A 71850-nucleotide genomic window follows, 5' to 3' on the forward strand; every position below is an offset into this window, starting at 1 on the left:
AGGAAGGAATTGTGCCAGCACACTGCCTCTGCACTGAGCTGCAGCCTTCCTTGGGTCTCCTGTCTGTTGGCCCACTTTGAGGATTCTGGACTTGCCATCCTCCACCATGGTGTGAGCCAATTCCTTAAGACAAATCTCTCTCTCCCTCTCTCTTTCACTCTGTCATTGTCTCTCTCTGTCTGTATATCTCTCTAAACACCCTGTCAGCTCTGTTTCTCTGGAGAACTCCGATTAATAACACACTTTATAGCTTAACCAATTATGCCCATTTTATAGATGAGAAAGTTGAGGCGCGCTAAGCACCATGCCCAAGGGTAGACACTTGATGAGCATGGAGCCAACATTCCAGGCTAAAGTCCTTTTGAGCCACAGCACAATATAGCTTCTCCTTCATGAATCTGAAGGATGAGAACACAGTGACCTGCTCATAACACACACTATTTACTACAAAGTGTCTCTCCTTTTTAATATTTACCAGCTACATTGGGTTCTTATCATCCCACTGAAGTGCAAAAATGTCCATCAGCAGAGAAGACTGGTCAACAGGAGGCTGTGTCACAACACGTGTACTTGCTTGACCTATCTAGGTCCTATATACGAAATTATCTCCTTCTCTGTCATAACGTCCCAAAGTATCTTGAAATAACCACACAATTTCCATACACAGTCAACTGTGAGGACTTTAGGAGCACGAGGGAGAGCTAAATAGACAACAGTTTAAAATTCACGGTTTTGTTAAAAATTAGATTACATCTCCCCTCCGCTTCCGAACAGGCCATTAAAATAAAGAGAAATAAGCAGTACATGTGGATGAAATTAAAATAGTGAAAAACAAACAGCGCACACAGAGTCCTCGAGCCTCTTGATGTCTTCCCCGTGGGCTAAAGTCCCAAATTGAGGTCAAAACTTCAAAAGTAGCCTCGAACTGGAACCTTTCCACAGGAAGAGCCAGCAGTAAATATTGACTCTGGGATCAATTGTTTCTGTTTAAGCTCCAGTCGGCGAGAGCAAGCCAGGTCACATTTGAGAAGGAGCTGCTTTCAGGAGGACTTGTCACCCCCAAGAGCATAGAGATCATCTCGCTGCCTCTGAATTGAGATCATTCTTCCCAGAATGGAGAAGATGGTGGTGAAGATACTGATCATGTTTGTTCTTGGAGCGCATTTCCCATCTTGCGCAGGTAAGGGACTCAAGGACTCGGCCCCCTGCCCCTAATGCTGGGGCGCTGTCCTGGCCTGCGGGCCTTGTCTCACTGTGTCCCTGTGTGCTTGCGTGTTCAGGTTTTCCCGTGTACGACTATGACCCGTCCTCCCTGCGGGAAGCCCTCAGTGCCTCTGTGGCAAAAGTGAACTCCCAGTCTCTGAGCCCGTATCTGTTTCGGGCGTTCCGAAGCTCAGTAAAAAGAGTAAGTGCATGCTCTACCTTCTTGATTCCGATGTATACTGCTCTCCGTTATTCATTGATTTGTTGATCTGTTGGGTACACTTTAAAAATGTTTCCACTTTAAAAAGATAAGAGCTAGTCCTCTCTTTTGTACTGTTTTCTGACAGAGGAAGAATTGAATAACACTTATTGTCCAAAGCCACTTTGGATGCAGGATTCTTCTGGAGCTTTTCCCCTCTGGCCTGGCTTCCTATTTCCAGATGTCGCCCTTGGTGTGTCCTCCTTCTGTATCCAAGGTCCCTGTGGTTCTTCTTGAGATGTTTTATTAAGAGCTTGTTTATTAGAAATGAGGCTTTTTCAATTTCAGCTGCCCTGCTCCTCATACTTAGGGCAATAAATTCTGGCTTTTAAGCCCAAGAAATCCCACCTTCCTTTGTCAATTTTGGTAATGGTCTGTTTCCCGTTAGCTTGGGGAAATGAGGAAAACATGAATTTTCTTGGTTTCCCAATGATTCAGTCTGTGATTGGTGAAGAAGAAAGAAATGCAGAGATCGGCTTCAGAGGAAATGAGAAGGCTGGACAGCAAGTCACCTTCCCCTCCTCCATCCACAGGTGACTTCACGGCCTACCGTCTAGGGAGCAGTAGGAACAGACATTCCCCTGGGCTAGTGGGTGCTAAGATGGGAGGTGGGAGAAGTTCTGTAAAGTCACAGGTCGCATACATGAGAGCTCCGTGCAGCTCCATACAGCCAGGCCATGGGTTACAGGAGGGGTAGAGGAAGAGGGAGACAGAAAATCCTCAGTGAATGTGGAGCCCAACACAGGACTTGATCTCACAACCCTGGGATTGTGACCTGAGCTGAAACCAAGAGTCGGACGCTCAACTGACTGAGCCACCCGAGCACCCCTCAGTTGTCTTTTCTAATTGGGCCATAGGTCATGAAGATGATGGGCTGTGTTTTAGCTGGGGGTCCAGCCCAGGAGCAGGCTGTCTCGGCCAGGGCGGGGTCGCTTGGCACTGACATCGTGATTCGGGGGGCACCGGGAGGTATATCAGCTGCCAAGTGACATTCCTTCCAGAAGAGCACAACATCGGAATAAAGAACCCGCTTTTTGCTTATTGGCTGTATTGGCCTCCATCTTTTGCATTTTGTGAAATCCGCTTGTGGCAGGAGGGGATCACCATCCTCTTGCTGAGCTCACAGATGAACAGTTTTAAGTCCACCCGTAATCTAGCTAAGACTCACGACAGAAGAAAGTTAGTGGTTAATAAAGTGAACAAGAATGTGAGGCCGGGTCATGGAAATGTGGCCTGTGGAGATGGGCTAGCAGCAGGCCCAGCCGCCCAGGGCTCATCCGGGCCTGTGTACCAGCTTGTATCGGACACCTGAGCCCAGACACACGTGCACCTGCCAATCAGCTCTGTTACGTGTGTGCGTGTGATCCTTCATGAGCTCACTCGCAGGAGATGCCTCTGCCTCCTGGATGCTGCTCTTCGAGCTGGGAATCTGCTTTGCTCTAATGACTAAGTGTGTTGAGCAATAAGATATAGCAAATATTTATAATTTTTGATCTCATAGCTTCACTTCTAGGAATATGTCCAAAGGAAATAAGTCGTGCCCATACACATGCAGGAGGTTCAGGGATCCGGTCAGTGGACTCAGGGAGGAGAGCCAGGCCCTGCTACTTTATTCCTAAGTTTGATCCTGGAGCCCAGCAGCTCTGGACCTGTTGCACATCAGTGTCCCTGAGACCCGGAGCTACTGATGTCCAGGAGGGATGGTCGACTACTAATGTCTCGGTCTACAGGGGTCAGGGCTGTATTCTTCAGTGTTCTCCTGGTCATTCATGACTTGAGCTGAAGGCAGACGCTTAACCAGCTGAGCTACCCAAGGCAGTTGGGGTTAAGAACCACTAAGTTTTACCAAATGGATCTGGATTTTTTTTTTAAGATTTTATTTATTTATTTGAGAGAGAGAGAGTGGGAGAGAGCATGAGCAGTGGGAGGGAGAGGGAGAAGCAGACTCCCCGCTGAGCAGGGAGCCCGGTATGGGGCTCAAACCCAGGACCCCAAGGTCATGACATGAGCTGAAGGCAGATGCTTAACTAGCTGAGCCACCCAGGCCCCCCTGGATCAAATACTCTTGCAATGCATTTTAAATGACTTATCTCTTGCGCCCCAAGTTCAAAAAAAGACAGAAGAGGACAAGACCATGTGACTTCAGCAGTGATGGTTTCCTTGCTCTGACACTGCCTCGGGGCTCGCTCAGATTCTTCCCTCAGGACACAGGTGTGGCAAGGAAAGGTGGACACAGGCCCTGTGCTGGGAGGAGGAAGAGAAGAGGACAGAGGTCCGTCCTTCTGGGGAGAGAGGAAGGGGGGCAGAGACAGAGGGAGAGGAGGAAAGACAGGAGGATGGGGTGCACAACCACACAAACAAACGAAGTTGGTTTCAGAGAGTGGGGAGTGCTGTGGGGAGGACGGAACAGGAGAGGGGATGATGGATGGACTGGGCCGGGGCAACTGTCAGTGGAGGCCCAAGCCTCTGGGGAGGCCGCTATATTCCGGCCTGACTCAGTCAATGACAAGAACTTCCAGCTGTGAGGAGACCCCCGGGGGGACCCGAAGGACCAAAGGCCTTGAGAGAGAGAGTCGGGTTTGGGCCAAGTGAGGTCGGAGAGTGGGGTCTGAGTTGGGACCTGAGGTGGACATGCCCAGGGCATGACTGAGGATCCTGAGGACTGTGTTAAGGACAATGGAACAAACATGAAAGTGCAGGGAGATCTTTGTATTTGGACAAGGTCTGTGTAGCTGCCGTGGGGAGCGGGGTGCTAGGGAGGAAGCCGAGACAGTGACCTTAGGGAGCAGGCAGCTGTGGGGGTGCAGGTGAGCCTGGCCTGGGTGCAGGGAGGGTGGGGGCCGCTGGGTTCCGGGACAGCCAGAGGCAAAGCCACGGAAGGTTGGGGATCCTTTGTATGTGTGTGTCCCCTTCTGCCCATTTTTACTGTCATCTTCGCTTTTTTTTTTTTTTTACTGTCTGGCTTTCTAAATTATTCTTAACCAGCTGGACTTGATCTTTAATTTTTGTCCAATCGTAAGGATTAGTTTGAAAAACCTAAATGATCGCCGTGCTCATCAGACTTCTCCAGAGCAGAACCAGTAGTGTGTGTGTGGGGGGGTGTGATGAAAGAGAGAAAGAGAGAGAGAGAGAGAAAGAGAGAAGGGGAGATGGGGGAGGGGGAAAAGGAGAATGAATGAGTGAGAGACATTTATTGTAAAGCATCGGCTTACACCATGTGGAGGTCTGGTAAATACAAAATCTGCAGGGTGGGCTGGCTGGTTGGAGGTCCAGAAAAGAGCTGAGGTTGCCCTTCACATCCGAAGGCCGCTTGCTGGTGGAATTTCTTCCTTCTCAGGAAAGAGACAGTCTGTGCTCTCCAGGCCTTCAACTGATTGGGTGAGGCCCACCCACATTAAGGAGGATGATCTGCTTCACTCAAATCCGCTGATTTAAATGTTAGTCCTATCCAAAAAAACACCTTCTAAGAAATACCCAGAGGGTCTGACCGACTATCTCAGCACCATGCCTGGTCAAGTTTGACACATAAAATGAACCATAATAATCACCAAAAGGAATTACAATGGGGTTTTTAAAATTTTTATTGCTTATATATTTGTATTTCTTTTTGGAATAAAACATCAAAATACTCTTGTTATGAAAAGTCAGAAAATATAACAATATAACTATATATATATATATATATATATATATATATATATATATATAACAAGAGAAAAAAAAAACCCCAAAAGTACTATCTATTATCCATTCCTCTGAGACACCCACTGTGAGTGTGTGGGAGAAGGCCTTTTTTTTTTTTTTTTTAAGTTTTATTTATTTATGATAGTCACAGAGAGAGAAAGAGAGGCAGAGACATAGGCAGAGGGAGAAGCAGGCTCCATGCCCCGGGACCCCGACGTGGGATTCGATCCCGGGTCTCCAGGATCGCGCCCTGGGTCAAAGGCAGGCGCCAAACCGCTGCGCCACCCAGGGATCCCAGAGAAGGCCTTTTTGGATCCTTTTCATATTTTGGTATAAAATATTTTTTTTAAAGAAAAACAAGAGCAGAGTTTCATAAAATTCGGCAATTGACTTCAGCAACAATACTGGGTTTGGGATTTTCTCTAGTTGATTCCTTATCCTTGAATATTGAGGTTGGCCCACCTTTTCAAACACAGGGTGGAGTTAGGCTGGTTGAAAGTGAGTTCAGATGAGGAAGCAAAACCATTAGGCTTTTCTCCTTCTCCTGAACTGAGTGCTTACAAGTGCTTAAAGATACAAAAAAAAAAAAAAAAAAAATGTTGCAAACTCATCTCATGGTTCAATAAAATTATCTGTACTCAAAAAAAATCCCACATTTTCCTCTTTTTAACCAAGCTTCTGTGTTGCTAATTTGCTCTCATCTGACAGCTTTAAGGGAAACTGCCTAAGCAGGACCTGGGTGGAGAGCCCCAACCACATGCTTCAGCAGAAGAGGGCTTTATTTTATTTTATTTTTTTTAATGAGACTCAGATTTATTACCCACTATTTCAAAATTATGAATAAAGAGGTAATAAATATTGTCAAGGTAGAATTTTTAGTCTGACTTTTTTCCAGGAAACACGACTTCTATAAGCACGCCTCGCCCAGGGTTAGGAGGAGACACGAAGGCCCCCCCCACTCCGCCGCATCCCAGGCTTGGAGTTTGCCACTTATTTCCAAACACAGTGTTTTGCCTGTACCCTTTCTTCCCTACGTGTGAGCGGCCTGTGCTCTCCCAGGGTTCTCTCCACCCTGTCCTCCCTGGGAAGTCAGTTAAATGCATCAGCTTTGTCACAAGGTGGGTTCAATAACTGAAAGGGAGGAGAGTTTGGGGGCCGGGAATGTGGTCGGGTACTGGGCCAAGGCAGCTCCCGTCTCGCTTCCCTGCTGCCTTCTTGTTCCCGCCCCAGTGTGGTCTCTGCAGCTGCTGTGGTGATTCATGTCTCAGCTCTTAAATCCTTCTGGGAATTTCCCATTGCAATGAGAATGAAATCTAAATACTTCCATGGGTGACAGGACCATAAATGACCTGACACACCCCATCTCTTGTACTTCATGGTGTCCGGTTCCCCTCTTGTTCATTTTGCTGGAGACACAATAGCTGGACTTGTTCTGCCCCAGGACATTGGCACTGCTTTTTCCACACATAATGGGCTCTTTCCCATTCTATAAGCCTCAGGGGAAAATATTTCTCCCTCTGGAGGATTTCTCTGGCACTTTCTCTGCAGTAGGTACTTCCTCCTCCTGACTCCCCCCCAGCCACTATCATGTTGTCTCTTCCTCCAAAACATCATAACCTCTAGAACAACTTTGCTTAGTTTTCTCTAAGGTGTTTACTGTGTGGCTGTCTGTAATCTAAGCAGGAATCTAAGCTGCATGGAATCTTCCCTGCTCTGGCTTGGGGGTAGGACACACTGTGGGCGTGTCATTAGAGCATCACAGATTCATCATGAAGCTTGGGGGTTTCCCTTCATATCCCAGCCTTGGTGGAAAGGAATAGACAATTGTGTGAGCTCATTCATGGATCACAGCTGATCAAACAGGAAGCAGGACTGGGTAGTTCTGTTAATTTCTTATTGATTATTAAGAAATTATGGGGCATTCTTTTAGGAAAATGATCCTTGAAGATACACATAGTTGATTATCATTATTTGTGGTGGTTATGTCCTATAACGTCAGAATGCACACTAAATTAGTACATACAACTATTGCTCCTGTGGCACATCTGAGCCCTCTGTTCTAAGGAGCATGGACAGCACTCTAGGACTTACACTTGGAGGCCATTTTATTTTATTTTAATTTTTTAAAGATTTTATTTATTTATTCATGAGAAACACAGAGAGGGAGAGAGAGGCAGAGACCCAGGCAGAGGGAGAAGCAGGCTCCATGCAGGGAGCCCGACGTGGGACTCGATCCCGGGTCTCCAGGATCACACCCTGGGCTGAAGGCGGCGCTAAACCACTGAGCCACCCGGGCTGCCCTGGGGGCCATTTTAAACAGCAAAATCACCAAGAAAAAAAAATGAGGAAAACATGGTCCAAACTAAACCATGAACATGACACTTGTCTACAGTACGACAGCGGAGGCTGGACGGCGGAGCGCTGCCCTGTCTGGTCTCAGCTGGGAATGTGTGCATGGGGCAACTCAAGTTTTTCACCACTGTAAGCATGACTGCAAAGGAAGCCTGAGCGTTGATTTGGGGGATTATGAATAAATTTCAATGAATAGGCAGATTTGCAAAACCGGAATCTCTGAATCATGATGATCTATTGTAAGTCATCAGGAGTGACGTCGACCTTGCAGCTCAGACATCTGAGTTCTGGTTGCATTTTTTAAATGAAGTACCATGTGCCTTTGGAATAGCACCTCTTCCTCTGGTCTCGGACTGAGGGGGTGGCACAGGGGATTGCTGAGGCCACTTAGAGCTTCCACCCCGAAGGATTCAGGGAGAAACCCTCGTAGCATTGTAGACTTCAGAGGCTCCCCAGGGCAAACTGATGCTTTGTTTTTGTGAAGGTGTATGTTCTGGATCAGGACAGCGTGAACATGGACCTGGAGTTTGGCATTCGGGAGACAACATGCAGGCGAGATTCCGGAGAAGACCCCGCAACCTGTGACTTCCAAAGGGGCTACTACTCGGTAAGCGTGGCAGGAAATGCCATAGCGCAGAAACTAACACAACAAGGGCCTCAATTCTTGCTTCTTCCATGACCTGGAGTTGTTCTGAGTCATACGGAGAGCTTGGCCCTTGCCTGGCATCCAGCCACACTGGGAGGCACCAGCTGTGTCCATACTGTGTTCCCTGGGCAGGGGCGGTGTGGCTCCATGGTTGAGGTCTTGGGCTACGGAGTCCAGGGGGGTCTTGAGTGATCCTGGCAAATTATTTAAACCCTGTGACCTCAGTTTTCTGCTCTTTGAAGTGAATATAATGATGGTTCCAGGCAAGGTGAATACAAAGAGGCCAACCCCCAAAGGCAAATTCCAGACATGTTTTAAAAGAATCTACAACACCAACTGTGTTCCTGGCATGAGTTGCATTATTTTGTAGTTGACTTATTTTGCAGTTGACTGTTGTATAATATCTGTCCCCCGCCCCCTTGATGGGCTCGGACTCCAAGGGGTCAGGACCTCGGTGTGTTCACCCTTGTATCCTGGTGACCAGAACATGGGCCGCCACTGGGTTCACACCCACGGGCAAGAGTCGGGCGGAGCAGGCCAGCACCAAGCCAGCACTTGCTCTCCAGGATGATTCTGTTCAGCTGCATGCGTTCTCAGGGTTCTGTTCTTTATCGGCTTGTTACTTGAGTTACGTTAGGCCAGGGTCCCTTCCCAACAGTGTAAAATTCTGGAAAAGGAAGCCTTTGTTTTGCTACTTGTTTCATAAGACTTTTCTCTGGGACTGTTTTGGGAAGGACTCAAACCCAAGGGTCACAGCGAATGTTCTTAAGGAAGCCTGAGGTCAAAGGAGAGGAGATGAAAGTCCTTTGGGTTCTCCCCACTTCCTTTTGTTCCACTGGGAAGCTTCAGGGCCGCTGGCTCCCTGCTCCTGGAGAGAATGGTTGCTCTCCTGGGGGACTCATGATGTGCCAAATGCCTAACACATCTTTTTTAAATGTTTCGTTTGTTTCAGCTTTGGTCTCGAGAAATGTTCATTTTGGAAACATGAAATGCCTGTTTGCATCATTCTTCCAGGACTTACACTATCACTTGATCTCTCAGATAGGTCCTAACGCTTTCCATGAGCTGCTGAGGAGGGAACTCACCGTTTTCTTTTCCAGCCGGCAGCTGTTTGCAGAAGCACCGTGCGGGTGGTGGCGGAGCAGGTGCAAGACGTGTGGGTTCGCTGCCAATGGTCCTCCAGCTCGGAGTCTAACAGCAGCGAAGAGGTAGGACCAGGGGCTTGGTGTCCTCCGGGACAGCACCTGGTAGGGTCTGTGTAGGTCTGTGACAAGCAGACCGCTGGGACAGAGTCTCGGGAACATCTCCAGGCAGGGGCGAGCACAGCTCTGCTTATTCGGCTGGAGCCTCCCCTACTTCTCCAACCTCTTTTCTCTCTCTCTTTTCCCACCTCTGTCCTTGTTTCCCAGAGATTTGGAAACAGAGCACTTACAGCAACAATTAGCAAATCTTAAAAGTTTTAGGTCTAAGTATGCAAATCCCTGGCACTGTGGTTTAGTGGAGGGAAGGGGGAGAAGCATTTTTGTCGGACTGGAGTTCAAAGCCATTTAGCAGCTCTGCAGTCTAGGTCAGGGCACTTAACGCCACGATCTGATGCCTCTTCGTGTGTGAGACGCCAGGAGTAAAAGCCACTTCAGAGTGTTGAGAGAATTGAATATGTTGATAGACAAGGAAGATCTGGTCTACAAGAGATGCTTGGTGAATGGCAGGACATGGCTCACCCCACCCCAATTGCACTGAAATGCTTGTTCAATGAATATTAGAGAATGGAGGAAGAGAGGCTCAAGAATATGATATGAGGAAACCTCCTATCAAACCTCTTGACTCCAACTAGGCATGAATATAATTGTTATATTACTTATTCGAAATGGGATAACATTCTTGACTGGTGTTTTAAAATATTTCTACCGTGGGACAGCTGGATCTGTCCCACCATGATCTTTCTCTATGCACATTTTTTTCAGTTTTTCAAGATTTCATTCTGTAGGTGAAAATTACATTAAGAGTAAAGAATCATACAGTTTCAAGAATTATACATAAAAATTAATGTTCCCATAGTATGAACATCCACGCAGCTTAAATATTTCGCATGGAAATCCATTGTAGGATCAGGATGTGAAGCAGCTAATGGCTAGGAGTGCCCATGAGAGGGAACAATTTGACAGGTGCAGGATGACTAAGCCTAGGTATTGGGATTTTCTCCACAGAAATGTTCGATTGATCTCGAGCATGCTGGAGACCTTTGAGGATCAATCCACAGGGAAGCCCCAATTCTGGGCTTTCCAGGGAGCCATGGTTTCAGGATCTAGTTCCTGGGTGTTTGGGCAAATATGAAGGGCCTCCTTTTCTGGACTCCACTGAAGCACCTAAGAAGTCAGATGTGTTTCCACGCTGACACACTCACATGCCTGTGGCCCTGCTAATCCAGAAATGACAAGAACTAAGCACAGCATTTCACAAACTCTTTGTTCATATTGATTTTGTGACTTATATGGGAACAGCCAGGGAGACAGTGGGGACAGGGACAAACAATGCTAGCCCTCATGGAGTTTGCAGACCAGTGGGGCGGGGTGGGGGATCCATCCAGCAGGGGCAGCCTTGACTCCAGGATAAGCATTTGGGGGCACATATCAAGAGGACAAAATATCGCCCGGGCACAGGAGAGTGTCCCTGGGGGAACTGACGTTCACATCAAGAACTTCCATCAACAAAGAGGACAGGTGTTTAGGGAAGGGAGGCAAAGTGATCCTAAGCACTCGGGGATTAGGAGGGAGGTCCCTGAAATGCAAGAGAAGCTGGTTGGGTGGGAATGGATAGAAGTCGTTATGGCGGCAATGAGCAAAATGGGGACAGAGGCATAAGGTTGATATGGAGAGGAAGTCAGGACGGACCTCTGGGGTCAAGTCTAGGATCTCTGGCTTCACCCCAGTGTCAATAGGCCTATTGATGGCAAAGAGCAGGTGGGGGCTCTAGGAGGCTGGCGGGACAGGTGAGAGGGAATGCTAACATAGTGTTGAGAAATGGATTCTAGTTCTTTCTATGACCTTTAACACATTGAACTGAATTCAGTAACTGCCCTCCCCCCCATTTAACCCCTCTTCCATCTCTTATTTGGGAAGCTGATTCTGATCACACAACCCACAGATCTGTTGCAACTTTCTCATTGCATAGTGAGGACTATGCACTTTTTTTCCAAGTTTTGTAAGAAGACTCTGACACTAAGTCAAATTGGCCCTTGAAACAGACCATACTTTAAAAGAAACTCTCAGGTGGATGTTCCTCAAAGATTAGGAAATTATAAAGAATTATGAGCCAATTAAAAAAAAGAATTCCTTAAATTAAAGAATTCTGTGATTCAAAGGAAGAAGAAGAAAGCAGATGGAGATTTCAAGTAATTCCTGGAAACTCTGAAATAGATTTCTTATATGAAACAGAAAAAAAGTGGAAAACAGCTGTTAACCATTTTTGGTGAAATAAGCAGTGATATTACAAACATAAAAGAGAATAGACTAGGATGAATTTAGTCATCAAACAAGTAAATCATTGTTGGAAGTAGGAAATAGAAGAAATAAAACCGAAAAAAAAATTCTGGAGTAATGAAAAGGAAGATCATTTGAAAAACATATGTAGGTAATAGCAAAATTTCCAGGGAAAGGAACATAATGTGAAGAAAGGTGTGAGCCATGGAGGATAAGACCAAAAATCCAAAATATGAAGAATAAGGACTTTGATCAAATGGAAAACACCTTGTAAGGATATGATTTGAGAAACTACCAAATGTAAGAAGTTTGGATTTCCCCTTTACATGATTTTAAAAAGGATAAAAGCTGCAAGGAAATTTGAGAAAATACATGTTTCTAAATTTGCTAATATTCTTCTCTCTTTAACCAAATGCATAGTTGTGTTGCAGGTAGTTTCTATCATTTGTGCTAATTTTGAAAGTGAAGTATGGAGATAATAAAGGGCACCGGACTGCAGAGGAGCACAAGGTCAACCACTTCCCTGTTTTGTCCTGTCCAGAGCGTGACGCTAACACCTATAGGTTGACCAGTGAACTTGCCTTTTTTTTTGTTTTTTAAGATTTTATTTATTTATTCATGAGAGAGAGAGAGAGAGACAGAGAGACAGAGACACAGGCAGAGGGAGAAGCAGGCTCCATGCAGGGAGCCCGATGTGGAACTCCATCCCGGGTCTCCAGGATCACACCCTGAGCCAAAGGCAGACGCTTAACCTCTGAGCCACCCAGACGTCCCTGAGCTTGACTTTTGACAAACCCTGATTTGGAGTAGATGCGATGAGATTTGGCCAAGGCTTCAGCTAAGAGACCTAGAAACAGTCCAAAGGCAAAACTGAGGAAGAGTCACTAACACGGAATTCTGAGCTCAGGGGAAGGGAGCTGATAGGCATTGGGTTCACTTGCTGTGTTCCACTTCCAGTGATAGAAATTCAACTACTGGGCCGCTTGGGTGGCTCAGTCGGTTGAGTGCCTGCCTTCGGCTCTGGTCATGATCCCAGGGTCCTGGGGATCCAGTCCCGCATTGGGCTGTCTGCTCAGCGGGGAGTCTGTTTCTCCCTCTCCCTTTGCCTGCTGCTCTCTGTCAGATAAATACATAAAATATTAAAAAAAAGAAGAAGAAGAAGTTCAACTACAAGTCTCTTAAGCCCAAATGGGATAAGTCCCTGGATCACATTCGCAGAAAGGACGGGGAAGAGTTGGCCTCATGAACCAGTTAATTTTAGGAAATTTCAACACCACCTGTGCCATGTTAATTTCTCCCCCCTCCCTCTTCCCCTCCCCTCCCACCCTCTTCTGTCTCCCTTGCCCCCATCTTCTCCTTCTCTTACTGCAGATGAGCTTTCACCTTGTAGCAGGAAGCAAGGTCACAAGGTGGTCCAGGTTCAAGTCCTCTAAACTTAGGCGGAAAAGGGAGCATTCCTCTCTAGCTCCCCTGGAGATACCTCTTGACATGACTCCTGGCTCTTTGGTCATGGGTCCCCCCAACCCCCACCTTCTTAAAATTACACCTTTATTGAGTTTAATCTACATAGTACACAACTCACCCTGACAGTGTGTCCAAATCAGCGGTTTTTAGTATAGTCATAAGGTTGTACAACCAGCACCACATTCTAAATCCAGAACATTTTCATCACCTTGAAAAGAAACCTCATCCCCATGAGTCGTCATTCTGTGTTCCCCATTCCCCCAGCCCCCAGCAACCACTCATCTACTTTCTGGGTCTATGGATTTGCCTCTTCTGGCCGTTTCGATATAAATGGAATTACACGGTATGTGTCCTTCTGTGACCGACTTACCTCCCTAAGAATCATGTTTTGGAGGTTCACACCTGTTGTAAGATGTATTGGTACTTTGTTCCTTTTTAGTGTTGAATTAGATTGTTTGTAGGTATATACTATTTTTGATCGATCCATTCATTGGTTGTAACATTTGGGTTACTTCCACTTTTTGGCTGTTATAAATAATGATGCAGTGAATATTCTTGTGTGAGTTTTTGTGTGGACTTAGGTTGTTCTGCGGGCTTTCAGTGGCTTTCTGATGCCTTTTCCAAACTGAACACAGTCTGAGAACTTCATGGCAGGAAACCTCTACATCTGATCTAAATGCAGTCTATTTACAAGTCCGCCTAAAAGGTTCCATCTTTCTGGTCCCCAGTATTTGGGAGCACATTCTGAGTCTAGTAGAAAGCTTTTCAGGCAATTTAAATTTCAGGTAAGTTGCTCTTCCCATATGTTTCCTTAGGCACACATTTGACATCACATAAAGTTATTTAATAAAATAAATTGTACTTATTTCATTAACAATGAATTATGTAATGCGTCAGAGTCCTCCAGATGATATTTGCATTTTTTATAGTGTCTCTTTCTTCTCTCTTTTCATGTGCTGATTCATTCCGACACCTACGTTGATTTAGATGTTTTTGGGGGACGTATTGGGATCCTCTCAATGGAGAAACAACTACCTACTTGGTGAGTTGAGATCTGTTCTTTTTAATGTTTTTTTCTTTTTCTTGAAACAGCTTCATAGCGAGGCTCTGTTAGTGAGTCATTTAAAACTGGAAACATCGATACGTAACCTGTGAACAGTTATAGTAATTCTAGAAAATGAACATTCTCTTTATTTTTGCTCCTTTCTTACCACTAGGCAATAAAGATACTATCCTTTTCTATTCTTCGCTATCCTTTTCTATTCTTTTCTATCCAGAGATTTTCCATACATGAGTCCATCCAATGGCCCCATCTGTGAAATAAACAGGGCAGATGTTGGACCACACGTTGAGAGAGTCCCCTAACTCAAACAGGGTTGTTTTGTCCTGGGTGCACAGCCCAACTTCCAGGACCCAAGTGTGCGATAATGTGTGGCTGGACGGTCTGGACTAAAGCTCATCTAATTGATTGAGGTTGAATTCTGTAACCCTCCAACCATGTGATGAGAGGTGACCATCCCTTTAAGGGGCTTGGCTGGGGGACAGAGGAACCTCTGTTCTTTACATTTGAAGTGGGGTTGGGATAGGGTCCAGTGGGTTAGGAGCCATTTTTACTTTTCTGGGGCTTTTTCCTATTGGTGCTGATGGCAGCAAAACTATTTGATGATCTTTCACTGCTTCCTTGCTTCAGAGGCATATTTGAGGCATCAATAATAAACTCACAAAACATTCTGGAAGTGGGGAGAGGGGTCTTGTCTTATGACTATTCCTGCATTACAGGTCTCATTTCTGAAAAACCCAGAAGTGAACAATTCCGTGAACGGTCAGTTGGTAAGTGGTCCTACTTTCTTCCATTTGACACCAACAGATGCTTCTCGGATCAAGCCAGACGTGGCTGAAACCATTTCATAGTAGATTAACCCCTGAAATGCAAAATATTTGAAATGAAAATGAAAAGAACAGTACTGCATAAGCTTGCTTTGCAAGTCACTAAAAAGGTAAACCTGAGGCATCACAACTCATTAAAAAGTTAGCAGGAATCAAAATGGCAACTCTGGCTCAGGATATCAGACCTGACTTTTCCTCTTGCCTCGTTGTGGGGCGTTTTCTGAAAAAGCTCAAACTCTCTCGAACCCCTCTTTGCCTTCCTACCCTCAGCGGTCCTTTGGGACCAGCAGATGAATTAACGGTTCTTGCAGTTCCTCCCTCTTACATACCAGTTTTGCTCTCATTTAATCTTCAGGATAGATCTGCGAACCAGGTGTTGTATGACCTGCTTCAAGAAAAGAGACAAACAATTCTAACTGCATATGCAAAACAGTTACTCGTGCTAATTGCTTGGCGCAGCTTTCTGTTCACAACCATCTTGTGAGGCAGCACTATGTTCCTTCCCATTTTGCAGATGAGCAGACTGAGCCTTAGTGAGTTTCTGTAGTATGTCCAAGGCTATACTGCCTACGTGGGACTTGGATCCAGGTAGTGATTGGCCGAGATAGGACTTTGATACAGGCCTGTCCGACTCTCCAGCTTTTGTTTTTGCCAGTGCTGTCTTCCCGAAGACTTGTGAATTTCACCCTATTTGGGAGTTCTTCATTAAAAAGAATAACACAGATATTAATATTTCACTGAGCTCAATGTTTGGTCCTCACTAAGCATACTGCAATTTATTTGAAGTGCTGGGGCTTACCATGTGAAGCTTGATTTATTATTTTTATTTTTTAATTTATTTTTTTAAAAGATTTTATTTATTTATTTGAGAGAGAGAGAGAGAGACAGAGAGAGCAGGGGGAGGGACAGAAAAAGATTCCTAAGCAGACTCTGAGCTGAGCCCAGAGCCAGATGCAGGGCTCTATCTCACTACCCTGAGATCATGACCTCAACCAAAACCATGAGTCGGATACTTAACCAACTGAGCCACCCGGGTATCCCCTGAGGCTTGATTCTAAACAAAAAGGTTTTAGACACTCTCTGGGTTATTGCTTTGGGAGAACATATATTCATTCAAACAGTGTGACCATTGCTGAGGATAATTTTTTGAATGCTTCCTTTTTGACATTGCCTTCAGAATCTATGGCCCATTCTTTTGAATTGCTGTAGTGGAGGAAAATTCTTGTCCTTGGATTTGATTTTGGAAACAGCCAAAATAAATGTGATTAATCAGATTAATAACCAACTTGGGTGAATTAGTTGTATACTGCTGTGTGTCAAATTATCCCAAAACTTAGCAGTTTAAAACAATACGTGTTTGTTACAGTACAGTTTCTGAAGGTCAGGAACCCACAGGCCGCTTAGCCAAGTGGTTCTGACTCAGAGTCTCTTACAAGGTTGCAGGTAAGATGTTGTCTGGGGCTGTGATCTCATTTGAAGGATTGTCTGGGTCTGAAAGATCCACTTCCAAGATCAGTCATGTGTTTGTTGGCAGGCCTCAGCTCTTCATGGGCTCTTGGACTGAGGGCTTCACTCCTTGTAGGCCTATCCATAGGGTTGTCTGAGCGTCCTCAAAATATGACAACTGGCTTCCCCTGGAGATAATGATCAGAGACAGAGGGGGAGAATGAGCAAGCCACAGAGCACCCAAGACAGAAGACACGGACTTTTGTTACCTAATTTTGGAATTTGTATATAATCACTTCTAGGTATTTTATTAGTCGACAGATCCACTCTGGCCCAGTGTGGGAGGGGAATACCTGAGTGTGAATACCAGGAGGCCATCTTGGAGGCTGGCTACTGCATTGGAAAAATACCATTTGGGACCCAAAATATTTTATGGATATAAATTAATGTGATTGGGGGCACCTGGGTGGCTCAGTGGTTGAGCATCTGCCTTTGGCTCAGGGTGTGATCCCGGGGTCCTGGGATCGAGTCCCACATTGGGCTCCCCACAGGGAGCCTGCTTTTCCTTCTGCCTGTGTCTCTGCCTCTCTCTCTCTCTCTCTCTTTCTGTGTGTCTCTCATGAACAAATAAATGAAATCTTTAAAAAAAATTTTAACTAATGTGATGGATCCTTTTTATATGGCTCAGAAGGTAATTCCAGAGCTGAATTTTAAAAACATTTTGGGCCTTGAGAACATCATGGATGCAGCTCTGCAGCCATCTTAGAGACTGCTTTGAAGACCACAATTTAATTTATTTCACCAAATGTGTGTGGCAAGCACTGGGCAGATCTCATGGAGGACTGAAAGACGGATGTGACCATCCCTGCTCTTGAGGCTTATAGTAGTGGCTGGGACAGATCACACGTAGAGAGAAATAAGCATGGGTTCAGCTGCGACACCATGCAAGGGAGAGTGAGGGAGAGCCAGGTAAGGAAGACAGAGCTGTCGTGTTCTCGGGGATGTCTCAGCAGCGTGGGCCTGGTGGTGCCAATCACACCTCTGCCCACTGTTCATAGTTGTGGGGTCCACCTTGTCTCAGACCTTGGTGTGAATGATAGAGCCTATATGTCCTTCTATCTATAGAGAACCTGAGAAGGATCTTACCTCCCGGGAATCGAGGGGACCCGAACAGGTGGCACAGACTTCAGGAATAAACAGTGGCTTTGAGTAACGGCCTTGAGGTAAGGGGACACAGTTAAAATTGTGTATTTGGAAATCAGAGCTTCTTGGAGTGAGCACCTTGGCACTGCTGCCCTCGTGCCCCCGGATGTCTTTCTCTGCCGCTCAGCTCCTGTGTTCGCTTGCCTTCCCACCGCCTGGTCTCCTCTCAGACACCGTCCCTCCGTCATCTCCCCCATCCCACGCTCCTCTAGCTTTCTCCTGTGGCTTTTCTGTTTGTCACCACTGCCATGATCAAGTGTCCAGTTGAAGAGCAGACAGACGGAACAGGCCCTCCTTTGCTGCACCCCCATCCCAGCAACTGCCCTCCTCCTGCCCTGTGTGCTGAGCCTCTCCACGCAGTCATGGCCTTCGGATGCTGCCCCACCCTGCTCACCTCCCATTCACAGTCCTCTTTCTGCACCCTTGACTTTCAGCCCTGAGATCCACAAAATCGGGTCTGCCTTCCTTTCCTCGATCAATGCTTTAAATACCCGTGACCATCTGTGCTATGTCCTTAGCCCACGCTCTCCTCCTTCAGTAGACGGCTCTGTCCTCTCTCCCACTTGCCTGACTTCATCAATGATCTGCAACTACTTCTGAGCACACATCTCTTACCATGCTTTGTCCGGAGACCTAGGCCCACTGGATGCAATTGCTATGGGTACCCATGACCTCCTGGAACCCACCCAGCCCCCTCTTCAACCCCTTTTCTTAATTGAGGGTGTTGCCATCCACCTAATTTTCTCTAGCTCAAAATTTTAGAGCAGCATTGACTCTTCTTTACCTTTTCTCTTCTCCTGACATCCACAGGATGTGGCCTCATTGACCATGGCCACGCTTTCTCTCTGGCATTGGCCAATCATTTCATTACCATCACCCCTGACCGGTCCATGCATTCTTTCCCCAGGTCCTGATCTTATGTTGTCTACCTTGCATGCTGTCCTTGGACTTATCTTGAAACACAGAGGAGTCTCTGATCTTTCCACATAAGTCTCTTAATGCTCGCTTCATTGGGGATAAAGCAGAGGTGTGCAAAAGGCAGACACCAAGCCAAGAGGAAGAGCAGCCTAGTTACTCCCAGTGTGGTGGGGAGCTGAAGACTGAGCCCTGGTTTACCAAGTCCTCACTGAGTACCACCAAGTATAGAAATTCCCAGATACTAGGGATTGGAGCAGATGTAGCTAAGTCTTTTTAAAGACTCCCAAGTAGTAAGGGGACATCAGGAAGGAGACACTTAAAAAGAATCTTCAGATGCAATTATAGACATTGATTCAATGCACATGATTCATTTTTACACACGCGCACACACACACACACACACGTTAATAACAAAGCTTGAGCCTTCACAGATTTTAGTTTACATGACACTGTACACCTTCAGGATGAAGTCCGAGCTCCTTAGCATGGCCCACAAAGGCCTTGGGGATCTGGCCCCTGCCCATTTCTCCAAGTTGGCTTCAGCCTTGAGCTCCGGCAGTACTGAGATGCTCACAACTCAACCCGCTGTGACTTCTGCATGGAACAGCCACCTGCTAATCCCTCCTACCAGCCAGGCCTCAGTGCAGTGTCACTTCCTATGGGACATCTACTCTGACCCCTTTCTGATAGTCCTCATCACAGAGCCCCCTGACGAGCCCCCTGTTCATCTTCTCTCTGCCCCACCGGGCTACACCAGACTCTCTAGACCCAAGGCACAGGGCATGTCACCTGCTTCCGTCTCCTAGTGCCCCATACAGAGACTGGCACACAGCACGCACTCAGCAAGTATTTTTGAGTGGATGGTGGAATCCTTCCCTTTAGGTTCCCGAGACTGTTATTATTTTTTTTAAATCAGTTAAGCATAGTATAATTAATTTTTAACCACTGGAATTTGAAAAAAGTCAACTGACATTTTACTAAAATAGAAGGAAAATTTACCAGTGAGGCTGTATTGGATGAAAGATGCAAATGGTAGGTTTTCTTTTTAATCTATGTGCCTCCTAAAAATAAACACCAGCTTCATATGGAGATCTAGAAACTACTCATTATGAAGAAATGGACTCATCGTATTCCTTTTTTATAAATTTAAATCATTTCCTTTTGCTTTACAGAGCATTCTCGGGGGGGGGGGCAAAATAGAATTCTCAATGAACTGGCTGCATTTCATTTACTGATAATACGATTCTATTGGGCGTATACACATACACGTATGACAATATAAATTCTTGATTTGCTTTCTTTAACAAAATGGATTGCCAACCAAATGTCTCTTTAAAGGCAGCGGCCATGAAAGGCTCAACACTGCCACCCTCCTCTGGACATTGACTTTGACATAAGTCCTAGTTCTGTCCCTGCCACCTCCCTCCCCCCGACCTTCAGATTTCCCCACTGGGCTCCAAATTTCCTAGTTTCCCAAAACGAGCTTGGGAAGGCCAGCACAGGGTCTGGAATCAGTGGACCTGGCTCTGAGCCTGCGCTGCCATCACGAGCTCTGAGCTAGCACTCCAGTCTCACGTCCTCCAAAGTCTTATTATTATTTTTGTCCTTACTTTGGTCCCTGCTAGTCCTCGACCTTGGGGGTCCAGGGCCTTGTCATTCTTATTCATTTTCTTAGTTTACTCCCATAAAGTTGAGAACATTGTCTAGAACATAATAAGGGTTCGGTCAGGTTGGAAGGAAGGAAGGGACACATGCATGACTCAAATCAGAATGATGACTTTCAAGCTGTGAATGACATTTTTCCGGTGTGGAGCTCCCTGAAGGCAGAGGCTTTGGTTCAAGGGAGCACGACACCCTCAGAGGCTCCCTGACAGGGGCTGAGTGTTTTTGTGATTTAATGCACACTGTTCTAGGATTCTTTCAGGTGACCAGAAAATCATTTCATTCACAGGCATAGAGAGCAAAAGGCAATGTTTAAACACGAGCTTTGGCACTCTTCCTCATTTGCTACTCTATTAAAATAGGGGCCGTGAAAATCAGGGCCCACATCTCACGCTGTTAGGGATCTGAGTGTCCAACACTTGCTTGATCTTTTTGGCTGGAATAGTTCACGCTCTTTAATTGTGCAGTGACCGGGTGGCCACAAACCACACGGAGGGCACCCAAGCCACAGCGGCGTGAGCAAGGCTTTTTCCATTACGCTGCAGTGTCGATTCGTGTGGACCCCTGAAACTCTCTGGCCCAGAGCAGCGAAGCAGGCCGTTGCTAGTGAGGCCTGCCGTGGCCAGGTGACTGCTGAGAAGGGTCAGTCTCATGATTTTGTGCTGCACCAGGGAAGAGCGGAACTCTGGAGGGTGCCTGGGCCCTTTACGGGCACTGCCTTTTATAAATCTTGCAGCAACTCATATAAAGCTCTGTCATTATTTCCTCTGCTTAGTAGATGGAGAAGTAGGGGGCTCAGGGGCTCTTACTCTTGGAGGTGGTGTTGAGACTGGGAACTTAGCTACTGATGTCTGTGTGTCTCCTTCCCTGACCTGCGACACTCTCTCTCACGTCAGTATCTCCATGCTTAAGAAACTGCATGAAAGGGCAAAAGCCCAAGGATTATTATTATTTTTTAAAGATTTTATTTATTTATTTGAGAGAGGGGGGAGGGGCAGAGGCAGAGGGAGAAGCAGACTGCCCACTGAGCAAGAGCCCGACGCAGGACTCGATCCCAGGACCCTGAGACCATGACCTGAGCTGAAGGCAGACACTTAACCAACTGAACCACCCAGGCCCCCCCAAAGCCCAAGGATTATTTAAGATACATCTGTCATGTGTTGGGTGAAGCTAGGCAGGCAGCAGCTGGAAGGCAAAGACTAGTTGCCTGGAAGGGTTAACATATACCCATCATCAGCAAGGTGGGAGGGGTGACCCTGTGACTTGGGCCCCTAAGTGAGCTGGCTAAGAGATTTCCATATATGAGTGTCAGACCCATGAATGACAACTTCTTATCATGGTCTCCCACAACTGCCACCTCCAGCCAAGGCCCTGGAGGTGGAAAGCAGGCTGTGTGGGTCTCTGTCCACTTACACTCTGTCGCTCATTCACTGTGCACACCTGACAATTACTCCACCAGGGACAGTCCATCCTCAGTATCATGGTAGTTGTGATCTGCAGCGTTGCTGCCAGCACCGAATTAGCAAATACTGAACTATTGTTTCTGTGAGAAGTACAGGGTTAGGCTCCCAGGAGCCTCTGGTCACTTTTTGTCAACCGGTCAGTGCACGGCCTTGTTTTATGTGTGTTTCTGTTTAAAGGCACCATGTATAACATCCACTATTGATTCATGTTGAACTCACGGCCAATGGCACTATAACCCATGCCCGGACCACACTCCTCGAACACACGTATTCTCCACGAGGCACAGCTACCACGAGACAGCACTTCAGCACTCCGGGCCATTATAAACAGCAAAATCACCAACAAAAAAGCACAGAAATGCCCAAACAGTGGCCCTAAATGGTCTTCAAGAAGGACACTTGTTTACGACAGGAGCTGAAATAAGGAGGCAGAGAGTCACCTTGTTTGACCTTGGCTGGCACCATGCACGTTGGGGGACTAGCTTTTTGCCACCCAGAGCATGTCTGAGAATGGATGCAAAACCAGCAGGAGCATTGGTTTGGGGGTGACCAAGGGATGTTAGCCAGTTGGCAGATTTCTGCAAATACTGAGGGTCAACTGAGCAATGGTCCCCACTCCTCCTTCATCCTCACCTCGTCTTGACTGTCGTGTTCCCTTTCCACCTGGCTTGAAAGAAGCGGTGTCTGCACTGCTGCATCCAAGGACCTCTTTCCACTGGCTCTGGCCTGCTCTCTATCCGTCTCCTGGCACCCCCAGCCTTTGCCCTGGTACCTCCTGGTGCCTTCCCTTTGCCCACCGAACTTGGTGGCTGCATTTGGTGCTCCTCTCCTGGCTCTCCTCTCAGCCAACCCTTCTCTCTGTTCTGCATGGATCTCTCTTCTCCCTCCTGCTCCCCAGATGGTTGTGGTCCCTGGGACTCCAGCCTTGGCTCTGCCTCTGCATCTCCTCTTTCCCAGGTGAGCCCAGGCACTCCCCTGCTGTGCCTTAGCCCCATAACCAATAGCACAGCAGATGCCTCCATCTGGGTTTGCTGCCACATGCTCAATCCGGAATTCTCTTCAGGACTAGTCTTCCTCTTGTAACCAACTCATCCACCTGGTTACCCAGATCTTACCAGAGTCCTCTCGGGTCTCCTCCCTGCCTTCACCTGCCCAGTCACTGCATTCTGCTGTCTTCCTCTGAAGAGTGTCCCAGCTCTGTCCCTCTGCTAGCCTGGCGTGGTCACCATCTTCCCGATGGTCTCACCTTGTTCCCCTCAGCATCACCTCCACGTGTCCCCAGAGTTATGCTAACACGGGTGGGCGTGGGGTGGAGTCTCAGCTCCCTGATGGTGAAGGACGTGAGAAATCGGGCCCTCGGTACAGTGGTGTGGTCTGGGTCTGCAGCCCCTGCTTCTCTCTGCCTCCACATCAAGTGGAAGAGTCGCAGGGCTGGTTGTTCCCTCAGCCCCCAGTCTGGCTCTGCCCTCCATCCCCAGCCCCTGCTGCTGCGCTCCAGCACTCTGCCCCCAGCTTGTCTCCGGGGTCTAGCTCATGAGTCTCCTCCAGGAACCCCTGCACTCAAGTATCCCTGGAATTATACTTACTGTACCCTAGTCCCTTCTGGATTCTCTATGGTTGGTGATTTCTTCCCTTCCTTCCTTCTTTAGATTGAGGCTACACCTTATTTATCTTTGTACCCCCCCAATATTTAACGCATACCTGTTTATTGGACAGATGAATGTATGAATGACTGAATTAGTGAATGCTCCCACCTTCAGCCCCATGCCCTCAGATGTCTGTAGCTGAGGCCTGTCTCCCCCTTTTCTGGCTTGGGTGGCCCCCTCCCTCCTGGCTACAGCTTTACCTCAGGAGCTCTCTGGCTCTTCCTTTTTTAAAAGTTGAGTTTCCTTTCTGGGGCGACCTCCCCTTCCCCCTGCAGGTATCCTTCACCTCTTTTCTTTGCCCAAGGCGCTGGCTGCTTTGTGGAGTTGCTCCAGTCTTTAGCACCATCTTGGATTCCCTTTGAATACACCCAGGAGTGCTGGGTCTTGTGTCTCCATAGCAAGAATGTGGAATGTGTGCCACAGAGTCTAATCCCTCTGCTTCTCTCCTTTAACAGCAGAATGCATCGGAAAGAATAGAAGTTCCAGTGAAGAAAGATACTCTCTGAATTATGTGATTTTTCTTTTGATTGGTTCCAGTCCTTAATAAATGTTTTACTCTTCCTCTTTTTCCATTGCCTGATTTTTAAAAAAAAAATAGGCGTAACTATTAAATTTTTAGATAAGAAGCAGTGACATGAAGAGATTATTACTACCTAAGGATTTTAGGAGCTAAGGACTCACAAAGCGGCCATTCTTAGCATAATTATGTCACATGACTGTTTTAGATCAAAACGCAATGATTGTAGTTCCTTATTCTTAAAAAGACCATCAGTCCACGCAGCTTGGTGTCGAGTGTCTTTCCTTTTGTGACTTCTTTTAATAAAAAAAAAAGCACCTGGTGATTTAGGGATGAAAGGCAGTCCCCTCCCCACCACCAAAATGCCTCTGTGGATTCTTTTTCTCTAGACTTCTCAGTCCAGGGCATCGCTATAGCAAAGCCAGCTTTCTGTCCAAGCAGATATGCTAGGAAAGTACCCAAGGACAGAGGTCTGTGTTCCCAGGCCATTTGGCAATTGCTGCAGTTAGAGGCCCTGCTGGAGCCTGGCCTAGGAGGATTACAGGATGTGAGCATCCCCAAACCCAAACGCAGTCCCTTTCCAGCGAGACTGAACCCACTGTCAGTTCCACTGGTCTTCCGTGAAGATGTCACAGCTCCTGAGAACTATTTCCCAGAGGGATGATACACGAAGTCATTATCGGTCATTTGCACCTTCATTTAGAAGCGACTGCTTACTCCTGCTCTTGGCAAACTGCTCAGCTTCCTACAACTTCTCAATGTCTTCAGAGGCTAAAAACTGCCTTGGCCCCCCAATCTTCCCTATTTTTCAGAACCTTCCCGGATATTCCTCTATGCTTATTTTATTTCCACTTAAAGTTCAGCATGTCAAGTCATGAAAAAAATTCTGTTAGTGTTTTAAATCAATCACACCAAATTTGTGGCTTATTGTGAAAACTTGACATCTTTCCACTTCTGAGTTTTGTTCTGTGAGAATAAGCTATACATTTCCATTTACTAAAGTCCACTTCCATGACCCTTAATAGAGTTTAAGAGGACTTTTTCTTGCATAAGGGGTATATTTGGGATTTTAAAAAGTCATTTATTGATTTTTTTAAAGATTAAAAAAAATCTATTTATTCATGAGAGACACAGAGAGAGAAGCAGAGACACAGGCAGAGGGAGAGGCAGGCTCCATGTAGGGAGCCCGATGCAGGATTTGATCTCAAGACCCCAAGATCATGACCTGAGCTGAAAGCAGATACTCAACCACTGAGCCACCCAGGTGCCCTAGATATTTTCTTTCCGTTATTACAAATGAGATGTTTTGTCATTATATCTTATAATATACACTTGACTAATATATATTAGGTTTTTGGCCTGTTACAACAATTTTCATATTGTTTTTAATAGGTATCTCAGTTGCTATTCCAGAGTGTTTCATGTATACCGTATCACTTTTGGGAATAATATGAATTTTGACTTCCCCTCATTATTTTTCAGTGTCATTTCTTTCTTTTTCTTGTTTTCTTTGAGTATACTCCAGCAGGGTTAGACAACAACAGTATGGTGATAAGCATTCTGTATTATTCCTCACTTTGGTAGCATTCTGAGAAGCATTTCAGGGTTGCACAATTCAGTGCCATGCTGCCTTCTGGTCTGGTGTAAGTGGTATTTATATTTTCAGTTCTATTCAGGTTGCATCCATCATTCTGCTGCTAACATTTTATAACTCTTAAATTATATTGAGATTTCTCAAATGTCTTTTGAAATTTCTCTTATTTGAATTTAGAGTTGGAGACTTGAAATTTGTCTTCTTTGATAACAAAACATGGTGAGTCATGTTATTTTATTGCCTAAATTGAGCCATCCTTGCATTCCTGGAATGACCCCACTTAGCCATGGTTTGCTATTCTTTAAATGTGCTACTCAGATGCCAGTTGCTTCACTGAGGTTGTTAATATCACTTTTCATACGGGAGAGTGATATGGAGTCCCTTTGTGGGTCGTTGTGCCATCTTATCTGGTTTGGTATCCATGTTGTGAAACCCAACACGGCCTGCCCACGGCACACCTCCCTCTGCCCACCATCTCCCTGTGCGCTGGTCTAATAAAGGAACATCCATGGAGGGCAGGTGTGACTTCTTTAGTGGTCACAGCAGTATATTAACCACACAAAAGTAATTTAAATATTTCTGTAATCTGCCTTCCCCAAACATTTTTGCCAACACAGTTCTTCCACTGTCTTCTGGAAGGAGAGAATAGTAAGAAACAGACCTTGGCCTGAAATAGTCAATCCCTGCTTGGCAGCACTCATGGGTGCTGGGGTGGGAGTCTACTGGGTCATGTATCTGTCAGAGAAACTGATTTGTTCTGCAAATGTGTGCATGGGGATTGTGCATGCCATTCTCCTCATTGAGCACAGGCACTGCTGTTCTCTCACTCAGCCTGTGCCTTCTCTAAGCAGTCATGTTCCCTGGGGGTTAGAAGATCAGCAGGAAGAGAAACACTTAGCAGCAAAAATGGGCTCATCCACCTTGGCAACAGCAGAGACTTCAAAGATACAAACTGAGTGTGCAGGACCCCCAAGCTCTGCTCACTCACCGAGAGTGCAGGATCCCCAAGCTCCATTCACTCACTGAGCATGCAGGACCCCCAAGATCTGCTCGCTTACTGAGAGTGCAGGACCCCCAAGCTCCATTCACTCACTGAGAGTGCAGGACCCCCAAGCTCCTTTCACTCACTGAGAGTGCAGGACCCCCAGGCTCCATTCACTCACTGAGAGTGCAGGACCCCCAGGCTCTGCTCTCTCACTGAGGCTGATTCTAATTCCTTCAGGCCAGAATTCAGGTGAGAGACTTTCTATTAACCAAAGAGACTTCTTGGGTTTCCTTTGATCAGCACACATCTTTCCTCTCCCAGTTCCCACCTCTATAGAAACCCTGATGCAAGACAAACAGCAACAAACCTCTCCCTAAAAATGTCATTGTGCCACTCTGAGGCTGGCAGCGGGCAATTTTGGCCTCTCTCCAGAGACAGATGTGATTGGAGCCAATCTGTATGAGGTGACTCATGTGCTAGGGAATCATTAGCAGTGTGGATGAGCATATCAATGTTGTATTCTTGTGAGCCCCTGGGAACATGCACACCTCTCTATGGAGGGACATTTACCTCCCTTGTCCCTTCACAGCTTGGGTGAAAAATTGACCAGAGTTCCAACATTTAACATTCTTTTTAATTTTCCACCCTGGAATGTCTCGGAGTGGCTTGGCTTGTCGCCAACGCATCACACACCACACCCTTCTTCCCTTGTCCAGGGGACATGTGCAAAGAGAGCTGTACACTCACCTTTGGGTATACTCAGGTCTCACCTTTGGGGCTGCCTCAGCCTGAAAATTTGCTGGTGTCTTCCTCAAGCTTGGGACAACTTCCCAAGCTGTTTTGTGGGTCTTCTGTTTTGTTATTTTCTGTCCAGACTACAGCAGGAGATTTAATTTTGATCCTAAGATTAATTTTATATACATTTCACAATACATGGTTTGATTTCTTCGGTAACTATTGGGCATTAGTGGCTCAGGAGAAGTGGGACAAGGACAAGGTAAGAAACATTCCACAAAATGCTTTGCACTACAAATGCCAAGTTCCCAAGTTCTGGCCTTTTCTTTTCTTCTTTCTTTTTCTTTCTTTCTTTCTTTCTTTCTTTCTTTCTTTCTTTCTTTCTTTCTTTCTTTCTTCTTTCTTTCTTTTCTTTCTTCTTTCTTCTTTTTAAAGATTTTATTTATTTATTTATTCATGAGAGACAGAGAGAGATGGGCAGAGACATAAGCAGAGGGAGAGGCAAGCTCAGTGCAGGAAGCCAGATGCAGGACTCAATCCCAGGACCCCAGGATCATGCCCTGAGCCGAAAACAGATGCTCAACCACTGAGCCACCCAGGCATCCCAAGCTCTGGCCTTTCCAAATGAAGCTCAGCTTGATCAACTCTGAGTTTTCTGGACTTTCTCTTTCCTTCTTTATCTGTTGTCTTTCCTCAATACCCATCTTCTCCTTCTCTAGGCTGTGGTACCTTCTTCAGTGCTTCAGCAACCCCAAGAAAGGCAAATGAGGATTTTTCCATCTTGCTCAACTGTCCTATGGGAAGAACTCTGTTTATGTGAATGGTAGATTTTAAGGAGGGTCTGCGGGGCCCACTGTGGAAGAGTATGGGTAGAGTGAGAAGGAGAAGCCCAAAGGGGCTTCAGCTGGGGCCACAGCTGAGGTGAGCAGGCTTGGGGGCTGGGTGGGTGGGCTTTAGGTCTCAAGACACAAGGAGCCTAGAACATAGTGGGAGCCAGAGTCCCCTGGTCTTTCTGGAGATGATTGGTTAGACTTCTCCAGAGTGGTAGCCCACCACCCTTGTTATGTTGTATAGTTTCCTATGGTTGCCCTAGCTGCCACCCAAGGGCAAAAAACTTTGCAAAGTCAGAAGCCCAGCTGCAGTTGCCATGATGGCAGCTGTGGCCACTGGTCCATGCAGCACATGAAATCTTTAGCTGGGTTAAGGCAGTGAACTGCAAGAGGCTGCCAGCATCATATGCAGGCAAGTGAACATCGGTGGTCAAGAGAATTAGACACTTTGGAGGGATTATAACCTGCACCTCACTCTGGGAACTTTGAGAGACTGAATCCCAGATTTAATTTGCGACAACCTCCACCTCCTATGTTCCCTGGCTAGAGCTATTTCTACAGAACAGCAAGATGTCTCTGCTATATCTCTGAACTGTCATGGTTGCTGCAGTCCTGATTCCACCCACCAGCTCACCTTGCCAAAGGAATGGATCCCCCAGTGTAAAAGCCATCCTCCTGGAGATGCCAATAGGCAGAGGGAGAGAAGCTATCCAAAGCTGCTCATTCTTTTTTTTTTTTTTTTAAGATTTTTATTTATTTATTCATGAGAGAGAGAGAGAGAGAGGCAGAAACACAGGCCAGAGGGAGAAGCAGGCTTCATTCAGGGAGCCGGATGTGGGACTCAATCCTGGGTCTCCAGGATCACACCCTGGGCCGAAGGCGACACTAAACCATTGAGCCACCTGGGCTGCCCCAAAGCTGCTCATTCTGATGGATTTGCCAATAGAATTTACATGAGACAGCAAGAGGTCAGTGAGAGAAGCCATGGTTCTGAGACCCTCAGATTTCTCAAACTCACATGCTTGAGTTGGCATATTTGTCCAAGCCCCACATTTCTTCTGTCTTCCTTCCCCCTTTCAACTCCACTCTCATCTCTACCCTCCATGTTGCAAGGTCTTCTGCATCGGCCCTGGCAGGCCCCCAGAGCTGATTTCTCCCTTGCCCGGATCAGTAGTCTTCTCTCCCTCTTTGCGTTCTCATGCCCCTTACGTGTGGGATGCAGCATAGTGTTGATCCCAACGTCTATGATGGTTTCCATGCTCTCTTGCCTTGGCAGTAGATTGCTTCAGCCATTCTCCTTCCATGTTCCAAATCAGGCAAAGTATCAAACATTTATTTTCTTGTACCCGAGTCAGTGTTCACATGAGCTGAGGTTTCTCCCCACTGTCCTTTATTGTTTTGTTCTGTTTGGAGTGCAGGCCTATTTTATTCCAAATGGTGTCTATGCTTTTCTAAAATATGATTTGAATTTGACTGTTTTGCCATAGTTAATGGTCAGCTTTTCCAGTCAATATATTGCTCACTAATATGTTCGACCTGACTGGATCCTTGGGCTGGTGACAAGGAGGAAATCCCTTTTATAAAAAGATCCTGAACCAATGTCATGGGGCCAGCCACATTGAGAGGGTTTGGGTATTTATAACTATATTTGTTTCCTATTGCTGCTGAAACACAAACTTTGTAGCTTAAAATAACACAAGTGCATCATCTTGCAGGTCTGAAGGTTAGAAGTTCAAAATGTTTCTCCTGGGATAAAATCAAGATATTTTTAGCAGGACTGTGTTCCTTCTGGAGTCTCCAGAGAGGATTCATTTCCTTGCCTTTTTCGGCTTCCAGAGGCTGTCCTCCTCATTCACTGGCTTATAATCCCTTCTCTGTCTTCAAAGGACAAAACTCCAGTCTTCACTTCCATCCTTCATGGCCCTTTCTGGACCACCCTGCATCCGTCTTACAAGGAACCCCGTGATTCATTGGGTCCACCCAGATATTTTAGGATATCTTCATCTTGGGATCTTTAACTTAACCACATTGGCCACATCCCTATTACCTTATAAGGTAACACATTCACAGATCCTGGGGATTAGGATTTGGACACATCTGGGGGGCCATTACTCACCCTACCACAAAAACCAAACAGCCAAATAGCGATCATTTGGACGAGGCAGGCACTCTACGTGGATTGCGTCATGTAATTCTTAAAATAACCCTATTGGGTACCTATGACTATAACCATAATTTGACCAATGAGGAAGGCATGGCTTAGAGAAAACTTATCCTATTACTAGCAAGAGCTTACATCTCAGCTCTCTGAATTCTGTTTTCCCTTCCCTAAAAAAAATTTTTTAAAAAGTAAATAAATAAGTAAGTAAATAAACCTTTAGAAAGTTAATCAGTGGGTCTGACGTTCTCTCAGTAGATATGAAGCAAAGGCTAAATTGTTGGCCTGATGTGCCACTTTGGCCATCAAATGTTGCCAGTGTGGCTTCTTACAAAACCATTGCAAGCCCATCCTGCAGACCACCTACCCCTCAGATAAATGTGCATTAAGCAACTCTATAAGCCAAGCCAGGGAGCATGGTTCTCTGCATCAGCTACAGAGACTCCGTACACCTGGGGGTGGGGAAATTGTTTTACCCCAAAGCTCTGTGTTAAACACTCACGCTGTTGCCTGTCTATTTAATTCTTTTTAGACTGAAGGCCTGGAGTTTCTGGTTTATGAAATTAGATGAGAAGCCAGGTTCATTCCAAGTTTTCTTTTGCCCATGACCTTGGCATTCTTTCATTGGATATCCAAATAGACACTCCCTTGGCTTTGACTCAACAGAAAACTGGCATCCCTAAAAGCCAAACAAAACCTACCTCAGAAGAAAAAACAAAATTAGTGAGCAGATAAAACATCTGAGCCTTATTTTTCTCTGAACTAGGATGTGGCGGAGGTAATGGCTTTGTGGGTAAAGTGGAGGAGGGGAAGAAAAATGAGCTTTCTCTAGACTCCCAGCTGGTTCAGGGTGCTCAGAGCCAGAGGGCACTAGGTGGCAGACAGGATTTGCTAAGCTTGGCCCCTCGGGCCCGCGGTGAGGAGGGTGAGGCAGGTCCTCTTGGCTAACTAGGTCACAATGAAATTGGGAAATGTGTGTCGTTCTGTGCCCAGAAGCACAGGGGCTGTTGCTGCTTCGTCCAAGACAGCTCTGTGTGGTTGCAGCCACTGTGCAAGGCTGCTTGCTCTTTCCACCCTTCCTTCCTCTCCTTTGTCATGCGTTCCCCTGCTACCTCCCTTCAATGGGCCATTGTCTGCAGAGACATCAGCTGGTTTAACACCTGGTGGCTCCAAGGGTGGGTGTCCTACTGCTTCTCATTCCAAGGCACACATCAGGTTAGGGACATCTCATTTTCAACTCTCAAAGTGAGTTTTTATGCATGGCATATAATTGGTAATTATATTATATTATAAATGCGTATTACATACTAATATATATATGTTAGCACATGTCCTATTATACAGGCAAGACTCTTAGCTGAGTATCCCCACCTTCTCTCCCATCTCAGAGGTGCCTGGGGTTGAGCCTAGAATGGGGGAAGGGGATGGCCATAATCTTCTGTTCTTACACTAGCACTGCAAGCAGAAGGAGGGGACCAGACAGTTCTGGGGGGCTGGGTAGCTTTGCCCTGGGGCCTAGCACATGGTAAGTCTGGTTCTTCCACTCAAGGCTCTTTAGAAATAATGCTCTGTGCTCCTTTCTCTCCTGGGTTCCTTTGGCCTGGGCCTGGAGTAGACATAGCTCTACTCAGAATGGTCCCTGAGACCCCTCACTCATCCCCAGAGCAACCTGCATCACGCCTCCCCCTCCTTCTCCAGGTTCTCTTGCCCATCCATGCAGCCACACTGGTCTGATGTAAGATGACCCCATGCCAGCTGCCCTGGGTTCAGTAATGTTCCCTCAAAACTCATGTCTATCCAGAACCTCAGGATATGACTTTATTTGGAAATAGGATCTTTGCAGGTGTAATTAGTTAAGACGAGGTGAAGCTGGTTTCAGATGGATCCTAAGCCAGTGACTGGTGTCCTTATGGGGAAACAGAGACACAGAGACAGAGCAAGGAAGTCCATATGACGACGGAGCAATCTTTGGAGTTTTGTGCCTAGGAAACCAAGGAACGCCAAGGATTGCCAGAATGACCAAGAATTAGGAGAGAGGCCTGGACTCGATTCTCCCTCAGAGCCTCCAGAAGGAACCAAGCCTGTCAACACCTTGACTGGGGACTTCTGGCTTCCAGGACTCCTTCATTCTCTTAACTCTGCATAGGAAAGCAGTGGTGGGGCCTTTTCACATTCACATTGGTTCCCCAATCCCATTCTAACAGCGTATTACAGGCTGTACATATGTACATTGCTGAGGTAGGACTGCGTAAAGTTTATAGACTGCCTTTCTGACTAATTGTAATAGATTGAATTGTACCTTCCCCTTCCCCCAAAAGACATATCTTCCCAGAACCCATGAATATGACCTGATTGGAAAAAGGGTCTTTGCCAATGGAGTTCATTTAAGGATCTCAAGATGATAGCATCTTGATTTTAGGGTAGGTCCTAGATCAATGACAGGTGTCCTTTCAAAGAGGAGAGAACACAGAGACACATAGGGGAGAAAGCCGTGTGAGGACATAGGTGGAGATGGGAGTCATGTAGCCCCAAGACAATGAATGTCTGGAACCACCAGCAGCTGGAAGAGGCAAGGAAGGAGTCTTCCCTGGAGACTTGGTCAGAAGCATGGCTCTGCTGACATGTTGGCTGATACCCTGGTTTCAGACTTCCAGCCTCCGTGAGTGTGAGTCAATATATTTCTGTTGTTTTAATCCACCCATTTGTGGTAATTTGTTATGATAGCCCTAGAAACCTAAAACATGAATTACTTTATAAACATTTTCATGCTACGAGATAGTATGGTAATTATTTTTAACAGCAGCACACTATTCTATAGTTTGAGGAAGCCAATCAATCTTCTATAGCAAGATATTTAATATTTTATTTATTTATTTTAAAGATTTTATTTATTTGAAAGAGAGAGGGAGAGTGAGAGACAGCGAGAGAGCACCAGCTGGGAAGAGGCAGAGGGAGAAGCAGATTCCTTGCTGAGCAGGGAGCCCAATGCAGGGCTCAATCCTAGGACCCTGAGATCATGACTTGAGCCAAAAGCAGACACTTAACCAACTGAGCCACCCAGGCACTCCCATATTTAATATTTTAAAATTGAACTAACTAAATAGCAAGGAATTAAATTCACTTAAATATACATTTTGAGTATCTGATGGTGTCCTTAGGAAGATCATCTAGAAGTGGAACTACTGGGCAGCCCTGGTGGCCCAGCGGTTTAGTGCCGCCTTCGGCCTGGGGTGTGATAATGGAGACCGGGGATCGAGTCCTGCATCGGGCTCCCTGCATGGAGCCTGCTTCTTCCTCTGCCTGTGTCTCTGCCTCTCTCTCTCTCTCTCTCTCTGTCTGTCATAAATAAAAAAATACAAAATCTTTACAAGTGGAACTATTTGGTCAAAGCACACACCCTCCACTCACATGAGCCTCTCTTGCAAGAAGCTGACTGCTCAAAGCCTGTAATTTCTGTAAATATTATTTTACACTAGTTGGTATAGGATGTGTAATAACTCTGACTCATCTGTAGGACAATGCTTACAAATACTGTCCTTGTGAACATGAAATATAATCCTCTGAGGACCAGTAACCTAGCACTTAGCAGTCCATGCTTCCCTCTGATACGTTTTAATCAACATTAGCTCATGTCCGTCCATCTCAGTGTCAGACATGTATTTAAAATATGTTTCATTGTGCCTTTTCTTTTATTGGTCTCCACTCTAATAGCAAAGCCCTGGGGCATCTGAGTGACTCAGTCAGTTAAGTGCTGCCTTCAGCTCTGGTTGTGATCCTGGGGTTCTGGGATGGAGCCTGGTATCAGGCTCCCTGCTCAGGAGGGCATCTGCTTCTCCCTCTGCCCCTGCCCCTCAATTCATGGCCTCTCTCTCTCTCTCTCTCAAGTAAATAAATAAAATCTTTTAAAAAATTTAAAAGAATAACAGCAAACCCTTAGCTATAGCCAGTCATTCTTAAGCAACCAGAATATAACAGTTGCATGGGCAGCTCACTCCTCAGTCCCCAAGTTTGAATAACATGACCATACTGGCTGCCACATGTAATGTTAGCCCAAGAAGTCTGTGGGCATCATTGTTCTGAAGAAGACAGCATGGAAAAATCACTGAAAAATGTATTTATCTAGAAGCAAAGGATTTGTGATTCAACTTGTATTTTGCTAACATCAAATTATTTTTACTCGGGAATGTTTTCAAGTATCATTTCACCTTGGTGACATACCTGGTCAATGAGGGTAATGCGCCAAAAAAACTAAGATTCGAGGATTCTATTCTCCTGCTGATGTTTGAAGAGCCCATTTGAAGGGCATTGGCATATTCATTGCTAAGTATTGGAGCAAATGTATCTGAGCCACATCAAACTGTCCTATGTGCTCAAAGGTGATACCTGAAGTCAAGCTCTTGCCAAAATAACTATCACAAAGATCGTGACTGTATTAAACAGAAACAATTGTTCTGGGAGCCTACCTCAGTTTTTCAGCTGAATGAAACATTTTATTATTATATGAACTACCATCTTGACACAAAAGGTTATAATTAAAAGCAATAAAATAAATCATATAATCATTATCAAACCAACAATTGTGTCTCATTTGTAAATTTATAAGAGACTGTGGCCTGCCATAAACTTACAAAATGTGTCTATGTAATTCTGACCTGGAATCTGAAAATTACTTTAAAAATTTAATGTAGAGAGAAGCTGTTTAGTATAATCAAATACGAGATGCCTTAGTTGTTTGGCCAATAACTATTGGGCAATGCTCCTTCTTGATTCTAAGAAAGAAACACAACACACATGCACATCCACACACCCAGGCACTTAAGTATGCATAAACACATGCAGCCACATACACTAAAAAGTTTGCAACAGATGCAGACCAGAGCCTCCACCTTCCTCTACTTTAGGAAGGGGTAACTGCACCATGAATCTTGAGGAAAGGTGTGTAGCCATAAAGCTATCATAGAGAAAAATGACAATTGCATATAACACCCTTTTGAGGTTGTGGGGAGCCAATAGATATGGGTCCTCAGGGTGTGTGCAGTATCATTAGAAGATCCAGGGTTGACTTGTTAAATTATTTCTCCTTAATATTATGTTGCAATCTGGTTTCCTTCATCTTTCAAAGTTTTGACTTGTTTATGTCATTTCATAAAGTTTGCTGGGTCTTTGGAGTTGGGTGAGCTTCAGAGTAGGAGTCTTCTGTCCTCCTGGAAACCGAGGGCAGAGTGTCCACAGCCGGCTGGACCACCCAGTGACCGTTCCAGAAATGGGCATGTGAATCCATTCCAGTCAGGGACAAGCAAGGAAGAGCGTGCTAGAAGCTGCTGGATATGTCTTCTTGTGTTATGGGTCTTTCTTCTACAAAGATGAAGTTGACAGAGAGCAGAAGGCATTGCTAAGAGAATCTGAGGCATGGAACCAGGGCCAGTTCAGTTCAGTTCAGCCCAGGCTGGTCCTATACCTGCACTTCCAGAGCCGATCCATTCTTTATTGTTCAAGTCGTTTTGGGCTGACCATTATGGCAGGGGGTTGTGTGATACATTATCACATTTGGTTCATCTCATTTTATACAAGAAACCAGAGCCCATTAGGTCATGGCTGCAGGGCTTTGCTCAAGAACATCAGCTGCTTGCACAAAGACCAGCAACCAGGGCCCAGTCTCCTGATGACCAGACTGCAGCCCGTACAAACTTGAGCAGACCTTGCACATATTTTTTCAAACGTTGTGCTTTGGTGCATCAATGGGCTTCTCTGGTGAGGGTCTTTAATGATCAGAGAAAGTAGATAAAGTCAGCAGTGCTTGTCTGGGAGACCATATCTCGATGATCCAGTTTACTGAGATTCTTCTTAATCCTTGCTCACGCACCAAGGTACTTGCCTAATGAATAACATTTTAGAGTTTTGATATTGATGGGCAAGCTAATTAAGATTCCTCTTCTCCAATTAGTTCTTGCCTTTTGATTAGGATGTTTCTGCCTGTTGCTGTTGTAATGTTCAAAAAGGGATTCAGGTTCCTGAGGACATCTTGCACACATACCCACTCTAGCCTTTGCCTTGTGAGGAAGAAGAGGAGAAGAGGGGCTGCAGACAACGTCTTTCCCATATGCTTAGACTTTTTTCAGAGAGATGTAGATCCTCCCTTCTTTGTCTCTCTTCCCTTTGTGGCTTAACATTACCCTACTCCTGATTCCATCCCCTAATAACACACCTTTTGCTATTGTTGTTCAAGGCATTATATTAAAGGACAGAGGTCCAAGACCATGAACCAGGCAACATGGTTTTAACACTTGGAAATGACCATGTGTGGGTCATTCCCATGACACCCTGAAACACTTCTCATTCCCAGGCCTCCCCTTGCTCATCTGAATATGAGGACCACAACACTCTCCAAGCACATCTCCTGCCCAAGCTGCTTGGCACTCCTGGTCTTGCTATGCTGATCCATTAGTTCATGGACACATGTTACACATGTATGTAAAAGGCACATTGCCAGGGAGGAGCTATGAAAGTAGATTTTGGAACATTATCTGAGGGTATCTTGTAACCATTATAAAAATCCTCATGTGGAAACTACATCAAACATTGTATTTCTTCTTAAACTACTGTCATCGCCCAGGTCCATAAACTTCCCAGCTGTCCTATTACTCACATCAGTGGTACAAACAAAATGCTATCCTTTTCATGCTCTGCCACCTTCCTCCACTGAGAAATAATTGTGTCAACTGGAAATATTATAAAGGTCATCTGGCTGAGGCATTTATTCTACATTATGCATCATCGGGTTTTACAAGAGATTGACATCCCTGACAATTCTCACTTTTTGTTTTGTGTCTAATCAGTCACACATGGATCAGGAATAACATAAACCTTTACTCACTGTAAAGAAATCATGGTCAGATGAAGCTTGTTTAATTCAGAGAATGGCATCATGTAGTTAAAAGCCTCCTTGTATTTATTATGGCTTGATTTTTTTTTGGTCCTTCCCTCCCTATCAACCACCAAAAAGAAAAAAAAAAAAGATATGTGAGGTCTGAACTCCAGTGCCTCTGAATTATTTGGAAATAGGGTTACTGTAGATGTGGTTGAGATGAGGTCGTGTGGGAGTAGGATGTTCCTCATCCGGTATGACTTGTGTTCTTATGAGAAGATGGCCATGTGCAGACAGACACACAGAGAAGGGCCTGCGTAGGTGGAAGTAGAGAATGGAGTAATGCAGCCATGAGCCGGGGAACACCAGGGACTGCAACTACCACCAGAAGACAGGAAGAGGTAAGGAAGGATCCCTTTTCAGGTTTCAAAGAGTGCATGTCTTTGCCCACACATTAATTTCAGACTTCCAGCCTCCAGAGCTGTGAGAGAACCAATTTCTGTTGTTTAAGCCACCCAGTTTCTGGAAATTTGTTATGGCAGCCCTAGAAAACTAATACCGTATATATGTTTGGGAAGTCAGCACTTGGGACTTCCCAAGTTTGGGAAGCAGAAGTTTTCCAAATGCTGTTGTGTTACGTATCTGTTTCTGTGTGACAAGTTACTTCAGTTTTGTGGCTTAAAACAACACAACTTATTATCTCACAGTTCCTATGGGTCAGAAGTCTGGGTGTGGCTTAGCTGGGCCTTCTGTTTCCCCGTCCCTCACAGGTTGCACTTGAGTTGTCAGCCAGGTGTGAGGCTGAGTGCTCATCTGAAGGTTCAACTGGGACAGGGTCAATCATAGACTGATGTTGGCATCTGGTTCCAGCTGAAGGACAACAGAGGAGGCCCGGGCTCCTCATCCTTTACTCTATGAGAGCTTCCTGCCATCTGCCTCATTTTGCAGTTCTTGCCATGGAGACTGCTCATACCACGGAGTGTTAAATAAAATGTGTCTGTATCATCAAAATTGTCTACTGTAATCATTCTCTAACATATACTAATATGAACTGAAGTCTCTGAAGACACAGAGAGGGTGTGCAGCATTTTGAAGGGCAGCAGAACATGGTACTCCAAAATATATTTCTTTGGCATAAGGATTATTTTGAGCTGATTATTTTGAGAAATAGCAGACCCAGGAAAAACTCTGAATATGGAGTTGAAATTACCTTTTTTTTAAAAGGGGAAGTGACCATGTATAAAGGAAATCTCCATTTGTCTAAGTGTCTTTTTCTCAGTACCAGGAAGAGAAGGATGGCTCCAAGTCACCAGAAACTTCTTTCAGTGGAGAAGTCACCAGTCAAACCTGCATAACATCCTTGCCCTCATTTACCATGGCTTTCCTAGCAACCTGTCTGTGACTGGCCTCTCCTACCCCAGCTCATATCTTTCTTCCTTTTGCCTCTAGCTAAAGATGGTATCTTAGCTAAAGATGGTATCTTAGGCCACCTGGGGAGTTGCTCACTTTTCCTTGGGTATATCTCATTTATATGAGGTATACATATTAGTCAACTTCAGTTTGTTTTTCTCTGTTCATCCGTCTTTTATTTAGCTGCCTCAACAAAGAACTGAGAAGGGTAGGGGGAAAATTATCTTTCCTCCTTTACAATTCCCTAAGCTTATTTGATTGGACTTCCCCTCCCTTTCTGTTTTGGGGAACTTTCCAAGGGATGCTTTGGGAAGTGCTAATCTAGAGTTATATTTTACTAAGTAAAATTTAAACCCACTACAGTTGCTTGTTCTGGCTCTGGGGTTCAGGGAAGATGTGTTCTTGGCATTGCAACTTGGAATTCAAGATTCATTTTCCATGAAACAATGCAGCTAGATGTAGTTGAAATAGTATGATTAGAGCTGTAATTTGGGTGTATGTGGGTAAAACAAGCTTTTGTGGACTAGTATGGAAACCAAACCACCAGGGATAGAGCTGTCACTAGAGAAGAATCCACTCGGGGTTGCACACAGATTAGAAACATACATGTGGAATTCATCCCAGGCTTCACTGGGGAGCTGACTGCATTGGAGTTCTTGAAGTAAAGGTTTTTATCAAGCTGAAAATATGCACCCATTTTTTGAATGACTGAACCTAACATGAATGGTTTTTACTTGTTGCCAACTTATGTGCCTTGAAATCCTGAGATGTTATTTCTTATTGAATTTTTCTTAAGAATTAAAAAAAAATCCTGAGTAAATGTCTTACAATTATAATCAACTTTAATTACTTGTTGCTATGGAGTTTTGCTTGGTTACAAATTCTTCATCTGCTGTTCCTAATTCAACTCAAATTTCAGCAGCTGAAAGGATAGTCTGATTCTAATGAGACAATACATATATTTTTTTAACAGGTTTAGTCTTCATTCCAGCAATACCCACCCAAGGAGTGCCAAGAAAAGAAAATGTGGGAGGGGGGAGATTTTTCCTTCTACCGTTCTAGGTTTTTTGACTGGTCTCATAATCAAATTAACATAAGACATATTAACAGGAGAGAAACAAATTTAATTATGTATGTAGGGGTCCCCTTAAAAATATGAGACCTGAGGACAAGCTGGACAACTGAGGCTTATATGTCATATTGAGCTAAGGAAAGGGATGGGGCCTGGGGCTTCCAAGGGGAAGAGGGCAATTCACAGGAAGTTGAGAAGATCAGATGTTTGGTAATCAGATGTTTGACCTGCCATGTGGATAGGTCATTAAGATAAAAATGTGATCTCTTGGTAATAGATCTCATTCTGGGCTACGGCCCCTATCCAAATTCTTTTAGATAATTTAGAGGAGAGATGAAAGTTTTTCTTGAGTCTGCTCGGTCTTGATTGCCTTCAATTTAAAATAATCCCCATGCCAAAGTGGCACACGCCAAAGGGACACTTCTTCTGAACCCCTTCTAAAACAAAACAAGAGAGAGCGATATTTTGTAAGCTATACTACAGATCTTCGAGAAGAAACATTTAGAATGTTTTCTTTTTTTCAGAATGGAGATTTTTTTTTCATAGCAGCTTGAGAACAGGAGAAAAGCCATTTGTCAAAGGATTCATTTTAAAACTCAAGCTGTTAGTTGGGAGGCAGGATCCCATCAGAAATTTTATGCTAACTTGTTTTTTCCTGAAGAAAACAACCATTTGGTATTGGTCAGAATGATTCTGAAAATCATATTCTATTGTTTTGTGGAGCAAAGTAAAGCTCAGTGCTAGACCAGGCCAGGTGAATTTAACAAAATCTTTAGAAAACAGAAGATACTGTATCATAAAAGAGTAAAATTGACCTGCAACAGTGCCTAGGGCTTGTTTCAAACACTTAATCCATACCACTCATGAAAGCTGAACATTTGCCATTATAATTTCTCAGATGCTGTTCCGTCATTTTGGAAGGGAAATGTGAGACGCAAGTTGAACAATTTAGAGGTGGAATGGTAGCATTTTTGAAGCTTAATTCGAGATGTTGGCTTTGTAATGTGTTTGCATGGCTATGCTGACCTGTTTCCCAGGATCACCTTTCTTGTGTGTTACTGGTTCTGTGGGCCACAAAGGACATTTCTGGAAGATTCTGAGGGCACAAGGACACAGTTGCCATTCTGTAGGTCTTGCACATCCCTGAGCAGCTGATGGACCTCTTCCCTCGTTGACATGAATGAGCATCTGGGCCTCCAACCAGTCCACCTTCCCTTGGATGTCCCTTCATCTTCTTTGGCTCTTGGGCAAGGTGTGTGCATTCAGCCCCATGAGGAATGGCCAGCTTTTGCAGGACACCTGCCTCATCAAGGTTGGAGGCAGTTGAGTCTGCCAACTGTAGGCTTCTGCTGTTCTCTGAGGAGTAGCCATCTGTACGTCCTTGCAGGATTTGGATTAATCTCTTCCATTTTACATCAATCTTCCCTTCTGACTTCTGCCCTGTGGACTTCAAACTCCAGCATCAGATGTGAAGATAATGGCCTTAAATATATATAAAAACAAATATACATATGAAGATATATAGACACATGGTGGTTCTGGGTCTCTGAACTTTAATTGGTACACATGCCTGTCTAGAAATATCAATAAATGAAATATTGAAAAAATAAATATAATAAACCATCAATAATTATTGAACTAGTTAGCAGGTGTATGAATATTCATCTTGCTATTCTTTCAACTTTTTGTATGTTTGAATTTTTCTATATACATGATTTGGGGAAAGAAAAAATAAGTTGTAGTAATGAGCAAAGTTTATAGATTTTCAGCCCAGAAGGAGTAATGTCATAGCAAATGATTTTTAAGTTAAATTAAATAATACATTCATTCAATGAGTATTGAGATAGCATTCAATGGAGGTTGGCCTGTCCTATGTGCTGAGGATTCTATGGCAAACGAGAACATCAGATTTCCTGCTCTCATGGAGTTTTCATTCTAGTTTTTCTTAAACATTTACAATTAATTGACAGTCTTACATTTTGGGCCCTCATGGCCACTCTTGATATCAATGAATAATGCAAGACAATGATATCAATGAATAATGAATAATGCAAGAGACAGATTTCCTCTACTCTGAAGACTAGCCATTACCTGACCTTCCTTTTTTTTTTTTTTTTTCCAACTGGACCCATGCAGAACCTCAGTATCTCTCTGTACATGACCTTCTTACCTCATGCTTGGCATGATCAATGAGTAAGATGTCAGTAACTTTTTTTGGGTTATGGTCTTTCAGTTGTACATAAACAGTAAAACTGACGTAAGCAAAGCAACCATGGTAGTTGCCAAGGTCCCTTTTCCTCAGGGGCCAACATCTAAAGTTAAATATTAGAGCACTGCTTTTGGTTGGAGATGGTGGGTTGATAGCAGGCAGATGTAATGCTGGATACCTGGATAGGGAGGTAAGAAGGTCATGTACAGAGAGATATTAAGGTTCTGTGCAGGTCACATTTTTGGGATCCACCTCTGTTTAGGAAATCCAGTCTTCTTGTTGTGATAGCATGTCTTTTGATGAAAGATTTTAAATGTCTTAGATCACAATATGTGGAGATTTCTCCTTTTCCTCTTTAGCAAAACCAAATGGGAAAAGCACACCTATATAGTTTGGAAAGGAAGGAATAAGTGAAAGATTAAACTTCAAATATGATATTAAAAAAAAAACCACTCAGTTTCTACAAACTCAAAATCAGAAGAAAAAATTGTGTTATCATTGTCTTCCCATGAATTGTTTCCATTTCAGCAGCATTGTCTATTCTATTCTGGGGAGGAGATGTGATGAAGACAATAATTCATTAATAGATAGTATTCAGGGAGAGAAAGACAAAGAAATGGAGTCTTTTGTATAAGATTGCAATAGTGAAAATTTAGAGAACTTCTTCTCTAAAAGAGTGCCTATTTTGGGTCTTTTGCTTTGAGATCCATTCCTTTTCCAATCCCTTCTATGTCTGTACCCCAGGGGGTCTGAGCCCTACAGGTGACACCTCCCAGTCTTCCTTATGTGGTAGATGGAGTAATGACTCTCCAAAGATGTCCATGTCCTAATCCTCAGAACCTGTGAATATATTTCTTTATAGAGCAAAGGGGACTTTGCAGATGTGATTAAACTAGAGATCTTGAGATGGAAAGGTTCCCCTTGCTCATCCAGGTGGGTTTGTATAATCAGTAGAGTCAGAGAAGGAGTTGTGACAACAGAAGCAGAAAGTTGGAACAGGGCAGCCCGGGTGGCTCAGCGGTTTAGCGCCGCTTTCAGCCCAGGGCGTGATCCTGGAGACCAGGGATCCAGTCCCATGTTGGGCTCCCTGCATGGAGCCTGCTTCTCTCTCTGCCTGTGTCTCTGCCCCACCCCTCTCTCTGTCTCATGAATAAATAAATAAAATCTTTTTAAAAAAGTTGGAACGGGGAGAAAGAAATCTGAAGATGCTACACTGCTGACGTTGAAGGTCGAGGAAGGGACTGTGAGCTAAGAAATGCAGGGAATTAGTTCTAAAGCTGGAAAAAGCTAGGAAACAGGTTCTCCTCTAGAGCCTCCAGAAGGAACCTGTCATTTCAACACCTTGACGTTAGCCCAGTGAAACTGATTCTGGACTTCTCATCTTCAGAATTTTAAGATAATAAATTTATGTCACTGTGTGTTGAAAGTTTGAGTTGATTTTTTTCAGCAGCAATAGGAAAGTAATACATTTATTAACTGTCCTCCTAATGGATTTGACCAGAGGGATGCATTGTTGAGAGATTGGAGGGTGAGGGAAGGGAAAAGCCAAAGCATCTCTTCTCTTCTATTTTTGCCTTTGGTGATAACACCAACAGGGGCCATATCTCCTCCTTGGATCCAGCTTAGACCAGCCATACCCAGCTTCTAGCACAGGATACCACCTGACAATGGTATCAGCTTCCAGCTGTTGCTAATTTCTGGGTTGCCTCACTAACTCCTGCTGGATTTTTTAACAAAAATTTCAAATGATGACAAAGTATATACTTGCAGTGATTATGCATATGCAGTGATTTATATATACTACAGCAAATTTCTTAATTAAGATCCCTTCCCAGGGACCCCTGGGTGGCTCAGCGGTTAAGTGAGGCTGCCTTCAGCCCAGGGCCTGATCCTGGAGTCCCTGGATCGAGTCCTGCATCGGGCTTCCTGCATGGAGCCTGCTCTACCTGTGTCTCTGCCTCTCTCTCTCTGTATATCTCATGAATAAATAAATAAAATATAAAAAAAAAATCCCTTCCCAGTTGTATGGCCCCACCTCCAATTGCAATGCCATCACAGACCACACCACTATTTTATCAAAATCTATCTTGACTTGTTGTAGAAATGTCTTTATAACCAATGTGATTTTAGTTATCTCTTTATTAAAGAGAAAAAGCAGCAACAACTTGTTATGATTAAAATGCTCTTATCATCTATTAGATTGGCTAGTTTTTATTGTATTAGCAAGCACATTGCTATACAATACTTAATAATCTTAGATAATGATAATCTCACCCACGACATTTTACCTGTTATTATTCTGTAATAGCCAGTCTCTACATGGCCATGAATGATTCTCATCTCCTGGTATTTATACTCTGTATACTACCCTGCACATTGGATCAGTACTGGGTCTGTAGTACCCAGAAGAATATAGCAGAAGTGGCAATGTGTTACTTTTGAGGCTAGGTCACAAAAGATATTTTTATTTCTACTTTGAACTGTTTTTTTTTTTTAAATCTATTTTTTCTACCTTTTACTGAGTAAAGGATTCAAATCAAACTGTAATTGTGATTTTGTCCAATCAGCTTTTGTATCTCAAAGCTCAGTTAGACACATACACGTTTAAAATTGCTAAGTCCTCCTGATAAATAATTAGCTTCGTGAAATATTCCTCTTTATTCCTCTTAATATTGTTTGTTCTGGAATTTACTTGGCGTGATATTAATAAAACCACTCCAGCTTTTTTTTGATCAGTGTCTTTTCTCTCATCTACTTTTAGCCTGTGCCTTTATTTTTATTTTTATTCATTTATTTTTTTTTAAGTAATAGTCCATGCCTAGCTGTGGAGCCCAATGTGTGATTTGAACCCACAACTCTGAGATTAAGACCTGAGCTGAGATCAAGATTTAAATGCCCAACAGACTGAGTCACCCAGATGCCCCTGTGTCATCTTTAAAGTAGATTTATTGTAGGCAGCATGTAGGTGAACTTTGCTGTTGTATGTATTTGGAAAATCTCTATCCTTTAATTGATGGGCATATCAGTCAGCGTTCAACTAGAGTCAGGGAGTCAGTAGAAAATATATATTAGGAGGTTTATTGCAAGGAATTGATTTATTTGAATGCGGGATTGGGCTGGACAAATCTAAAATTGCAGAGGAGGCTATCAGAAAGGGCAGACCAGAATTCTCATGCAAAACTGAAGCTGCTGTTTCAAAGGCAGAATTTCTTCTTCATCAAGAAAGCTCAGCTCTGCTCTTCAGTCCTTAAACTGATTGAATGAAGCCCACCTAGATTCTTCTAGGATAATCCCATTTATTGATAGTCAACTGATCATGAACTCTAATGACACCACCTGGATTACTATTTGATTGAAGTACTGGGTCTGTACATTCAGGTTTTCACTTTCTAAAAAAACGTTTCCTATTAATCCATCTTGGCCGGAAATATCTAGTTCTTTGTTTTAGGATGGTATGAAACATTTTCATAAAATGGCTTTTCAATTTTTAAAATTTAACTTCATTAGAAAGAAGGAGAGAGACACAATTAAAATCGCAGGAGCAATTTTAGAGCTCTATCTTACATTTCTAACTTTAACTCACAATAACTGAAGTATAAAATCCTCATGGGGAAATTAAGTTAATAAGCCATCACCTCTGCTCCGTTTTAACGGCCAGGTTTTGTACACCAGCAGCGAGTCTTTCAGGCTCCATGAATTCGGTCACAATTTCCACTCAGTAGGAATCTGTGTCAGGTCTCTGAACCTCTAGCTTCCATTCCCCCTTGAGCTGTGTAAGTATATTTGTAGGCAACTTAGAATTGAAAACGAGCCCTCTGCCCTCACTGCCATGATTGGCTAGGTCAACCCAAAATCTAGTAGTGCTGACAACACAGTAACTTTATTTTTTTATTTCGAGGACCGTATTAGAAACAGCCAAGATTACTTACATGGATAGCAACAGACGAGCAACAATGGTTTCAGAGCACCAGGCATACCGCATTTCTTGGACTGAGGTTTGCAATGAATCTGTAAAATTCACACACATTTAATTTTTTTTATACTTCATACAGTGACTCTTCATTTAAATATAATTTTGATTTTTTTTTCATTTTTCAGTAAATGAAATTTTTTTCATTTTTTAGTTAACTTAAGAATTAAAATGTAGTGCCAGAGGGGACTGGGGTGGGTAGATGGGCAAAATGGGTGAAGGCAAGTGGCAGATGCTGGCTTCCAGTTATGGAATGGATAAATCATGGAGTTAAAGAGCTTGGCATAGGGAATATAGCCAATGGTCTTGTAACAACATTGTATGGGGACAGATGGTATCTGTGCTTGTTGTGAGCACAGCATTATGTACAAACTTGTCAAATAACCATGAGGTACACCTAAAACTAATCTAACATTGTATATCAACTATACTTCAACAAAAAATAATTTAAAATATTTAAAGTATATTTTTATAGTATGTATCCAAACATTGGTAATAATTACTGATTATATATTTACATATACACTTACGTACCCATATAATATATAATTTCTCTTAATCTGCTAACCATATTTCCGCATTCCACATTCTTATACTTGCCTTCCAAATATTTCATCTCTTCTAAAGAGAAGACTATTATGATTTCAAAATCCTTATAAATCAATCTTAGCATAACTCCTTTACTTTTGTCATTTCTATCGAATCTAAATACAGCATTTCTTTTCCTTTTGGAGAAAAAAAATAATATCTCTCATTTCTCTATGAAGCATATTTTTAAACGTCTGTAACACTCAGCATTTGGTAAAGAAATGACAATCTACATTTATACTGATGTTCACAAGCCACCGACTCACTGGCTGCTTGTATCACTGAAGAATTGCTCAATAAACTCTCAATATTTCAGCTATTTAAAAATTTCCTAAATCTCGATTAGAACAACAAGCAATCAACATGTTTGGAACTATTGGGTAGCTTCCAGTATGATTTATTTTTACTTTCTTTTTATTGGATATTTTTAATTTGTCAAACTTTTTTTTGTAAATGCATAAATCATGTCTTATAAAAATTGACAATTGTGGTAGACATTGCTATTTCCCTATGCATATCAATTCTACTGCTTTTCTTTGGAAAATTCAGAGAAATAATCATGATTTTAGTCACTTAGAACAAAGATTACATTTTCCAACTCTCCTTGCAGGCAGATGTGGCTATGTAATGAAGTTCTACCAATGTAGTATGAGCAGAAGCATCAAGTGGGACTTCTAAGAAGTTCCTTCAAGTCAACTGGCTGCACTTCTTCTTTTCCTCCTCCTCCTCTTCTTCCTCCTCTTCCCTCCTCCTCCTCCTTCTCCTTTATAGCCTGGAATTCAGACTGATGGAGCTCTTGTTGTCATCCAACTTATATTATGAAGCAAACATAACAACGGAGACAAAGCACTTGGAGGGTATAGCAGGAAGACAGAAGGGTCCTTGATTATCACAGAGCTGCTGTACCAGCCCTGGGCTACTGATATCTGGCTTTCATTTTTAAAACAGAGAGATAATCTTCTATTTTGTTTTAAGCCACTTTATTTACATATTCTGTTATATACAACATAAACTAATACTAATACAACTAATATCATTTTGAAAATTATTCAATTTCTCACCAAATCTCATGGAAAGGAAATGCAAAACTATATATAAAAGAAATTGATATATTTATAGAGCAATTATACATTGGTAGTGATTAGCATATTCTTCAGGAGGTTCGTTAAAATTCCTTCCTAATTGAGTGGCCCCACCTCCTATGGGGAGTGACATCCCAGACCACACCCTATTTCACCAAAATCAATTTTGATTTTTTTGAAGAAATATTTTTATAACTGATGTGTGTTGATTCTAGTTATCTCTTTGTTAATAATAAGAACGGAAATATTTGGTAAAATGTCTTATAAAAACTGACAATTGTGGTAGAGATTCCTATTTTCCTATGCAATATCAATTCTACTGCCTTTCTTTAGAAAATTCAGAGAAATAATCATGAACTATTTGGAAAATATGAACTATTTGGAGTGCCTGAATGGCTCAGTGGGTTAAGCATCTGAGTCTTGGTTTCCACTCAGGTCATGATCTCAGGGTTATTAGATTGAACCCCATGTCAGTCTCTGTGCTCAGTGCAGAGTCTCCTTGAGTTTCTTTCCTCCTCTATCTCTCTCCCCTCTGCTCCTCCCTGTCCCTCTCTCCACTCATGCTCTCTCATAAATAAATAAATAAATAAATAAGACAAATAGATAAATAAATAAATATAATATAATATAATATAATATTTTTTAAAAGAAAATATGAACTATTAGATTGGCTATTATTTTTTCATTGCACCTGAACAATATATTATTATGTATCATCTTATAGTCTTAGATAATGGTGACCTCACTCATACATTTCAGTCTTATTATTCTGTAAGAGCAAGAAGATGGCACTTGATTGTTCTCATCCCTGTATGAATACTTTGTATCACCCCATCTACATTGAATCAGGGCTGGCCCTGGAACCCAGTAGAATATGGTGGAAGTTACAACCTGTGATTTCTGAGGCTAGATCATGAAAGGGGTTTCAGTCTCTGTTTTGATCTCTCAGATCACTTACTCTGGGGGAAGCTATAGCCACACTGGAAAGGCAGCCCCATGTTGAGGTTCACGTGGAGGGGAAATAACTTGTCATACCAACCTGCCAGTCACATGAGGGAGCAACTTTGGAATTTTGTTCTCCAGCCCCAGGCAAGCCTTCGGATGATTATGGACAACCAACTTTTTAACTCAACCTGATGAGAAACTCAGAACCAGAACCACTTAACCAAGCTGCTCTGGAATTTCTGACCTGCAAAATCTGTGAGAGGTAAAATATAATTATAGTTGTTTTAAGCCACTATGTTTTATGATGATTTGTTATATAGCAATAGGAAATAATAGATGTGCTAATGATATATTTTAGAATTTTGGATCTTTTATAGAAATCAAACTGAGTTCATCATTTGAGCTCTTTCTTCTTTTTATCTTTAGGTCAATTACTAATAAGTTGCAAAAGCTTTTCTTTTCCTTTTTTTTCTTCAGAAAAATAAAAACTCAATAATGGCAAACATATACTTATGAGAAATAGATATTTTTGACTGTAGGTTTCAGGTATATTTTATTTTTCTCAACTTGTTTTGAGTGAGTAGATGATAATTTATTACCTAGAGTCCCATTTACAAATCTTTAAGTTTCAAAAGAATACCTACTCCAAAATTATCATTATTCCTGTTATAGTTCAGGTATTTCTTTTCAAATCTGCTGAAAATTTCTAGAGTCGTTCCCCCAGATTATAAATAAATTTTTTGCACAACTGATTTTCTTATTGGCATCACAGTTGGGATGAGTAAAATGTTAAAGTGATACAACCTTAGTAACTATATTCAAACTACTGAAAATCTGGAATTCAAGGTTCTTTGACATTTTACAATTGGACTGAAACTTTTTTATATGTAAATTTCTGAGAGAAGACTTCATTGTTACCCATGACCCAAATACCCTGTGTCCATGTGTTCTGATGTCTAGACTGTGGGTCTATGTTCTGGATGTGATCCTCATAAACCAGATATAGAAGCAGGGAGCCTCTGCCTTGCTCCAATATATGGATTCCCAGCATCCATGTAATATTTTCAGACTACCTGGCCAAAAGGCACTGGTATTTGCAGTTTACCCTGGATCCACTCAAAGACCCTTGACTGATCCTGTCATCACTGGTGACAGGAGGAGAGAATTGCATCCAAGTCTCAAGTAAAACTTAAGATCTCCAGATAGAGGTAGTGAAAGTAGGTGGGTAGAGGGAGGTAAGTGATATCTTGCTCTTACTCTTGGCAGCAAGCAGTCCTAAGGTCTGTGATCTTTTGACTACACAGGGCAAGGGCTTTCAAATGCTGAGAGGCTTTTTTAGATCGAGTTCACTGCGCAGATAGAGGGAAGCCCTGTAAGGTAGGCCAAGGGGAAGCTTTATCTTCTGAATACATTTTCCCATGAAGCATCTGGTATTCTGAATAAGGGAATGAAGAAAGCACAGGGCCTGTTGATGAATTTTCTACCCATGGAAACTTAACCCTTTGGAGGGAATCTGCAGTAGTGGGGGGCCAGCTGAACTTGTTCAGCCAGCCAGGAGGAGAGGCACCTCGTTATGCATAAGGGAAGTGCCTCCAGACAGGAGGAGGAGGCACACGACCGGGGTACACTACACTACACAGGTGCTGGCAGCTGCTGTTTGCGTGACCGAGACCAGGCGGCATTGGGAGTTAGACAGATTTGAGACTTGGTCCTGATTCACCACCCATGACCTTTGGAAAAATTTACTCAAACTCATCCTATGTCAGCCTTCTCATCTGCAAGATCGGGATGATAAAAGTCTCCACATAGAATTGTTGTTAGGACTAAATGGAGAGCGAGTCTTCTTGGTCTGACCAGCTCTGGAGGCGGCAAGTCCAAGATCAAGGCACTGGCAGACCCAGTGTCTGATGAGGGCCTGGGTCCTGGTTGGCAGACGGCCTTCTATTGTGTCTTCAATGGCAGAGAACGGAGAGAAGGTGATCCCGAGTCTCCTCCTCTTTTCATAAGGGTGTTAATCTCATTCATGAAGGCTCCCCACCACCAGTCCCTCCCCACCACCCCATCCTGACCTAATCACCTCCCAAAGGCTCTGCCTCAGGTACCATCACCTTGGGATTTAGGCTTCAGTCTATGCCTTCGGGGGGACCCACACATTCAGTCCATAGCACAGCTGGAATATTGACCCTCCCCTCTGCTCTTCTCCATCTGCCAGGTCACCGCAGCCTACACCAAAGCAGAGAGAAAGACTCAAAGAAACCTCTGAGGAAAAAAAAGCTCAGCACCAAGCCACAGGATTCTTGGAGAACCAGTTTCTCCACTCCCAGGGACCAGCAAGGGCAGCTGGTGGGGAGGGGAAGCCTGCTGGAAAGAGACCACTGGGGAGATAGAAGAAGAAGAACAGAATCCTGCCAGCACAAAAGGAAGAAGGACCTGCAGGTTGTCCTGAGGGCAGGGCAGAAGGAGCATAACAACCACTTAGCCTCTTTGAGTATGGATCCCACGGACATGTCTTCTAGAGACACTTGCTGTCTAGCAGGCAAGGCCACTGGGTAGAGGGTGGACTTGGGCACCTGGTCCCAGGAATGGGACGTGAAGCAGATCCTCTCCCTCTGATCCGGTGATGATAGGATGTTCTCAGAATGGCCTGAGGGCAGCCTTGAGGCCAGAGGAATGGTGAACATCTGCCCCTCACCAGCCACCATCCTCTCTTTGCCAACACATGTGACAGATGCAGATGCTGGATGGGTCGCTCACAGACCCTTGGGTAACCTGGCTCACATGGTGTAGATTTATATTCTGGGTTACCATATGTGTTGGCAGATTTCTATTTTTTTATTATTTTTATTTTTTAATTTAAAAAAATATTTTATTTATTTATTCATGGTAGACATAGAGAGAGAGGGGGGCAGAGACACAGGCAGAGGGAGAAGCAAGCTCCATGTAGGGAGCCCAACGCAGGACTCGATCTCAGGACTCCAGGATCATGCCCTGGGCTGAAGGCAGGCACTGATCCACTGAGCCACCCAGGGATCCCAGATTTCTATTTTTTTAAAAATGATATTCTTTAAAGAAAATACTACTTGCCCTTAGCACTATCAATTTACGGAAGAAAAGACATTCTAATGTCAAGGAAAACTTCAGAAGGACAATATTAAAGTTAAAGAGTGTTCTTCAGGGCAGCCCGGGTGGCTCAGCGGGTCAGCGCCGCCTTCAGCCCGGGGTGTGATCCTGGAGCCCCGGGATCGAGTCCCACATCAGGCTCCCTTCATGGAGCCTGCTTCTCCCTCTGCCTGTGTCTCTGCCTCTCTCTCTGTCTGTGTCTCTCATGAATAAATAAATAAAATCTTAAAAAAAAAAAAGAATGTTCTTTAGATTGAAGAAATTTTGTTTTCTTCAAAATTAACTGTGTTGGCTGACTCTCTCCTTCTTCTGGGCCAGTGGAGCCAGCCTGCCTGTGATGGGTGCTAGAGCAGGAGCCCCTTTGAGGAACTGTCCTTCCTGGAGAGCACCAACGGGGGAGTCCAGCAGGCTGGGCTGGCTCCTGTGTGTGGTGCTTGGTGTCTGTATGACCTTAGCAGAACCACATGGGTCACACAGCTTCCTTCTGAGCCACGTGGAGTATAAATGCCCCTCTGATAGACTTGCTCTGAGGATAAAGTGATAAAGTGGGTGAATATCCACAAAGCAACTTACCTTAGTGTCCAGAATCAGGATAGGGTCTAAAAATGACAAGTATCATCGTGTTTCATGATTTTACCTTTAAAGTATCCAACAGCTGCTGTGTTTATCCAGGAATGACTGTTTTCTCCTAATTCAACAATGCTGCTTCAGCTGCCTTTAGGCCCTTCCTGTAATATCCATGACATACTCATGCAAGCCCAAGTGGGGCCCCCATTTCTACCATGCTTCTGAGTGATCCTGAACCTGTTTTACAACTGCTTCAGTTGAACTTGATCCCACCAGCGTGGCCACCCCCATTCCTCCCAGGGCTCGATCCTAAGAAATCAGGGATAGACAGAGATTGCCTGATGACACAGTCCGATGGGGAGATGAGCCTGCCCCTCCCCCTGTGTTTTAGAGGAGGTCAGTCCGGCCCGGACCTTCTGGATTACCTGCGGTGATTTTGACATCTCTGTAACTTCCTCCCTCTCCTCCCCCTTGCACACTCTACCCCTTCCCACAGATAATGGGAAGATGATTGTGTACAACTGTGCGTTTGGACGGAACCACGAGGAAGGCTGACACAGCATATGGTGTGTCCTGCCCCTGGCACTGCGTCCAGCACCAGGATGGGCAGCGTAGCAAATTCTGGGCCACTTCTCACTCTTCCCCTGCTTTTAGCCCGACCTTGGCTTAAATCTAAAGTAGAAAAGTGTCCGTGTCGAGCTTGTTTCAAATCTCACAAAGATGGGACTATGAACTACTTTCCGTAACATTCCTATGAAACGCCGAAGACGTGGATGCCCTGTAACGAATTATGTGAGCAATCTGTGGTGCCAATATAACAAAGTAAAAGACACAGATAGACGTCCCTAGCAACACAAATCCATGACTTATAAGTCTTGAAACAAAAGATCAATGTTTACAGCTCTGATTGCAGATCCTCCTCCTAGACCGCTCCCTGTGATGTTCGGTAGCGTGGATATTGCAAGGCTATCATAGAATCATATAAATGATCTTTGGAGAATCTCCGGGGTAAAGGTGAGATAAGAAACCAGGTAGTTGAACAATGAGAAAAATAAACGAGCCCGTAGCAGAGAAACCTCATCTATGTGGTGATGGAGCGCTGGCTGTGACTGCCCGTCCTTCATCATGCGGAATGGCTCCTGGTGCGGCCTGGTTGATTGTATCAGGCTGCTAAGAAAAAACAACAACAACAACAACAAAACACCCCAATAAACAGCAGGAATCTGGGAAAAGCTTGAACCAGAAAAGGAGAAAAAGAAACATCCAAAGCACCCCTCTGAGCCCTATTCTGACATTATTTCTTTAGCTTCCTGACTGGAGTATGCAGATTTCTATAGCCTAATCTGATGAAGCCAAAGGCCTTCCAAGAGATAACTTGAGCTAAGTGGATTTTTTTTTTAATTTTTTAAATTTTTTATTTATTTATTTATTTTTCTAAGTGGATTTTATATTTTTATTTGTAAGCCTGGAGTTTTATTAAATACCTCTTATCCATTAAACACATATTTGCCCAAGTTCCAGATTCCTCTTGGGTGAGGAATAGACAGCCTCTTTTGATTCACTTAGGAGGAGGAAGGATAATTAATAACAAATTGTAAAAGGCTTTAATTAATAGTACACGAGTTAGATGATTGCATAAAACAATGGTCATAGATATCAACACAAACTTTTCCGATCTTGGAAGGACCATCTTTTTGAAGATAAGAGTATCACTAAGGGGGAGTCCTTTGGTTTTTCCAGCTGCCCCCATCGATAATTATAAAACTATTACTTTATGGGAATCCCATAAATATCTATGCTCCGAACCCTCCCCCACCCCTGCCTGCTTGATTAACACGCAGAGTCAGCTCTTCCTGGAGATTTTTGCCCAATCTCATCTTCCTGGAGTCCATGGTGGGAGGAGGGGGTGGTTTTCACATCACCCTGCTGCTGTCTTTAGACCCCTGGGTGGGTGTCCACCATCTACCATGTCCTCCATCCCGTGGTTGGGGGTCCTGGGGCTCAAGAAGGCTCTCCACACTGCCAATCACCTGCTGCCGGCCCTGCCACTCACCTCCAGCCTCCACACTGAGCTGTGCCCAGCTCTCCCGGAGGGCGGGTTGGAAGGGGAAGAGGTTTCCCTCATCATTTTGTCAATTTGTTTTGTTTATACAGTACACAGAGGCATGCCTTGTGCCAAATAGCTCGACTGGTTTCTGAAAAGGAGTTGTTTCCTTCTCAGGACTCCGGGTGTTCCTGGGCACACTCCATGCTCTGCAAGGCCCCAGAACGAGGATACCAGGGTGTGAGTCCGGGAAGGCAGGCTGGGAATCAGGGCAAGGAGGTCTGTCCTAACAGCCAGAGCCATGTGCCAGCTTGCTAGGGAACAGAGGGGGCATGGTGGCCTCTTGGATAGAGTCAAGGTTGCCCTGAGGCAGAAGTGGTCGGGGATAAGCTCCGGGGTGTCACAGGTACCAGAGGCTCTCCTGGCCACACACCCAGGCTCTACCTGGAGACCGATGAGATCTCAGATAGCAAAGGTTGCATTTGCAAATCGTGCTGGGGTGTTAAAACTGGCAGCTCCTGAGCAGCCAGTGAGGCCACAGGGACGCATGCAAATGATGGTATTAAGAGTGACGGGGAAAATGTCTTTGTCCTCATCAGTGAAAGTCATCTCCAGGTAGCAATAAATTGATTCCCGAATATCGTGAGCAGCATAAATAAATAAATAAATGGTCCAGAAATGAAATTCTAATAGACTTGTTGGGAAGTAATTTGGGAACAAATCTTTCCTCTGCTCGAGATGCAAACGGCATCTCTGGGAGAGGTCCTCAGCATCTCCGACACATTTTCTAATTACTAATGCTAATTACTTGCATCATCATTTGCATACCATTATGAGGCAGAAGCTACAGAGGGCAGAGGCTGCTGTTTTTTTGTTTTTTTTTTTTCTCCCATTCATTCAGGAATGTGGAGACTTCCACCTTGGGTTGAGCATTTTGCTAATAGACTGGCTGGAGCAGGATTTGACCCTCCCCAAGGCTGGAGGCTTCCAGAAATAAGATCTAAACACAAATGCAGCTTCATCTGTACCTATGTCTGTACCTATATCTGTACCTGTACCTATACCATCTATCTCTATCATCTCATCTATCTATCTATCCATCTATCATGTGTCTATGTATCTAGGCCCATGGCCAACTTGCAAAGCTTTTCAGGCATTCCCAGTTCTGGAAGGGCAATGGCCTGGTGGCGAGGAGTCAGGGCTGTAGAGTTAGACCTTAACTCAACCAGATGAGCACAGCTGCAGGGCTACAGTAAGCAAATTCTGATTACTTCCAGTGCATGACTAGCATTGACTCATGTCCTGCCTTATCAGTCATTTTATTTTTTGTAACTAAATCAGTGGTGATGCGTAGGGTGTGGTTCTTTGGCTAAGTGCTGTGGTTGTCAGGACGGGCTTCCCCTGCAGTCTGGGCTCCTGGCTTGAAGCTACCCTATTCATGGTTAGAGAGCATCCCAGAAAGCGGTGGCCTCTGCACATTCCCCCCTTTTGCCCTTCTGCTGCCTGCAGAGGGTTATGGTCTGTGACGGGGAGCGCGGGGAGGGTGCTCATGGGTCAAGGGTGGGAAGGGAGGCTGCTGTGCCCTGATCTTCCTCATTCAGAAAAAAGTGTCTGCAAAGCTGACTGATGGCTAGCTGGCTTTTTGACTTTTGTTGTCAACAAGAAATTGTAGAAAATCAATGACTCGTATACATTTTTTTAAGTTCAGAAGATGGCACATGTATTTCTCGATCCACCTACCTTAGTCTCTACCACAGCAGAAATTTCACCTTGAAATTGACCTCTGGCTTTTCCTCTCCATATTTGACTATCTTTATGATTTTTAAAATGAGAAATGGGTTGAAGTCGTTTAAAATATAGCTAGTCAAGGGACGCCTGGGTGGCTCGGCAGTTTAGCACCTGCCTTTGGCCCAGGGCATGATCCTGGAGTCCCAGGATTGAGTCCCATGTCGGGTTCCCTGCATGGAGTCTGCTTCTCCCTCTGCCTGTGTCTCTGCCTCTTTCTTTCTAGGTCTCATGGATAAATAAATAAAATCTTTTAAAAAAATTAAATAAATAAGATAAAATATAGCTAGTCAACCTTTGTTATTCTAACCCTGAGGTTTGAGTGTTATTTCTTAAAAAGAAAATAAAATGGGAAATTTCCTATTGCTACAATATAGAGCAATTGTAATTATATTATAAATAATATAGAGCAATTATTTGAGATGTGAAATGTGGGGTTTTATTAACAAATTAGAGAATCAGATGTTTTTGTAGCTTGCTAAATTACTATTTGTTGTGTGTTGATATGCTTGAAATTATATGTATGATGTCTTGTATAAGTTCCAAAATGAACTCTGCTGCACTTAATTACGTGTTATTCAATGAACAAGTACACTGTACCTGACAGTAGTCTTCTGAGCCCTTTTCCTACAGGTATAATAATAGCCCCTGCACTTTTGGAATATATTTACACATCTATGTGTCAATCAATGCATGACTCATAAATCTAGTCCAATACTCAATGCTGCCTTATATTAGTTTTCTGTTGTTACTATCAAATCATCACAAAGTTAGTAGCATAAATCAGCATACTCTGTGTGCTGACTAATAGAGCCTGCTCCCTTTGCCTCCAGATGGGACAATATTGTGGAGACACCCCTCCCTTCAATTCTGTTGATTAATCAAATACTAGATTTTATCTGAAGACACATTCTTGCTTTGCTCTCTCCCCTCCCTCTTGCTTTCTCCTTTCCTTACAGGTGTCTCCTACAGAGCACCTTCTCACTTCATCATCTCACAGTTTCCATGGGCCAGGAGTCTGGACATGGCTTAGCTGAGTTCTCTGCCTGCTGTCTCACAAAGCTATAGTCTCTGTGTTGGTCAGGCTGCGTTCCCATCTGGAGGCTTGACTGAGGAAGAATCTGCTTCCACACTCCCTCCTGCCGTTGGCATGACTGATCTTAGGACAATAGGACAGAGGTACTGGTTTTCTTGCTGGCCATTAGCAGGGGACTGCTCTTGGTGACTTTCAGTGCCTCCCATGGTTCCCTCCACATGGCCCTCTCCATAGCCAGTTCACAGTGCAGCTGTCTGCATCTCCCTGCAGCACTCACGGGGAGGGGTTCACTCAGGGCATTAATGCATGGTTGAGCGTGATGGGGCCACCTTAGGATTTTGTTTACTACTGGCCAATGCTTTGTGATTCCAGCCTAATGCTTTAGGACTATCTAAGGGGGTTACAGACTTGTTTTGATGAATGAAGAAGAATGGCATTTTTATTCCCAACTTAGATTTAGAGAGTTTGAGAAATTTCACGGCCTTTTTGCTTGAGTATTTGTGTATTTTTGGAGTATAGAATCTATTAGATACTCTTTACCTAATGGGCACTCATCTTTCAGCATGCTGACTAGTAGAGCCTATTCTCTTTGCCTCCAGATGGGACAATTTTGTGGAGACACCCCTTCCTTCCATTTTGTTGATTAATCCAAAACTAGATTTTATCTGAAGGCACATTCTTGCTTTGCTCTTTCTCCTTCCTCTCTTGCTTTCTCCTTCCCTTAGAGGTATCTCCTACAGAGCACCTTCTTCAATATATCACCTGTACCTGAGTCTCTGACTCAGGCTCTGCTTCTAGGGAATTTAAGCTGAGACATCGGTCTTGTTTCAGAAGAGATGTCTGATACTCTAAAGCAGCCACTATCTGCTTGGGCTATGCCACCAGGCAAGTTGGAGTTTGTTTTTTTTGGCTCTGCCACTTCCTAGCTATGTATATTTGTTGTTTAACCTCTGTAAGTTTGTTTTCTTACCGGCAAAATGGATATAATAAGGGTAAGAGGAGTAAAAAGAGAACATGTAGAAAATGCACATCATAGAGTAAGTGCCTGAGATATTTATTATTATTATAATTTCTAAAAGAAAGTTGAGTCTGTAGACACACTTTTTAAGGAAATATGTTCATTAAAATTTTAAGCTCCATGTGTACACTTTTCTTCACATCTAAAATAATTATGCAAGTTCTTCAGGCAGTGGTTTTGATTTATTTTTTTGGTATTTGTAATAATGGGATCCCATTGGAAGTTGCCTCTTTCAGGCCCTGCCCCTGGATGCCAGGCCCCTGTGACAAGGCTGGCTGCACTTCCCAGGCAGTCCTAAAGCCAGAGGTCTGAGCCCACCTTCCCTTTGGGGACCTGAGGCCAGGCCTTTGAATTTGTTAGCAACTTGATTTCATTCGTTTTTGAAGTGAATCAATCTAGGCGTTCTGGATTTCTTCCAGTTCTGCTGCTCACTCATTGCCCTGCGCAGTGAATTAAAGCTCAGATCACGGTTGCCTCCTTCATTAGAAGGTGTGCATGTGTGTGGAGGGCAGCGGGAGGGCTCACAGGGGAGAGGGAATGTAAATACTTACCTAGTAGATTTTGTTTTATCCCTGTTCCATTATGAATGACCTTGTAATCCGTGGTGAAAAATTTGAATTTTACTCTAGGCAGTGGGGAGTCATTAAAATGTTTTAAGCAGAGAAATGGCGTGATCAGATTTGCATTTTAGAAATCTTTAGCTATATGGGGAATGGATTGTCATGGGAGAAGGAAGGCAGGTAGAATGATACCAAGCTGCTGCAGTTACCCAAAAGAAAGATAATGGGACCCTGAATTAGTGCAGTGCTTGTAAGTGTGGGCAGAGAGAAGTGGAGAAGATGCTACAGATATCTGGAGAGCAGAGCCAAGGGATTCAGTAATTGACTGCCTGTAGGGGGAAGAGAAGAATAAAGAATGGGGCAAGGATTCTGTGTTTGGCAACTGGATTGATGGCGAGTCATTTGCTGAGATGGGGACATGGTGGGAGGGGCAGGTTGGGAATGAAAATGTGAGTTAAGGTTGGCCATGGTGAATTGAGATAGGACATCCAGGTTGAGATGTCTGGTGGGAAGTTGCTATGAAGAGGGAGGAATAACTGCCTCATTGTAGCAGGGAAGGGAGAGAGTATGGGGGTGTAGGAGAACCATCAGTCTCCACTAAAGGATGATTGGGGAGCACTGCCGCCAGGTGCAGCCAGACTCCTGTAAAGGCAAGGATGGAGAAGGAACATTTGGTGAAGTATTTCTTGATATAGGCTGGTATATGAACCATGGAGGTTATTTATTTGGGAGACAGAGGAAGAATGAAAACTTGAGTGAGAGTAGAAGGATAGATAATATGGGAATGAGATTGTGGTAGAATGGGGTGAAACCAAAAGGCTTTTGTTAATTGTAACAATTCTAGGCACTGATAGATATAAGTGTCCTTGTCTAGGTGAGAAGCTCAGCAATGAGTTTTCCTGGTTCCCATTCACTATTTCTCAGATCCCCCTGACCAGCAGACACAGGCTAATATGCACCTGCTCTGCCCATGAGAGTGCTTCATACCAAAGCCAGGCCACAGGCCCCATTTACAGACTGACCAGGTACATGCCCAAGGCTTGGTTCATTATCTTCATCTTCTCCAAGACATTTTGTAAATATCTCTCCCTTGTCTTGGCCATTAACTCTACCATCTTTTCCACTCTCAGTTTCTAGTCCCTTCTTTTTCCATTTATGCCCTTTGTAACTGACTTAGGATTCATGAACTCTTAACCCAAAAATCTCAAGATAAGGATTTTGGAAGATAGAAAAGAAATTCAATGGGGAACTGGTACCAAAAAAAAAAAAATGTAGGGCTAGGACAGAAGGTAGGAAATGAAAAAAGGAAGAGAATTTCTTAGGAGGATGTCCACCAGCTGAGATGATGTACCTGTACCTATAAGTCAGGTGGAAATATAAACCAGAAAGGGAGACTCGAACAGGCAAAGAGCGTCCGCATCAGCAACACACAGAGGCCAAAGGTCGCAGAACAGGCCTGGACTGGAGGTAAGACTAGATCACTAACAGCATCAACTCTTGTATCACTACTATCGTCATCATCATTGTTTCATAGTTAACTTTTTAAAACTTTTATTATTAGTATTTATTATATGCTGGGCATGTGGAATATTCAAGATATGACCTGCATTCAGGGAAAGCCCAATCCCTGGGTACCATTCCCTCTTTGCAAAGCAGAAATGCATTAAAATCCATTTATACAATGTTTAACTGATGTAAAAAATGTGCAGAGTTTCCAACATTCAGGCAAGAACATGCAAAGCTATTCTCAGAAGTACTTTGTAAAAAGGTAGTATTCTTTGTCCTCCCTCAAGCAAGATACTTCTGTTTATACACCTGGAAATAATGCATTTAATTATACCATCTCTTATAAGAAATACTCCTTTGGAATCCAAGACAGCTCCCCAGACCTCTGCAGAGAGTGAGGAGATATTAGCAGAGAATCTTCTCCAAAATGCAACGCTTCATGACAGGTGCAGAGCAAGAGACACAAGCAGTGGCTATCACCACAGAGCGCAGATTGTGGGTGGGGGGCCTGGGGGTGCACATGGCTAGGTGCTTGCTAGCTACAGTGCATGGCGAGCCAGCAGATCTTCCTCCTTCTGCTCCTCTTCTGAGGCGGCCATCACTCCTGGAGGTCCAGGCCCTAGAAAGGTGTCAATCCCTTGACTGTGTGCTTTGCCCAGAGCCCTCCTGCAGTTTCACACAGAATTTTGGCAGTTTCCATTTCTGCTGCTTCTTCCTTTTCTTGCTGATGGTCCACATTTTCTAAAGTGTCCTTAAACATCTCTTCTGTGATCCCAGTCTTTGCCATGGCTCCCATGGATTCCCTGTGGATCCTGGATTTCTGGAATCTTTGTAAGACTCTGCATTGTTCCTATCACTTCTGCGCTGTTGTGCAGAGAACTGGCCACTCTCAGGACCACAGCTGGTTCTTTGTTCTCATGAGCAAGGTCCAAGTGAGCTTCGGATGCACAGCACTTGCTCACAGCCTGCAACCTCATTATTTCTGGGCCAGATCTCACAGACATCCTCTGGCTCTTCTTGGCAGCAACTTTCCTCATCATTTCACTTGCCTCTTTCCCTTTGGATATCTCTTATTTGTGTCAACTACCCTCCTGTCCTTTCTCATCTTCAATGGCCATTCATCAAAAGTCTGTAGGCATTGGCAGTCCTGATTGTCAGTGAGGTGCAAGAGCTACTTAGAACTTAATGGGGCAGGGGAGGGAGAGGTGTGACACACGGGACCCTGTGGGTTTGGGGGCATAGGCAAGACAAGGCCCCTGCCCAAGACATGAGGTGATCTACAGTCAGGTCAGAGAGTTGTGTTGCAGAGAGGTTATTCAGAAGCGAACGTCATTGGGTTAGGATGGCTGTTGTCACCATCTAGAAGGAGGTAATGAGTCTAGACCAAGGAATTGGAGGTCAGAATGGAGGGGTGCAGTGAGTGTGGGCAGATTAGAGAAAGAAGGGGAGGGAAGGTAGCACCCCAGGCTTCTGTCCTGGAGGCAGAAGGTGATGGTGCCTTTAATGGAGACATGGTGTTACAGGCCTAACTGTGTCCTCCCCGTCCTCCCTGAAGTCATATGCTGAAGTGCTAACCCAGAGTACACCAGAATGTGACTCTATGTACCCTTTGAAGAGGTAATTAAGTTAAATTGAGGTCATTGGGGCGGTCCCTAATCCAATATGACCAATGTCCTTATAAGGAGAAGAGAGATTAGGACGTAGGAACACACTGATTGAGAGATGACCATGTGAATAGGCAGTGGGAAGATGGCCCTTTACCAGCCAAAGAGAGAGGCCTCAGAAGAAACCAACCTTGTTGACAACTCAGTCTTGGACTTGTAGCCACCAGAAGTATGAGAGAAGACATTTCTGTTCTTTAGGCTACCCAGTCTGTGGTCCTTTGCTATGGCAGCCCAAGCGTACTAGTGCACAAATGGGGTAAGAGGAGCACAAAAGGAGGCAAACAGCTTGATTTTGGCCCCTGCAAGGACAAGCTGCTAGCAGAGCTGTTCCTACGGGGCTTCCTCCACCCAGCAGGAAATGCCTAGGTACTGCGAGCAGCAAGGCCATTGCTGGAGGGGTTGGCTCGGAGCCATAGACAGACTCTGGGCATGGCCTCATGCATAATGAGGCTCGTGTGCAATGACATCTACTCCACAAGGCTGAGACCAGGGGAAAGTGGGAAAAGGCCAGAACCCTTGATAAAAGGGCACACTGTGTAGGGGCAACCTGGAAGGTGGCTCTGGGTGGCCGCTCTAGCCCATTGCTTACCAGTCAGTGACTTGGGACAAGCTCCACAACTTCTCTGTCCCCAGCTCTACAATGGGGATGATACTGCTAAAATGATGGCCTCCTATGATTACCTTGGGATGGTAACATGTGGGATGCTCAGATTGGTGCCTGGCCCTGAGTGAGCATGCATGCCAACACATTTCTTCACCATTCTGCACATTGTGGATGTCCTCTGGGGCACAGACCCTGTGTAATCTACTTTGGAGAAGCAGATGGATCAAAGATGGATCACAATCAAGCAATACCCTGAAAAGGTGAGGCCTTCCATGACCTCACCAGTTGCTTCCTAATTCAACTAGATTTTTGCAAGAGTTTTATCAAGGTAAATTTTATCCTTTTAAAGCATACAGTCCAATAACTTTGTGAATTCATACAACTGTGCAATGAACCTCACAGTCAAATTTAAGAACACCTCCATCACCCGGTCAAAATGGTCAGTACCTCTTCCCATCCTCACCCAGGCAGCCACTGGCCCGGTTTCTGCTGCCAAAGCTCTGCATTTTCTAGAAGATCTCATATGGATGAGATCATACAATATGCAGCCTTTGTGTCTGGCTACTTCCTCTCAGCACATTTGGGGAGCTCATCCACATTGTTGCCTGTATTAGTACTTCGTTCCTTTTCGTAATTTCCCATTGCATGGATGGATCCCATTTTGTTACCCACTCATGGTCAGAGGACTTCTGGGTTGTTTCTGCTTGTTGGCTTTTGTGAGTAATGCTGCTGTGAGCATTCACATTCATGTCTTTGTGTGGACACGTTCTCATTTCTCTTGGATGCCTATGTAGGAGTGGAACTGCTGGGTCATGGGATAAGCTTGTGCTGAACTAAGAGACTGACAAACTATTTTCAGAAGTGGCTGTGCCAACCCAACCAGACTTTGATTCCTTTGAAACACACAATGTACTGAGACTATTATTTTATACCTGGTGCCCCAACACTGTCACTGTCCTCCTCCCTTGAGACTGTGGACAGGGCCAGCAGGAAGTCCCAGACCCATCCGCCAGCCAGATGAGCAAACTCCTTGGAAACATGTAGCTTGCTGCCTGGTGGAGCAAGTACTGTCCTGTCAGAGGTGTAGACTCTGCAAGAGCGTGTATGCAATAATTGACTTAGTGCCTGGCGCATTCTGTCTGGAGTGGCTAAATTATTAACATAAACTCTCCAAATCCAGCTGACCCCTCACATGAGTGGACTGGTGACCATGGGACCACAGTGTGGCTGGGGAGGCCCACTGGGCGAGCATTCGCCTCCCGTGCTCCATTCGATAGGAGACTCTACAGAGTTCTTGCAGTCGTGTCTATCAACTTGAAAACAGTGAGATCTAAAATGTAGAGATTATGGCCCACCCATGAGGTGTGAGCTCAGAATGCTAAAGGCACTCTGTCCCAGGACCCCCATCCAGATAGGGCTGCTGGTGCCTGTGGGGGAGTAAGACACAGAAACCAACAGCATTGAGCCTTCTCAGTCCAAAAGAGCATGGACGTCCCCTGTCTACCTCATAGCTCACATGGTGGTCAAGTCATGGCGTGTGAAAGCCCTGTGCAAACTGTAAAGGGGCTCACAGAGGAAGTGGCCACAGTGACGCTGAGCCCATCTGTAGCATCTTGCCCAGCCCTCCCACTGGATGAGCACCCTCTGGACAGATGTGCAGATTACCAGCCTCTTCTCGTGGGGCTGGATTGGGGTCTAGGAATCTGTGTTTTAACAAGTTCCCTCTGATAATCCTTCTCTTCAGGGGTTTGAGGAAACACTAGTCTCATCCAGTGGTTCTGGGCCGGGGCTGCTTGGGGATATAAACAAGAGAAAGACTCCACCTGCCATGCTTAGCCACTGACAGCTTCCAGGCACCACCCATCTTGCTCCTCAGCTGCCCCACATCTGGGAAAGCTGAGAGGGATGCTGATAGCCCCTTCTTTGGCACGTGGGGAGTTCAAACCTGGCCCATGTGCAGGAACCGTCAACCTGGCCCACTCCTAACCCTGATGAAAACCAAAGCCACCACTGCCACCACTGCCTCCGCTCAAGCCCATGAGCTGGCTCATCTCCCTAGAAGTTCCATTGAGTGAAAAATATCCCTTTTCATGTCTTCCTGGGGTCCAGTCTCAACATCCTAAGCAATTTGGGGTGGGGGTCAATTCTACCCTCCGTGAGGCAACCACACGGAGTTTACAGAGTTGTAAAGCTCCATTCCTGGACCGGGAGAGTTACATTTGACCTTCAGTGAGAACCTGGCCATGGCTTTCAAGGGCTCCCGGGTGGCCACGATGTGCAGTGAGGATGAGGACCATGGAGTTAATCCCCTCCTTTCTGTTGAGGTACTGCAGCTCTCTCCTAGCCAGCCATGGGGGGGCAAAGCTGGGTGTTTTTTGTTACTGTTCTATTCCCACATCTTCATGGAGGGACCATGGCAGGAGTTTCGCAAGCAGGGGAGAGAAATGATACAGAAGTGGAAGCTTGCAAGCAGTGAGTCCGCACCAGTGATTCACACACCCATCCCCTTTCATCTCTCCCTGCTTTCTACTGCCATTCTTCAGTGGAGCTTTGGGGTAAAGCAGCATGTTAAAAATTTAAGGAACAGGACTCTAGCTGAGGAATAGGGCTCTAGGATTTACAGTTGTCCGAAAATGCAGTAGGAAGTCCCTGTACTGGGAGACTTTAAGCAAAGACCAGGTCTGGGATCCTTTAGAAGGGCTTCCTAAAGTGGGTTGTCCTCAGGATTGAACAGTCTCTCTGTCCTCTCTCATACATTCTTGGAGTTAAGGATCCCTTTGTGCCTGGAGAGGCTCACTTCCTCTTCCTGGGCACTAGATGGCGGCCAGGCATTGGCCAGACCTGGGACCTGCAGACCTGGGTTGGGCTGGGCTGGGCTGGTGGCCCCATGAGGAAGGCACTGTCATCCTGACCCTGGGCTGGAGACCAGAGAGGCTCAGTGGGGCCAAGGACATCGCCTGAGGATCATAAGTTTGGTTCTTAATCCAAGTGGTGTGACGCAGCCCACTCCATGTGCTTGCCTGAGCCTGTTGAGGCTGTGGGGCATAGCCAGTGAGCCAGCCCAGGGGAGACTGGTCAGGGTGCTGTGCAGCTGCTGAAATCTGTCCCACAAGCATGGGAGGTGATGGGTATTTAAAGTCCCATTAGGTACTGTGCTCCAAGCCTGCACCCCAGGGCTACCCTGCAACCACCCAGATGGTTCTTAAGGATGGTCTGATAGTAACCACATCTATGAAGCTCTTACCACTGGCCATGTGCTGTTTTGAGCACTTTCCATATATCAACGTATTTAATCCTCACACTAACACTTTGTCGGGGGGCGGGGGGCACGTCTTCATTGTCACTTGGCAGACATAGAAACCGAGACAGAGAGATTCAGGATCTTGCCCCAAATCATGCTGCTGGTGGATGACAGAGCTGGGATTCAGAGCCAGGGCTCCTGGCCCAGAGTCATTACTCTACATTGTTTTGTGTTGCTTTTGAAATGACCAACATGGACAGATTTATTCAACTCAGTTCATTTATGGACCAGAGGGTTCTTTCCATGGCCTTGAAATTATAGCATCACAATAGTCCTGACTGGGCGGGTGGGGAGCAGGGCCTGGGGGCAAGTTGTTGATACTTGTGGCTCCTTCCCCAGGCTGTGGCATGTGTTGGTCAGAGCACTTTCTAGAAGATCCCCGTGTGAGTCTGCACAGTAAGGAGAGTGCTGGGCATCATTTCTGAGCAGCCTTAAGATCAGCAAGATCTATCTTTGGGGGAGAGCATGGAGGCAGAAAACAGAATTAATGTCAAGGACTCCTAGTTTGCCACAGCTCCACTTGCATCCTTCCTAAGGCCAGGATAAAGCTTCTTCGGACCTCCTAGGATGAAGCAACGGACTCCCTCACATGGAAAATTTCTATGACACTCGACAAAAGCTGTCAAATTGCCATGCCTTTGTTCTCTGAGATATTAGAACTACCTCAGCCCCAAATGCCTGAGGTTACATTTGCAACTCGTGATTCACTTCACTGAAGGGAGTTCTTTTTTCTATAATGATGTCAAGTTTTTGACATTAGTTGGATCTTGGTGGGAACACTGAATGTGAACCACAAAGAATCCCACACAGCCCAGTGCAATTAGGTCAAGCTTTAAAAAGCCCGTTAAGTCAGGTAAAACCTCTCTAGGTGACAAGGTGAACGTGAACAGCCCCTGGGGGCCAGCTCAATGGCACTGACACATCACCCAGATGCACCGGGCCACCACCTGAGACGTTCTGGGCTCAGTAAAGTTCCTGGTCTCGAAGGCCCCCGACTGACATGGATGGAGTTCTATCCCCATGGTCCACTCCAGTGTGGACAGACGGGGCACAAAGCAGCATGGGAACACCCTCCTGTGCCCAACCTCCACCAAGACACAAGGGCTGGAAAGCAGAATTTAAAATCACGTGTTTTTTTTTTTTTTTTTTTTTTTTTTGCTGTTGGTGTTGTGATTCAAACCTTTCTCTTTTTCAACTTAAGTTTTGTGAGCATCAAAATTTAAATTCCTGGCAAGATGATGCAAGACCAGAGTGATTGGAGAAGCTTGAGATGGTCCTCAGACTTTAGCAAAAATGTCGTTTTCTTAGGGAAGCCTCCTATGAAGGGGAGCCTTCAAGCCCCTCCACCATTTGGGTGAGTCCTTTTGTGAGGCACTCACAGCACCGTGTTCCCTTCCTTTAGTAGCATCTTAGTTTGCCATCATGGACTGGTGTGTGTATTTCTTCTGTGGTTACCCACCCTCCCCAACTAAACCAAAGCTTGTCTTTGACAATCAGGGAATTGATAAGCCAGGGAAGGCTGTTGAACCTCAAAACACGAAGCAGTTGAATCTCTAAAATAATAATAATAATAATAATAATAATAATAATAATAAGTAAATGAGATATTAAAGAAGAGGAGAAGATCCCGAGGGGCTCAGTTCATTAAGCATCTGACTCTTGATTTCAGCTCAGGTCATGATCTCAGGGTTGTGAGATGGAGCCTCATATTGGGCACCATACTGGGCATGGAACCTGCTCAAGATTCTCTCTCCCACCCCCATTGCTCCTCCCCTCAACCACCCTCTCTTAAAAAAAAAAAAAAGAAGAAGGGAAAAAAAGTATACACATAATTAACGAGGTTCACGGAGAGATGAGGAGGGATGTATGTGTTTGGCTTTTTAAACTCAGAGTTTTCTGCACCAAAAAACCCACTTGGTATTTACCCAAAGGATACAAAAATACAGATGTGAAGGGGCACATGCATCCAGATGTTCACAGCAGCATTATCAACAATAGCCTAACTCTGAAAAGAACCTCAATGTCCATTGACTGATGAATGGATAAAGAAGAAGTGGTATGTTTATATACATATATACACACATATAGTATACATAGAATGGTGTTTGTCAGAGAAAGACAAACATATGATTTCACTAATATGTGGAATTTAAGGACCAAAACAGATGAAAATTGGGAAGGGAAAAAAAAAAGAGAGGGAAACAAACCATAAGAGACTCTTAATGAGGGGCGCCTGGATGGCTCAGGTGGTTAAGCAACTGCCTTCAGCTCAGGCCATGATCTCAGGATCCTGGGATGGATTGAGCCCTGTGATCTCTGCTGAGCAGAGAGCCCGCTTCTCCCTTCCCTCTGTGCTTGTGCTCTCTCTCTCTCTCTCTCTAAAATAAATAAATAAAATCTTTTAAAAAAAAAAAAAGAGAGAGACTCTTAATGATAGAGAACAAACCGGGGACTGTTGGAGGGAGGTGGGTGGGGGATGGGTATTAAGGAGGGCACTTGTGATGATGGGCACTGGGTGTTATATGCAAGTGATGAATCACTGAATTCTATTCCTGCAACCAATATTACACAATACTTTAATTAACTAGAATTTAAGTAAAAATTTGAAAAAAACAAAAAAAGAAATAATGGATTGGGATAGATAGATTGTGACATGCTAGTAAAGTGGAATGCTTTGCGGCCATTAACAGGGATGAATATCCATCTACACCCATAGATTCACTGACATAGAAAGATGTCCACACACACACACACACACACACACACACACACACACAGACACTTCAACCTTGACTCTTCCAGTCCTGCTTCCAGGGGTAGGACTTCTCCCAAGGATAGTTCGGCCTCTCTGTCCCATGGGGTGCAGGGAGTCAAGGCTTCTCTGATGGTGGCCCTGGAGGATTGTAACAATTCACTGTGCGAGCCATCTTCATGGCAAAGGAGGCATTCTTGGGTAACTTCTGAGGGCAGCAAAAGATCTCGTATCTCACACCATTCTGCTTAATTCCTATGGGAGGGGGTCCCTCCTCCAGATCCCATTCTCCTGATCTAATTCATAGAAAGCCCTTCCATGAACAGAGCTGAAGATGATCATCTTTGTAATTCTCACCAGTGATTCTGGAGCAACATGTCTTTTATTAAGTCAAAGATAGAGAACTCACTTCAGACCCAAAGCATTTCCTCGGAAGCTCTGGATATTCTATTTAAAAGAAGAGGAAGTAAACAGGACTAGGATCCACTTCTGGAGATCAACCATCTTGTGAAAGATCACACACTGCCGGTGTTTACCTACAGGGCAGGAGAAATGGCAACATGGCAATTAATTATTGAAGCAAAAGCATCCCTGAGAGTTGCTTGGGTGATATTTACAGTATTTTACCATGGCAACTACTCTTGTTTTGAGTATCATTAAAGATCTAGCAAACTGCTAGATGGGGTGGGGGAGGGGACCTCTGGTTTAAAATTGCACTGAGCTAGCAGCCTCCGAGATAGCTTCTCCCAACTCACTGCAAAAATGCCTGTTCGAGATGAAGAACGGAGGAGTATAGCACTTGGACCATGAGCCGGCTGGATATGGGATCCCCTGGGCAGGACTGTTATACCACCCGGAGAGATGGCTGGCTGTGTGCTCCCAGGGATGGATGAAATGCCATTTCTTGCGTAGTGTTAGGAGTCTTCTGCAGCTGCTATAACAAATTACTACAAACTGAGTAGCTTAAAACAGCACTAATTTATTATATTACGGTTCGGGAGGGCGGAAGTCTGAAATAGATTGGCATGGCTGTGTTGCTTCTGGAAGCTCTAAAAGAGAATCTGCTTCCTTGGCTTCCAGCTCGTAGAGGCCACTTGTGTTGCTTGGCTCATGAACACTTTCTCCGTGGTCACATCACCCTGCCTCCCCGTCTCCCTCCTTCTCTGACGCTGGCACTGCTACCTTTCTCTTATAATCATGTCCTTGTGATGACTGGGATCCCACCCGAATCTAATAATCCAGGTTAATCTCAGAATCCTTGACGTAATCACATCTCCAAAGTCCCTTGTTGCCATTGAAGGCAATATATTCACAGGTTTGGGGGATTGGGATGGGACATCTTTTTTTGGGGGGGAAAGGGGTATTATTCCTCATTCTACACACAGATTCACATCTTGCATGCTGGGAAATGTCAGGATCTCTTAGGTTTGCGGCTCCGTGAGGCTCTGTGAAGGGGAGCACATACAGCCCCCATCACCGGTCCAGCCCTCCTACCTTTGAGTCTTCTCTCTTCCTTTTGCACCCTGACTCAGCCCCAGACCACTTGGCTGTCTTGATGGCAACAGCCTGTTCCATGCCTGTGTCCTTGTAGACTCCCTGCCTCCTGCCTGGGATGCCCATGTCCCTTCCTTCTACACTGGAGGACCCACACGCCACTGCAGTATCTTCTGGCCTTGGGCCCCAGGTCTGCCCAAGCCCTGCCAAATAGGGAGCTAATGTCATGGTAAAAAGGAGAACCCCGGGGGCTTCTAGATCTAATTAATAATCTCGCTGTTTCATCAAAGTCACACATAAAATTTGTTTAATTGTTTCATGCTAAATAAAACACTAACTGTGACCTCTTACTAGTCATTTCTACTTCCCATCTCCTATTTTGATTTCGAATGCAAAAGAGAGTTTAATAAAGGGACTGGAGGTTTGCCGGCTGCTGGGGCACAGACACCTGGAGGCGACACTGTCCTATGATTATGTCATCTGACACCTATGTTGCCGATTATTAAATTGGCGTTTATCAAAGCGTTTCTAAATTGCCTCACCCCTCAGAGATTCTCAGAGGAGGCTGGGTTACTAAGTGGCAAAGTTGTCTTATTCCGGCGACCTAGCTCTAGGCCGGAATAAAATGTGAGCGGCTGTCCAAGGGCACCAATGAGGAATGCAGGGAGGGAAGCCAGCTTCAGCGGAAAACCATCTCCAGGTCACCAGAGCTGTGTCTCCATCCCCACAGGGGGCTCAGAGCCCACACACTTTATCCATTTCTTTTAAAATCAGAAAAAAAAAAGACGGAATGTTGTTACATCAGAAAGAAATGAAAAAGTTTAGGGCCTGTGTTCGTTTACTAGGGCTAGCATAACAAAATGCCACAGACAAAAATTGCTCTTACAGCAGAAATTTATTTTCTCATCAAGATCAAGGTGTTGTCTGGATTGCTTCCCTCTGAGGCCTCTCTCATTGGCTTGTAGGGGACCTTCTTCCTGCCGCCTTTGCACACGGTGTTTCGTTGTGTGTGTGCAAGCACATCCCTGGGGTCTCTGTGTGTCCCGATCTCTTATGAGGACCAGTCATGCTGGATTAGGGCCCATCCTAACGGCCTCGTTTTAACTTGATTACCTCTTTTAAGGCCCCATCTCCAAACGCAGTCACATTCTGAGGTCCTGGGAGTTAGGACTTCAGCATATCAATTTGCAAGGGATACAACTGAGGCCATAACAGGCCCCACAAAAATCTACTAGGATGGGAAGGAGCTACAAAGGCAAGAGGGCCCAGAAGAGCCATCGTGGGGCCCTCGTGATAGCAGATTAATCTGATTTCTGCAAGGGGGAGAATGGAACAGGAAGGTATCTGGGCCGTCTGCAGAAATTCCAGAAGGGTTTGGCTGATGAGAGCAAGGGCTCTCAGGCATTTACTAGCAGGATCTCTATCTTCTGTTAGCTACCTTTTTGCCTGAAGCTCAAAAGAGCACCTAGAATCACCAAAGCATGTTATGACAATTCTTGTTTCGCTTTCTCCTTAAGCGCTCTTACTATCTGCCAAGCCTATAAAAAGAGGTTTTAAACACAAAATTCATTCAACAAACATGGGGTTCTTTACTTCTAAACTGCAAAGATCTACGCTAGACCCTTTGCTAAACCTATGAAGAGAAGCTGTCAGTGTGTTTTCCATATCCCGAAGCTGACAGGAGAGCTGGATGGGGGTAGGGGGTGGGTGGGCAGGCGGGTGACTCAGGGTGGGGCACCAGGCCCAGAACTTGACTAACTCAGGACAGGGAAAGACCACATCCTGTCTCCTGTTCCTGCTTCTCATTAACAGGAGACTGTGAGTGTTCAGAGAGTTCTGCAGACATTAATCACATCTACAGACACCGAGGGAGACTTCCTAATGTTAAGGAGTGTGTGCCATCCCCAAGGTCAGCAAAGGTCATCCAGAAAGTCAGTGTTAAAGGAAGAGGCAACCATGCTGCCTGGAGGAGGAAGCCACAAAATGGCCCCAGTGTCAGCCTGGGCACAGATGGAATCGTTGGTGTTCACCTTTCCAAGGAGAATGAGAGGTGGGCATCTTCACTCAGCCTCTAGGGGCCTCCGTATTCTCAGAGAACTGAGAGGCGGAACGAAGACTCTTGGGAGA

At 44.7% G+C, this 71850-nt stretch overlaps 1 protein-coding gene and 1 long non-coding RNA gene across 3 annotated transcripts; both read left to right on the plus strand.

Annotated features, from left to right (window-relative positions):
• The first annotated feature begins 984 nt into the window (after positions 1-984).
• Positions 985-23873, plus strand: SPP2 (secreted phosphoprotein 2). 2 transcript variants are annotated; one of them, XM_025463519.3, is made up of 8 exons: positions 985-1180; positions 1281-1405; positions 7983-8105; positions 9245-9352; positions 14075-14129; positions 14867-14917; positions 17546-17643; positions 23768-23873. In XM_025463519.3, the coding sequence occupies exons 1-7, from the start codon at positions 1114-1116 to the stop codon at positions 17614-17616; spliced, it is 600 nt and encodes a 199-aa protein (XP_025319304.3). In that variant the 5' UTR covers positions 985-1113; the 3' UTR covers positions 17617-17643; positions 23768-23873. The 2 variants fall into 2 exon arrangements, with proteins under 2 accessions (XP_025319304.3, XP_025319305.3); XM_025463520.3 differs by having other exon boundaries at positions 23771-23873.
• Positions 23874-37255: 13382 nt separating this feature from the next.
• Positions 37256-38007, plus strand: LOC118355866 (uncharacterized). The gene is made up of 2 exons (XR_004819144.2): positions 37256-37397; positions 37767-38007. It is a non-coding gene; the product is annotated as an uncharacterized LOC118355866 (long non-coding RNA).
• Positions 38008-71850: the final 33843 nt, after the last annotated feature.

This window comes from Canis lupus, chromosome 25, assembly GCF_003254725.2.
Source record: "Canis lupus dingo isolate Sandy chromosome 25, ASM325472v2, whole genome shotgun sequence".
Taxonomy (NCBI): Eukaryota; Metazoa; Chordata; class Mammalia; order Carnivora; family Canidae; genus Canis; species Canis lupus.

Excerpts from the sequence above, each read along its gene's own strand:
- SPP2 (XM_025463519.3), top strand. The coding sequence starts at position 1,114 with ATGGAGAAGATGGTGGTGAAGATACTGATCATGTTTGTTCTTGGAGCG. Across the intron at positions 8,106-9,244 it reads TCCAAAGGGGCTACTACTCG|CCGGCAGCTGTTTGCAGAAG; the intron begins GTAAGCGTGGCA and ends TTTCTTTTCCAG. Across the intron at positions 14,918-17,545 it reads ATTCCGTGAACGGTCAGTTG|AGAACCTGAGAAGGATCTTA; the intron begins GTAAGTGGTCCT and ends TTCTATCTATAG.